Below are 60948 nucleotides of genomic sequence, written 5' to 3' on the forward strand. Positions count from 1 at the left end.
ATAAGGTTTCCAACGCCTCCTGTAGTGGCCAATTATCACGAGTAACGTGAAAGTTATGCCCTTTTTAATATTCTAAATAAATCCATAGGCAGCTGCCTTTGCCGTTTTTCAGAAAAACGACGGAGAGATAATCCAATTTCGAGAATGCCCAACTGTTACCCATGGAATAAGGTTTCCAACGCCTCCTGTAGTGGCCAATTATCAAGAGTAACGTGAAAGTTATGCCCTTTTTAATATTCTAAATAAATCCATAGGCAGCTGCCTTTGCCGTTTTTCAGAAAAACGACAGAGAGATAATCCAATTTCGAGAATGCCCAACTGTTACCCATGGAATAAGGTTTCCAACGCCTCCTGTAGTGGCCAATTATCAAGAGTAACGTGAAAGTTATGCCCTTTTTAATATTCTAAATAAATCCATAGGCGCTGCCTTTGCCGTTTTTCAGAAAAACGACAGAGAGATAATCCAATTTCGAGAATGCCCAACTGTTACCCATGGAATAAGGTTTCCAATGCCTCCTGTAGTGGCCAATTATCACGAGTAACGTGAAAGTTATGGCCTTTTTAATATTCTAAATAAATCCATAGGCAGCTGCCTTTGCCGTTTTTCAGAAAAACGACGGAGAGATAATCCAATTTCGAGAATGCCCAACTGTTACCCATGGAATAAGGTTTCCAACGCCTCCTGTAGTGGCCAATTATCACGAGTAACGTGAAAGTTATGCCCTTTTTAATATTCTAAATAAATCCATAGGCAGCTGCCTTTGCTGTTTTTCAGAAAAACGACGGAGAGATAATCCAATTTCGAGAATGCCCAACTGTTACCCATGGAATAAGGTTTCCAACGCCTCCTCTAGTGGCCAATTATCACGAGTAACGTGAAAGTTATGCCCTTTTTAATATTCTAAATAAATCCATAGGCAGCTTGCCTTTGCCGTTTTTCAGAAAAACGACGGAGAGATAATCCAATTTCGAGAATGCCCAACTGTTACCCATGGAATAAAGTCTCCAACGCCTCCTGTAGTGGCCAATTATCACGAGTAACGTGAAAGTTATGCCCTTTATAATATTCTAAATAAATCCATAATTTTTCAGAAAAACGACGGAGAGATAATCCAATTTCGAGAATGCCCAACTGTTACCCATGGAATAAGGTTTCCAACGCCTCCTGTAGCGGCCAATTATCACGAGTAACGTGAAACTTATGGCCTTTTTAATATTCTAAATAAATCCATAGGCAGCTGCCTTTGCCGTTTTTCAGAAAAACGACGGAGAGATAATCCAATTTCGAGAATGCCCAACTGTTACCCATGGAATAAAGTCTCCAACGCCTCCTGTAGTGGCCAATTATCACGAGTAACGTGAAAGTTATGCCCTTTATAATATTCTAAATAAATCCATAATTTTTCAGAAAAACGACGGAGAGATAATCCAATTTCGAGAATGCCCAACTGTTACCCATGGAATAAGGTTTCCAACGCCTCCTGTAGCGGCCAATTATCACGAGTAACGTGAAACTTATGGCCTTTTTAATATTCTAAATAAATCCATAGGCAGCTGCCTTTGCCGTTTTTCAGAAAAACGACGGAGAGATAATCCAATTTCGAGAATGCCCACTGTTACCCATGGAATAAGGTTTCCAACGCCTCCTGTAGTGGCCAATTATCACGAGTAACGTGAAAGTTATGCCCTTTTTAATATTCTAAATAAATCCATAGGCAGCTGCCTTTGCCGTTTTTCAGAAAAACGACGGAAAGATAATCCAATTTCGAGAATGCCCAACTGTTACCCATGGAATAAGGTTTCCAACGCCTCCTGTAGTGGCCAATTATCACGAGTAACGTGAAAGTTATGCCCTTTTTAATATTCTAAATAAATCCATAGGCAGCTGCCTTTGCCGTTTTTCAGAAAAACGACGGAGAGATAATCCAATTTCGAGAATGCCCAACTGTTACCCATGGAATAAGGTTTCCAACGCCTCCTGTAGTGGCCAATTATCAAGAGTAACGTGAAAGTTATGCCCTTTTTAATATTCTAAATAAATCCATAGGCAGCTGCCTTTGCCGTTTTTCAGAAAAACGACGGAGAGATAATCCAATTTCGAGAATGCCCAACTGTTACCCATGGAATAAGGTTTCCAACGCCTCCTGTAGTGGCCAATTATCACGAGTAACGTGAAAGTTATGCCCTTTTTAATATTCTAAATAAATCCATAGGCAGCTGCCTTTGCCGTTTTTCAGAAAAACGACGGAGAGGTAATCCAATTTCGAGAATGCCCAACTGTTACCCATGGAATAAGGTTTCCAACGCGTCCTGTAGTGGCCAATTATCACGAGTAACGTGAAAGTTATGGCCTTTTTAATATTCTAAATAAATCCATAGGCAGCTGCCGTTGCCGTTTTTCAGAAAAACGACGGAGAGGTAATCCAATTTCGAGAATGCCCAACTGTTACCCATGGAATAAGGTTTCCAACGCCTCCTGTAGCGGCCAATTATCACGAGTAACGTGAAACTTATGGCCTTTTTAATATTCTAAATAAATCCATAGGCAGCTGCCTTTGCCGTTTTTCAGAAAAACGACGGAGAGATAATCCAATTTCGAGAATGCCCACTGTTACCCATGGAATAAGGTTTCCAACGCCTCCTGTAGTGGCCAATTATCACGAGTAACGTGAAAGTTATGCCCTTTTTAATATTCTAAATAAATCCATAGGCAGCTGCCTTTGCCGTTTTTCAGAAAAACGACGGAGAGATAATCCAATTTCGAGAATGCCCAACTGTTACCCATGGAATAAGGTTTCCAACGCCTCCTGTAGTGGCCAATTATCACGAGTAACGTGAAAGTTATGCCCTTTTTAATATTCTAAATAAATCCATAGGCAGCTGCCTTTGCCGTTTTTCAGAAAAACGACGGAGAGATAATCCAATTTCGAGAATGCCCACTGTTACCCATGGAATAAGGTTTCCAACGCCTCCTGTAGTGGCCAATTATCACGAGTAACGTGAAAGTTATGCCCTTTTTAATATTCTAAATAAATCCATAGGCAGCTGCCTTTGCCGTTTTTCAGAAAAACGACGGAGAGGTAATCCAATTTCGAGAATGCCCAACTGTTACCCATGGAATAAGGTTTCCAACGCCTCCTGTAGTGGCCAATTATCACGAGTAACGTGAAAGTTATGGCCTTTTTAATATTCTAAATAAATCCATAGGCAGCTGCCGTTGCCGTTTTTCAGAAAAACGACGGAGAGGTAATCCAATTTCGAGAATGCCCAACTGTTACCCATGGAATAAGGTTTCCAACGCCTCCTGTAGTGGCCAATTATCACGAGTAACGTGAAAGTTATGCCCTTTTTAATATTCTAAATAAATCCATAGGCAGCTGCCGTTGCCGTTTTTCAGAAAAACGACGGAGAGATAATCCAATTTCGAGAATGCCCAACTGTTACCCATGGAATAAGGTTTCCAACGCCTCCTGTAGTGGCCAATTATCACGAGTAACGTGAAAGTTATGCCCTTTTTAATATTCTAAATAAATCCATAGGCAGCTGCCTTTGCTGTTTTTCAGAAAAACGACGGAGAGATAATCCAATTTCGAGAATGCCCAACTGTTACCCATGGAATAAGGTTTCCAACGCCTCCTGTAGTGGCCAATTATCACGAGTAACGTGAAAGTTATGCCCTTTTTAATATTCTAAATAAATCCATAGGCAGCTGCCTTTGCCGTTTTTCAGAAAAACGACGGAGAGATAATCCAATTTCGAGAATGCCCACTGTTACCCATGGAATAAGGTTTCCAACGCCTCCTGTAGTGGCCAATTATCACGAGTAACGTGAAAGTTATGCCCTTTTTAATATTCTAAATAAATCCATAGGCAGCTGCCTTTGCCGTTTTTCAGAAAAACGACGGAGAGATAATCCAATTTCGAGAATGCCCACTGTTACCCATGGAATAAGGTTTCCAACGCCTCCTGTAGTGGCCAATTATCACGAGTAACGTGAAACTTATGGCCTTTTTAATATTCTAAATAAATCCATAGGCAGCTGCCTTTGCCGTTTTTCAGAAAAACGACGGAGAGATAATCCAATTTCGAGAATGCCCACTGTTACCCATGGAATAAGGTTTCCAACGCCTCCTGTAGTGGCCAATTATCACGAGTAACGTGAAACTTATGGCCTTTTTAATATTCTAAATAAATCCATAGGCAGCTGCCTTTGCCGTTTTTCAGAAAAACGACGGAGAGATAATCCAATTTCGAGAATGCCCACTGTTACCCATGGAATAAGGTTTCCAACGCCTCCTGTAGTGGCCAATTATCACGAGTAACGTGAAAGTTATGCCCTTTTTAATATTCTAAATAAATCCATAGGCAGCTGCCTTTGCCGTTTTTCAGAAAAACGACGGAAAGATAATCCAATTTCGAGAATGCCCAACTGTTACCCATGGAATAAGGTTTCCAACGCCTCCTGTTGTGGCCAATTATCACGAGTAACGTGAAAGTTATGCCCTTTTTAATATTCTAAATAAATCCATAGGCAGCTGCCTTTGCCATTTTTCAGAAAAACGACGGAGAGGTAATCCAATTTCGAGAATGCCCAACTGTTACCCATGGAATAAGGTTTCCAACGCGTCCTGTAGTGGCCAATTATCACGAGTAACGTGAAAGTTATGGCCTTTTTAATATTCTAAATAAATCCATAGGCAGCTGCCGTTGCCGTTTTTCAGAAAAACGACGGAGAGGTAATCCAATTTCGAGAATGCCCAACTGTTACCCATGGAATAAGGTTTCCAACGCCTCCTGTAGCGGCCAATTATCACGAGTAACGTGAAACTTATGGCCTTTTTAATATTCTAAATAAATCCATAGGCAGCTGCCTTTGCCGTTTTTCAGAAAAACGACGGAGAGATAATCCAATTTCGAGAATGCCCACTGTTACCCATGGAATAAGGTTTCCAACGCCTCCTGTAGTGGCCAATTATCACGAGTAACGTGAAAGTTATGCCCTTTTTAATATTCTAAATAAATCCATAGGCAGCTGCCTTTGCCGTTTTTCAGAAAAACGACGGAGAGATAATCCAATTTCGAGAATGCCCAACTGTTACCCATGGAATAAGGTTTCCAACGCCTCCTGTAGTGGCCAATTATCACGAGTAACGTGAAAGTTATGCCCTTTTTAATATTCTAAATAAATCCATAGGCAGCTGCCTTTGCCGTTTTTCAGAAAAACGACGGAGAGATAATCCAATTTCGAGAATGCCCACTGTTACCCATGGAATAAGGTTTCCAACGCCTCCTGTAGTGGCCAATTATCACGAGTAACGTGAAAGTTATGCCCTTTTTAATATTCTAAATAAATCCATAGGCAGCTGCCTTTGCCGTTTTTCAGAAAAACGACGGAGAGGTAATCCAATTTCGAGAATGCCCAACTGTTACCCATGGAATAAGGTTTCCAACGCCTCCTGTAGTGGCCAATTATCACGAGTAACGTGAAAGTTATGGCCTTTTTAATATTCTAAATAAATCCATAGGCAGCTGCCGTTGCCGTTTTTCAGAAAAACGACGGAGAGGTAATCCAATTTCGAGAATGCCCAACTGTTACCCATGGAATAAGGTTTCCAACGCCTCCTGTAGTGGCCAATTATCACGAGTAACGTGAAAGTTATGCCCTTTTTAATATTCTAAATAAATCCATAGGCAGCTGCCGTTGCCGTTTTTCAGAAAAACGACGGAGAGATAATCCAATTTCGAGAATGCCCAACTGTTACCCATGGAATAAGGTTTCCAACGCCTCCTGTAGTGGCCAATTATCACGAGTAACGTGAAAGTTATGCCCTTTTTAATATTCTAAATAAATCCATAGGCAGCTGCCTTTGCTGTTTTTCAGAAAAACGACGGAGAGATAATCCAATTTCGAGAATGCCCAACTGTTACCCATGGAATAAGGTTTCCAACGCCTCCTGTAGTGGCCAATTATCACGAGTAACGTGAAAGTTATGCCCTTTTTAATATTCTAAATAAATCCATAGGCAGCTGCCTTTGCCGTTTTTCAGAAAAACGACGGAGAGATAATCCAATTTCGAGAATGCCCACTGTTACCCATGGAATAAGGTTTCCAACGCCTCCTGTAGTGGCCAATTATCACGAGTAACGTGAAAGTTATGCCCTTTTTAATATTCTAAATAAATCCATAGGCAGCTGCCTTTGCCGTTTTTCAGAAAAACGACGGAGAGATAATCCAATTTCGAGAATGCCCACTGTTACCCATGGAATAAGGTTTCCAACGCCTCCTGTAGTGGCCAATTATCACGAGTAACGTGAAACTTATGGCCTTTTTAATATTCTAAATAAATCCATAGGCAGCTGCCTTTGCCGTTTTTCAGAAAAACGACGGAGAGATAATCCAATTTCGAGAATGCCCACTGTTACCCATGGAATAAGGTTTCCAACGCCTCCTGTAGTGGCCAATTATCACGAGTAACGTGAAACTTATGGCCTTTTTAATATTCTAAATAAATCCATAGGCAGCTGCCTTTGCCGTTTTTCAGAAAAACGACGGAGAGATAATCCAATTTCGAGAATGCCCACTGTTACCCATGGAATAAGGTTTCCAACGCCTCCTGTAGTGGCCAATTATCACGAGTAACGTGAAAGTTATGCCCTTTTTAATATTCTAAATAAATCCATAGGCAGCTGCCTTTGCCGTTTTTCAGAAAAACGACGGAAAGATAATCCAATTTCGAGAATGCCCAACTGTTACCCATGGAATAAGGTTTCCAACGCCTCCTGTTGTGGCCAATTATCACGAGTAACGTGAAAGTTATGCCCTTTTTAATATTCTAAATAAATCCATAGGCAGCTGCCTTTGCCGTTTTTCAGAAAAACGACGGAGAGATAATCCAATTTCGAGAATGCCCAACTGTTACCCATGGAATAAGGTTTCCAACGCCTCCTGTAGTGGCCAATTATCACGAGTAACGTGAAAGTTATGCCCTTTTTAATATTCTAAATAAATCCATAGGCAGCTGCCTTTGCCGTTTTTCAGAAAAACGACGGAGAGGTAATCCAATTTCGAGAATGCCCAACTGTTACCCATGGAATAAGGTTTCCAACGCCTCCTGTAGTGGCCAATTATCACGAGTAACGTGAAAGTTATGCCCTTTTTAATATTCTAAATAAATCCATAGGCAGCTGCCGTTGCCGTTTTTCAGAAAAACGACGGAGAGATAATCCAATTTCGAGAATGCCCAACTGTTACCCATGGAATAAGGTTTCCAACGCCTCCTGTAGTGGCCAATTATCACGAGTAACGTGAAAGTTATGCCCTTTTTAATATTCTAAATAAATCCATAGGCAGCTGCCTTTGCCGTTTTTCAGAAAAACGACGGAGAGATAATCCAATTTCGAGAATGCCCAACTGTTACCCATGGAATAAGGTTTCCAACGCCTCCTGTAGTGGCCAATTATCACGAGTAACGTGAAAGTTATGCCCTTTTTAATATTCTAAATAAATCCATAGGCAGCTGCCTTTGCCGTTTTTCAGAAAAACGACGGAGAGATAATCCAATTTCGAGAATGCCCAACTGTTACCCATGGAATAAGGTTTCCAACGCCTCCTGTAGTGGCCAATTATCACGAGTAACGTGAAAGTTATGCCCTTTTTAATATTCTAAATAAATCCATAGGCAGCTGCCTTTGCCGTTTTTCAGAAAAACGACGGAGAGATAATCCAATTTCGAGAATGCCCAACTGTTACCCATGGAATAAGGTTTCCAACGCCTCCTGTAGTGGCCAATTATCAAGAGTAACGTGAAAGTTATGCCCTTTTTAATATTCTAAATAAATCCATAGGCAGCTGCCTTTGCCGTTTTTCAGAAAAACGACAGAGAGATAATCCAATTTCGAGAATGCCCAACTGTTACCCATGGAATAAGGTTTCCAACGCCTCCTGTAGTGGCCAATTATCAAGAGTAACGTGAAAGTTATGCCCTTTTTAATATTCTAAATAAATCCATAGGCGCTGCCTTTGCCGTTTTTCAGAAAAACGACAGAGAGATAATCCAATTTCGAGAATGCCCAACTGTTACCCATGGAATAAGGTTTCCAATGCCTCCTGTAGTGGCCAATTATCACGAGTAACGTGAAAGTTATGGCCTTTTTAATATTCTAAATAAATCCATAGGCAGCTGCCTTTGCCGTTTTTCAGAAAAACGACGGAGAGATAATCCAATTTCGAGAATGCCCAACTGTTACCCATGGAATAAGGTTTCCAACGCCTCCTGTAGTGGCCAATTATCACGAGTAACGTGAAAGTTATGCCCTTTTTAATATTCTAAATAAATCCATAGGCAGCTGCCTTTGCTGTTTTTCAGAAAAACGACGGAGAGATAATCCAATTTCGAGAATGCCCAACTGTTACCCATGGAATAAGGTTTCCAACGCCTCCTCTAGTGGCCAATTATCACGAGTAACGTGAAAGTTATGCCCTTTTTAATATTCTAAATAAATCCATAGGCAGCTTGCCTTTGCCGTTTTTCAGAAAAACGACGGAGAGATAATCCAATTTCGAGAATGCCCAACTGTTACCCATGGAATAAAGTCTCCAACGCCTCCTGTAGTGGCCAATTATCACGAGTAACGTGAAAGTTATGCCCTTTATAATATTCTAAATAAATCCATAATTTTTCAGAAAAACGACGGAGAGATAATCCAATTTCGAGAATGCCCAACTGTTACCCATGGAATAAGGTTTCCAACGCCTCCTGTAGCGGCCAATTATCACGAGTAACGTGAAACTTATGGCCTTTTTAATATTCTAAATAAATCCATAGGCAGCTGCCTTTGCCGTTTTTCAGAAAAACGACGGAGAGATAATCCAATTTCGAGAATGCCCAACTGTTACCCATGGAATAAAGTCTCCAACGCCTCCTGTAGTGGCCAATTATCACGAGTAACGTGAAAGTTATGCCCTTTATAATATTCTAAATAAATCCATAATTTTTCAGAAAAACGACGGAGAGATAATCCAATTTCGAGAATGCCCAACTGTTACCCATGGAATAAGGTTTCCAACGCCTCCTGTAGCGGCCAATTATCACGAGTAACGTGAAACTTATGGCCTTTTTAATATTCTAAATAAATCCATAGGCAGCTGCCTTTGCCGTTTTTCAGAAAAACGACGGAGAGATAATCCAATTTCGAGAATGCCCACTGTTACCCATGGAATAAGGTTTCCAACGCCTCCTGTAGTGGCCAATTATCACGAGTAACGTGAAAGTTATGCCCTTTTTAATATTCTAAATAAATCCATAGGCAGCTGCCTTTGCCGTTTTTCAGAAAAACGACGGAAAGATAATCCAATTTCGAGAATGCCCAACTGTTACCCATGGAATAAGGTTTCCAACGCCTCCTGTAGTGGCCAATTATCACGAGTAACGTGAAAGTTATGCCCTTTTTAATATTCTAAATAAATCCATAGGCAGCTGCCTTTGCCGTTTTTCAGAAAAACGACGGAGAGATAATCCAATTTCGAGAATGCCCAACTGTTACCCATGGAATAAGGTTTCCAACGCCTCCTGTAGTGGCCAATTATCAAGAGTAACGTGAAAGTTATGCCCTTTTTAATATTCTAAATAAATCCATAGGCAGCTGCCTTTGCCGTTTTTCAGAAAAACGACGGAGAGATAATCCAATTTCGAGAATGCCCAACTGTTACCCATGGAATAAGGTTTCCAACGCCTCCTGTAGTGGCCAATTATCACGAGTAACGTGAAAGTTATGCCCTTTTTAATATTCTAAATAAATCCATAGGCAGCTGCCTTTGCCATTTTTCAGAAAAACGACGGAGAGGTAATCCAATTTCGAGAATGCCCAACTGTTACCCATGGAATAAGGTTTCCAACGCGTCCTGTAGTGGCCAATTATCACGAGTAACGTGAAAGTTATGGCCTTTTTAATATTCTAAATAAATCCATAGGCAGCTGCCGTTGCCGTTTTTCAGAAAAACGACGGAGAGGTAATCCAATTTCGAGAATGCCCAACTGTTACCCATGGAATAAGGTTTCCAACGCCTCCTGTAGCGGCCAATTATCACGAGTAACGTGAAACTTATGGCCTTTTTAATATTCTAAATAAATCCATAGGCAGCTGCCTTTGCCGTTTTTCAGAAAAACGACGGAGAGATAATCCAATTTCGAGAATGCCCACTGTTACCCATGGAATAAGGTTTCCAACGCCTCCTGTAGTGGCCAATTATCACGAGTAACGTGAAAGTTATGCCCTTTTTAATATTCTAAATAAATCCATAGGCAGCTGCCTTTGCCGTTTTTCAGAAAAACGACGGAGAGATAATCCAATTTCGAGAATGCCCAACTGTTACCCATGGAATAAGGTTTCCAACGCCTCCTGTAGTGGCCAATTATCACGAGTAACGTGAAAGTTATGCCCTTTTTAATATTCTAAATAAATCCATAGGCAGCTGCCTTTGCCGTTTTTCAGAAAAACGACGGAGAGATAATCCAATTTCGAGAATGCCCACTGTTACCCATGGAATAAGGTTTCCAACGCCTCCTGTAGTGGCCAATTATCACGAGTAACGTGAAAGTTATGCCCTTTTTAATATTCTAAATAAATCCATAGGCAGCTGCCTTTGCCGTTTTTCAGAAAAACGACGGAGAGGTAATCCAATTTCGAGAATGCCCAACTGTTACCCATGGAATAAGGTTTCCAACGCCTCCTGTAGTGGCCAATTATCACGAGTAACGTGAAAGTTATGGCCTTTTTAATATTCTAAATAAATCCATAGGCAGCTGCCGTTGCCGTTTTTCAGAAAAACGACGGAGAGGTAATCCAATTTCGAGAATGCCCAACTGTTACCCATGGAATAAGGTTTCCAACGCCTCCTGTAGTGGCCAATTATCACGAGTAACGTGAAAGTTATGCCCTTTTTAATATTCTAAATAAATCCATAGGCAGCTGCCGTTGCCGTTTTTCAGAAAAACGACGGAGAGATAATCCAATTTCGAGAATGCCCAACTGTTACCCATGGAATAAGGTTTCCAACGCCTCCTGTAGTGGCCAATTATCACGAGTAACGTGAAAGTTATGCCCTTTTTAATATTCTAAATAAATCCATAGGCAGCTGCCTTTGCTGTTTTTCAGAAAAACGACGGAGAGATAATCCAATTTCGAGAATGCCCAACTGTTACCCATGGAATAAGGTTTCCAACGCCTCCTGTAGTGGCCAATTATCACGAGTAACGTGAAAGTTATGCCCTTTTTAATATTCTAAATAAATCCATAGGCAGCTGCCTTTGCCGTTTTTCAGAAAAACGACGGAGAGATAATCCAATTTCGAGAATGCCCACTGTTACCCATGGAATAAGGTTTCCAACGCCTCCTGTAGTGGCCAATTATCACGAGTAACGTGAAAGTTATGCCCTTTTTAATATTCTAAATAAATCCATAGGCAGCTGCCTTTGCCGTTTTTCAGAAAAACGACGGAGAGATAATCCAATTTCGAGAATGCCCACTGTTACCCATGGAATAAGGTTTCCAACGCCTCCTGTAGTGGCCAATTATCACGAGTAACGTGAAACTTATGGCCTTTTTAATATTCTAAATAAATCCATAGGCAGCTGCCTTTGCCGTTTTTCAGAAAAACGACGGAGAGATAATCCAATTTCGAGAATGCCCAACTGTTACCCATGGAATAAGGTTTCCAACGCCTCCTGTAGTGGCCAATTATCACGAGTAACGTGAAACTTATGGCCTTTTTAATATTCTAAATAAATCCATAGGCAGCTGCCTTTGCCGTTTTTCAGAAAAACGACGGAGAGATAATCCAATTTCGAGAATGCCCACTGTTACCCATGGAATAAGGTTTCCAACGCCTCCTGTAGTGGCCAATTATCACGAGTAACGTGAAAGTTATGCCCTTTTTAATATTCTAAATAAATCCATAGGCAGCTGCCTTTGCCGTTTTTCAGAAAAACGACGGAAAGATAATCCAATTTCGAGAATGCCCAACTGTTACCCATGGAATAAGGTTTCCAACGCCTCCTGTTGTGGCCAATTATCACGAGTAACGTGAAAGTTATGCCCTTTTTAATATTCTAAATAAATCCATAGGCAGCTGCCTTTGCCGTTTTTCAGAAAAACGACGGAGAGATAATCCAATTTCGAGAATGCCCAACTGTTACCCATGGAATAAGGTTTCCAACGCCTCCTGTAGTGGCCAATTATCACGAGTAACGTGAAAGTTATGCCCTTTTTAATATTCTAAATAAATCCATAGGCAGCTGCCTTTGCCGTTTTTCAGAAAAACGACGGAGAGGTAATCCAATTTCGAGAATGCCCAACTGTTACCCATGGAATAAGGTTTCCAACGCCTCCTGTAGTGGCCAATTATCACGAGTAACGTGAAAGTTATGCCCTTTTTAATATTCTAAATAAATCCATAGGCAGCTGCCGTTGCCGTTTTTCAGAAAAACGACGGAGAGATAATCCAATTTCGAGAATGCCCAACTGTTACCCATGGAATAAGGTTTCCAACGCCTCCTGTAGTGGCCAATTATCACGAGTAACGTGAAAGTTATGCCCTTTTTAATATTCTAAATAAATCCATAGGCAGCTGCCTTTGCCGTTTTTCAGAAAAACGACGGAGAGATAATCCAATTTCGAGAATGCCCAACTGTTACCCATGGAATAAGGTTTCCAACGCCTCCTGTAGTGGCCAATTATCACGAGTAACGTGAAAGTTATGCCCTTTTTAATATTCTAAATAAATCCATAGGCAGCTGCCTTTGCCGTTTTTCAGAAAAACGACGGAGAGATAATCCAATTTCGAGAATGCCCAACTGTTACCCATGGAATAAGGTTTCCAACGCCTCCTGTAGTGGCCAATTATCACGAGTAACGTGAAAGTTATGCCCTTTTTAATATTCTAAATAAATCCATAGGCAGCTGCCTTTGCCGTTTTTCAGAAAAACGACGGAGAGATAATCCAATTTCGAGAATGCCCAACTGTTACCCATGGAATAAGGTTTCCAACGCCTCCTGTAGTGGCCAATTATCAAGAGTAACGTGAAAGTTATGCCCTTTTTAATATTCTAAATAAATCCATAGGCAGCTGCCTTTGCCGTTTTTCAGAAAAACGACAGAGAGATAATCCAATTTCGAGAATGCCCAACTGTTACCCATGGAATAAGGTTTCCAACGCCTCCTGTAGTGGCCAATTATCAAGAGTAACGTGAAAGTTATGCCCTTTTTAATATTCTAAATAAATCCATAGGCGCTGCCTTTGCCGTTTTTCAGAAAAACGACAGAGAGATAATCCAATTTCGAGAATGCCCAACTGTTACCCATGGAATAAGGTTTCCAATGCCTCCTGTAGTGGCCAATTATCACGAGTAACGTGAAAGTTATGGCCTTTTTAATATTCTAAATAAATCCATAGGCAGCTGCCTTTGCCGTTTTTCAGAAAAACGACGGAGAGATAATCCAATTTCGAGAATGCCCAACTGTTACCCATGGAATAAGGTTTCCAACGCCTCCTGTAGTGGCCAATTATCACGAGTAACGTGAAAGTTATGCCCTTTTTAATATTCTAAATAAATCCATAGGCAGCTGCCTTTGCTGTTTTTCAGAAAAACGACGGAGAGATAATCCAATTTCGAGAATGCCCAACTGTTACCCATGGAATAAGGTTTCCAACGCCTCCTCTAGTGGCCAATTATCACGAGTAACGTGAAAGTTATGCCCTTTTTAATATTCTAAATAAATCCATAGGCAGCTTGCCTTTGCCGTTTTTCAGAAAAACGACGGAGAGATAATCCAATTTCGAGAATGCCCAACTGTTACCCATGGAATAAAGTCTCCAACGCCTCCTGTAGTGGCCAATTATCACGAGTAACGTGAAAGTTATGCCCTTTATAATATTCTAAATAAATCCATAATTTTTCAGAAAAACGACGGAGAGATAATCCAATTTCGAGAATGCCCAACTGTTACCCATGGAATAAGGTTTCCAACGCCTCCTGTAGCGGCCAATTATCACGAGTAACGTGAAACTTATGGCCTTTTTAATATTCTAAATAAATCCATAGGCAGCTGCCTTTGCCGTTTTTCAGAAAAACGACGGAGAGATAATCCAATTTCGAGAATGCCCACTGTTACCCATGGAATAAGGTTTCCAACGCCTCCTGTAGTGGCCAATTATCACGAGTAACGTGAAAGTTATGCCCTTTTTAATATTCTAAATAAATCCATAGGCAGCTGCCTTTGCCGTTTTTCAGAAAAACGACGGAAAGATAATCCAATTTCGAGAATGCCCAACTGTTACCCATGGAATAAGGTTTCCAACGCCTCCTGTAGTGGCCAATTATCACGAGTAACGTGAAAGTTATGCCCTTTTTAATATTCTAAATAAATCCATAGGCAGCTGCCTTTGCCGTTTTTCAGAAAAACGACGGAGAGATAATCCAATTTCGAGAATGCCCAACTGTTACCCATGGAATAAGGTTTCCAACGCCTCCTGTAGTGGCCAATTATCACGAGTAACGTGAAAGTTATGCCCTTTTTAATATTCTAAATAAATCCATAGGCAGCTGCCTTTGCCGTTTTTCAGAAAAACGACGGAGAGGTAATCCAATTTCGAGAATGCCCAACTGTTACCCATGGAATAAGGTTTCCAACGCCTCCTGTAGTGGCCAATTATCACGAGTAACGTGAAAGTTATGGCCTTTTTAATATTCTAAATAAATCCATAGGCAGCTGCCGTTGCCGTTTTTCAGAAAAACGACGGAGAGATAATCCAATTTCGAGAATGCCCAACTGTTACCCATGGAATAAGGTTTCCAACGCCTCCTGTAGTGGCCAATTATCACGAGTAACGTGAAAGTTATGCCCTTTTTAATATTCTAAATAAATCCATAGGCAGCTGCCGTTGCCGTTTTTCAGAAAAACGACGGAGAGATAATCCAATTTCGAGAATGCCCAACTGTTACCCATGGAATAAGGTTTCCAACGCCTCCTGTAGTGGCCAATTATCACGAGTAACGTGAAAGTTATGCCCTTTTTAATATTCTAAATAAATCCATAGGCAGCTGCCGTTGCCGTTTTTCAGAAAAACGACGGAGAGATAATCCAATTTCGAGAATGCCCAACTGTTACCCATGGAATAAGGTTTCCAACGCCTCCTGTAGTGGCCAATTATCACGAGTAACGTGAAAGTTATGCCCTTTTTAATATTCTAAATAAATCCATAGGCAGCTGCCTTTGCCGTTTTTCAGAAAAACGACGGAGAGATAATCCAATTTCGAGAATGCCCAACTGTTACCCATGGAATAAGGTTTCCAACGCCTCCTGTAGTGGCCAATTATCACGAGTAACGTGAAAGTTATGCCCTTTTTAATATTCTAAATAAATCCATAGGCAGCTGCCTTTGCCGTTTTTCAGAAAAACGACGGAGAGGTAATCCAATTTCGAGAATGCCCAACTGTTACCCATGGAATAAGGTTTCCAACGCCTCCTGTAGTGGCCAATTATCACGAGTAACGTGAAAGTTATGGCCTTTTTAATATTCTAAATAAATCCATAGGCAGCTGCCGTTGCCGTTTTTCAGAAAAACGACGGAGAGATAATCCAATTTCGAGAATGCCCAACTGTTACCCATGGAATAAGGTTTCCAACGCCTCCTGTAGTGGCCAATTATCACGAGTAACGTGAAAGTTATGCCCTTTTTAATATTCTAAATAAATCCATAGGCAGCTGCCGTTGCCGTTTTTCAGAAAAACGACGGAGAGATAATCCAATTTCGAGAATGCCCAACTGTTACCCATGGAATAAGGTTTCCAACGCCTCCTGTAGTGGCCAATTATCACGAGTAACGTGAAAGTTATGCCCTTTTTAATATTCTAAATAAATCCATAGGCAGCTGCCTTTGCCGTTTTTCAGAAAAACGACGGAGAGATAATCCAATTTCGAGAATGCCCAACTGTTACCCATGGAATAAGGTTTCCAACGCCTCCTGTAGTGGCCAATTATCACGAGTAACGTGAAAGTTATGCCCTTTTTAATATTCTAAATAAATCCATAGGCAGCTGCCTTTGCCGTTTTTCAGAAAAACGACGGAGAGATAATCCAATTTCGAGAATGCCCAACTGTTACCCATGGAATAAGGTTTCCAACGCCTCCTGTAGTGGCCAATTATCACGAGTAACGTGAAAGTTATGCCCTTTTTAATATTCTAAATAAATCCATAGGCAGCTGCCTTTGCCGTTTTTCAGAAAAACGACGGAGAGATAATCCAATTTCGAGAATGCCCAACTGTTACCCATGGAATAAGGTTTCCAACGCCTCCTGTAGTGGCCAATTATCACGAGTAACGTGAAAGTTATGCCCTTTTTAATATTCTAAATAAATCCATAGGCAGCTGCCGTTGCCGTTTTTCAGAAAAACGACGGAGAGATAATCCAATTTCGAGAATGCCCAACTGTTACCCATGGAATAAGGTTTCCAACGCCTCCTGTAGTGGCCAATTATCACGAGTAACGTGAAAGTTATGCCCTTTTTAATATTCTAAATAAATCCATAGGCAGCTGCCGTTGCCGTTTTTCAGAAAAACGACGGAGAGATAATCCAATTTCGAGAATGCCCAACTGTTACCCATGGAATAAGGTTTCCAACGCCTCCTGTAGTGGCCAATTATCACGAGTAACGTGAAAGTTATGCCCTTTTTAATATTCTAAATAAATCCATAGGCAGCTGCCTTTGCCGTTTTTCAGAAAAACGACGGAGAGATAATCCAATTTCGAGAATGCCCAACTGTTACCCATGGAATAAGGTTTCCAACGCCTCCTGTAGTGGCCAATTATCACGAGTAACGTGAAAGTTATGCCCTTTTTAATATTCTAAATAAATCCATAGGCAGCTGCCTTTGCCGTTTTTCAGAAAAACGACGGAGAGGTAATCCAATTTCGAGAATGCCCAACTGTTACCCATGGAATAAGGTTTCCAACGCCTCCTGTAGTGGCCAATTATCACGAGTAACGTGAAAGTTATGGCCTTTTTAATATTCTAAATAAATCCATAGGCAGCTGCCGTTGCCGTTTTTCAGAAAAACGACGGAGAGATAATCCAATTTCGAGAATGCCCAACTGTTACCCATGGAATAAGGTTTCCAACGCCTCCTGTAGTGGCCAATTATCACGAGTAACGTGAAAGTTATGCCCTTTTTAATATTCTAAATAAATCCATAGGCAGCTGCCGTTGCCGTTTTTCAGAAAAACGACGGAGAGATAATCCAATTTCGAGAATGCCCAACTGTTACCCATGGAATAAGGTTTCCAACGCCTCCTGTAGTGGCCAATTATCACGAGTAACGTGAAAGTTATGCCCTTTTTAATATTCTAAATAAATCCATAGGCAGCTGCCGTTGCCGTTTTTCAGAAAAACGACGGAGAGATAATCCAATTTCGAGAATGCCCAACTGTTACCCATGGAATAAGGTTTCCAACGCCTCCTGTAGTGGCCAATTATCACGAGTAACGTGAAAGTTATGCCCTTTTTAATATTCTAAATAAATCCATAGGCAGCTGCCTTTGCCGTTTTTCAGAAAAACGACGGAGAGATAATCCAATTTCGAGAATGCCCAACTGTTACCCATGGAATAAGGTTTCCAACGCCTCCTGTAGTGGCCAATTATCACGAGTAACGTGAAAGTTATGCCCTTTTTAATATTCTAAATAAATCCATAGGCAGCTGCCTTTGCCGTTTTTCAGAAAAACGACGGAGAGATAATCCAATTTCGAGAATGCCCAACTGTTACCCATGGAATAAGGTTTCCAACGCCTCCTGTAGTGGCCAATTATCAAGAGTAACGTGAAAGTTATGCCCTTTTTAATATTCTAAATAAATCCATAGGCAGCTGCCTTTGCCGTTTTTCAGAAAAACGACGGAGAGATAATCCAATTTCGAGAATGCCCAACTGTTACCCATGGAATAAGGTTTCCAACGCCTCCTGTAGTGGCCAATTATCAAGAGTAACGTGAAAGTTATGCCCTTTTTAATATTCTAAATAAATCCATAGGCGCTGCCTTTGCCGTTTTTCAGAAAAACGACAGAGAGATAATCCAATTTCGAGAATGCCCAACTGTTACCCATGGAATAAGGTTTCCAATGCCTCCTGTAGTGGCCAATTATCACGAGTAACGTGAAAGTTATGGCCTTTTTAATATTCTAAATAAATCCATAGGCAGCTGCCTTTGCCGTTTTTCAGAAAAACGACGGAGAGATAATCCAATTTCGAGAATGCCCAACTGTTACCCATGGAATAAGGTTTCCAACGCCTCCTGTAGTGGCCAATTATCACGAGTAACGTGAAAGTTATGCCCTTTTTAATATTCTAAATAAATCCATAGGCAGCTGCCTTTGCTGTTTTTCAGAAAAACGACGGAGAGATAATCCAATTTCGAGAATGCCCAACTGTTACCCATGGAATAAGGTTTCCAACGCCTCCTGTAGTGGCCAATTATCACGAGTAACGTGAAAGTTATGCCCTTTTTAATATTCTAAATAAATCCATAGGCAGCTTGCCTTTGCCGTTTTTCAGAAAAACGACGGAGAGATAATCCAATTTCGAGAATGCCCAACTGTTACCCATGGAATAAAGTCTCCAACGCCTCCTGTAGTGGCCAATTATCACGAGTAACGTGAAAGTTATGCCCTTTATAATATTCTAAATAAATCCATAATTTTTCAGAAAAACGACGGAGAGTTAATCCAATTTCGAGAATGCCCAACTGTTACCCATGGAATAAGGTTTCCAACGCCTCCTGTAGTGGCCAATTATCACGAGTAACGTGAAAGTTATGCCCTTTTTAATATTCTAAATAAATCCATAGGCAGCTGCCTTTGCCGTTTTTCAGAAAAACGACGGAGAGATAATCCAATTTCGAGAATGCCCACTGTTACCCATGGAATAAGGTTTCCAACGCCTCCTGTAGTGGCCAATTATCACGAGTAACGTGAAAGTTATGCCCTTTTTAATATTCTAAATAAATCCATAGGCAGCTGCCTTTGCCGTTTTTCAGAAAAACGACGGAAAGATAATCCAATTTCGAGAATGCCCAACTGTTACCCATGGAATAAGGTTTCCAACGCCTCCTGTAGTGGCCAATTATCACGAGTAACGTGAAAGTTATGCCCTTTTTAATATTCTAAATAAATCCATAGGCAGCTGCCTTTGCCGTTTTTCAGAAAAACGACGGAGAGATAATCCAATTTCGAGAATGCCCAGCTGTTACCCATGGAATAAGGTGTCCAACGCCTCCTGTAGTGGCCAATTATCACGAGTAACGTGAAAGTTATGCCCTTTTTAATATTCTAAATAAATCCATAGGCAGCTGCCTTTGCCGTTTTTCAGAAAAACGACGGAGAGGTAATCCAATTTCGAGAATGCCCAACTGTTACCCATGGAATAAGGTTTCCAACGCCTCCTGTAGTGGCCAATTATCACGAGTAACGTGAAAGTTATGGCCTTTTTAATATTCTAAATAAATCCATAGGCAGCTGCCGTTGCCGTTTTTCAGAAAAACGACGGAGAGATAATCCAATTTCGAGAATGCCCAACTGTTACCCATGGAATAAGGTTTCCAACGCCTCCTGTAGTGGCCAATTATCACGAGTAACGTGAAAGTTATGCCCTTTTTAATATTCTAAATAAATCCATAGGCAGCTGCCGTTGCCGTTTTTCAGAAAAACGACGGAGAGATAATCCAATTTCGAGAATGCCCAACTGTTACCCATGGAATAAGGTTTCCAACGCCTCCTGTAGTGGCCAATTATCACGAGTAACGTGAAAGTTATGCCCTTTTTAATATTCTAAATAAATCCATAGGCAGCTGCCTTTGCCGTTTTTCAGAAAAACGACGGAGAGATAATCCAATTTCGAGAATGCCCAACTGTTACCCATGGAATAAGGTTTCCAACGCCTCCTGTAGTGGCCAATTATCACGAGTAACGTGAAAGTTATGCCCTTTTTAATATTCTAAATAAATCCATAGGCAGCTGCCTTTGCCGTTTTTCAGAAAAACGACGGAGAGATAATCCAATTTCGAGAATGCCCAACTGTTACCCATGGAATAAGGTTTCCAACGCCTCCTGTAGTGGCCAATTATCAAGAGTAACGTGAAAGTTATGCCCTTTTTAATATTCTAAATAAATCCATAGGCAGCAGCCTTTGCCGTTTTCAGAAAAACGACGGAGAGATAATCCAATTTCGAGAATGCCCAACTGTTACCCATGGAATAAGGTTTCCAACGCCTCCTGTAGTGGCCAATTATCAAGAGTAACGTGAAAGTTATGCCCTTTTTAATATTCTAAATAAATCCATAATTTTTCAGAAAAACGACGGAGAGATAATCCAATTTCGAGAATGCCCAACTGTTACCCATGGAATAAGGTTTCCAACGCCTCCTGTAGTGGCCAATTATCACGAGTAACGTGAAAGTTATGCCCTTTTTAATATTCTAAATAAATCCATAGGCAGCTGCCTTTGCCGTTTTTCAGAAAAACAACGGAGAGATAATCCAATTTCGAGAATGCCCAACTGTTACCCATGGAATAAGGTTTCCAACGCCTCCTGTAGTGGCCAATTATCACGAGTAACGTGAAAGTTATGCCCTTTTTAATATTCTAAATAAATCCATAGGCAGCTGCCGTTGCCGTTTTTCAGAAAAACGACGGAGAGATAATCCAATTTCGAGAATGCCCAACTGTTACCCATGGAATAAGGTTTCCAACGCCTCCTGTAGTGGCCAATTATCACGAGTAACGTGAAAGTTATGCCCTTTTTAATATTCTAAATAAATCCATAGGCAGCTGCCTTTGCCGTTTTTCAGAAAAACGACGGAGAGATAATCCAATTTCGAGAATGCCCAACTGTTACCCATGGAATAAGGTTTCCAACGCCTCCTGTAGTGGCCAATTATCACGAGTAACGTGAAAGTTATGCCCTTTTTAATATTCTAAATAAATCCATAGGCAGCTGCCTTTGCCGTTTTTCAGAAAAACGACGGAGAGATAATCCAATTTCGAGAATGCCCAACTGTTACCCATGGAATAAGGTTTCCAACGCCTCCTGTAGTGGCCAATTATCAAGAGTAACGTGAAAGTTATGCCCTTTTTAATATTCTAAATAAATCCATAGGCAGCTGCCTTTGCCGTTTTTCAGAAAAACGACGGAGAGATAATCCAATTTCGAGAATGCCCAACTGTTACCCATGGAATAAGGTTTCCAACGCCTCCTGTAGTGGCCAATTATCACGAGTAACGTGAAAGTTATGCCCTTTTTAATATTCTAAATAAATCCATAGGCAGCTGCCTTTGCCGTTTTTCAGAAAAACGACGGAGAGATAATCCAATTTCGAGAATGCCCAACTGTTACCCATGGAATAAAGTCTCCAACGCCTCCTGTAGTGGCCAATTATCACGAGTAACGTGAAAGTTATGCCCTTTATAATATTCTAAATAAATCCATAATTTTTCAGAAAAACGACGGAGAGATAATCCAATTTCGAGAATGCCCAACTGTTACCCATGGAATAAGGTTTCCAACGCCTCCTGTAGTGGCCAATTATCACGAGTAACGTGAAAGTTATGCCCTTTTTAATATTCTAAATAAATCCATAGGCAGCTGCCTTTGCCGTTTTTCAGAAAAACAACGGAGAGATAATCCAATTTCGAGAATGCCCACTGTTACCCATGGAATAAGGTTTCCAACGCCTCCTGTAGTGGCCAATTATCACGAGTAACGTGAAAGTTATGCCCTTTTTAATATTCTAAATAAATCCATAGGCAGCTGCCTTTGCCGTTTTTCAGAAAAACAACGGAGAGATAATCCAATTTCGAGAATGCCCACTGTTACCCATGGAATAAGGTTTCCAACGCCTCCTGTAGTGGCCAATTATCACGAGTAACGTGAAAGTTATGCCCTTTTTAATATTCTAAATAAATCCATAGGCAGCTGCCTTTGCCGTTTTTCAGAAAAACAACGGAGAGATAATCCAATTTCGAGAATGCCCACTGTTACCCATGGAATAAGGTTTCCAACGCCTCCTGTAGTGGCCAATTATCACGAGTAACGTGAAAGTTATGCCCTTTTTAATATTCTAAATAAATCCATAGGCAGCTGCCTTTGCCGTTTTTCAGAAAAACCACGGAGAGGTAATTCAATTTCGAGAATGCCCAACTGTTACCCATGGAATAAGGTTTCCAAAGCCTCCTGTAGTGGTCAATTATCATGAGTAACGAGAAAGTTGTGGCCTTTTTTATATTCTAAATAAATCCATAGGCAGTTGCCTTTGCCGTTTTTCAGAAAAACGAAGGAGAGATAATCCAATTTTGAAAATGCCCAACTGTTACCCATGGAATAAGGTTTCCAACGCCTCCTGTAGTGGCCAATTATCACGAGTAACGTGAAAGTTATGGCCTTTTTAATATTCTAAATAAATCCATAGGCAGCTGCCTTTGCCGTTTTTCAGAAAAACGACGGAGAGGTAATTCAATTTCGAGAATGCCCAACTGTTACCCATGGAATAAGGTTTCCAACGCCTCCTGAGTAACGTGAAAGTTATGGCCTTTTTAATATTCTAAATAAATCCAAAGGCAGCTACCTTTGCCGTTTTTCAGAAAAACGACAGAGAGATAATCCAATTTCGAGAATGCCCAACTGTTACCCATGGAATAAGGTTTCCAAAGCCTCCTGTAGTGGTCAATTATCATGAGTAACGAGAAAGTTGTGGCCTTTTTTATATTCTAAATAAATCCATAGGCAGCTGCCTTTGCCGTTTTTCAGAAAAACGAAGGAGAGATAATCCAATTTCGAAAATGCCCAACTGTTACCCATGGAATAAGGTTTCCAACGCCTCCTGTAGTGGCCAATTATCACGAGTAACGTGAAAGTTATGCCCTTTTTAATATTCTAAATAAATCCATAGGCAGCTGCCTTTGCCGTTTTTCAGAAAAACGACGGAGAGATAATCCAATTTCGAGAATGCCCAACTGTTACCCATGGAATAAAGTCTCCAACGCCTCCTGTAGTGGCCAATTATCACGAGTAACGTGAAAGTTATGCCCTTTATAATATTCTAAATAAATCCATAATTTTTCAGAAAAACGACGGAGAGATAATCCAATTTCGAGAATGCCCAACTGTTACCCATGGAATAAGGTTTCCAACGCCTCCTGTAGTGGCCAATTATCACGAGTAACGTGAAAGTTATGCCCTTTTTAATATTCTAAATAAATCCATAGGCAGCTGCCTTTGCCGTTTTTCAGAAAAACAACGAGAGATAATCCAATTTCGAGAATGCCCAACTGTTACCCATGGAATAAGGTTTCCAACGCCTCCTGTAGTGGCCAATTATCACGAGTAACGTGAAACTTATGGCCTTTTTAATATTCTAAATAAATCCATAGGCAGCTAGTCTTTGCCGTTTTTCGGAAAAACGACGGAGAGATAATCCAATTTTGAGAATGCCCAACTGTTACCCATGGAATAAGGTTTCCAAAGCCTCCTGTAGTGGTCAATTATCATGAGTAACGAGAAAGTTGTGGCCTTTTTTATATTCTAAATAAATCCATAGGCAGCTGCCTTTGCCGTTTTTCAGAAAAACGAAGGAGAGATAATCCAATTTCGAAAATGCCCAACTGTTACCCATGGAATAAGGTTTCCAACGCCTCCTGTAGTGGCCAATTATCACGAGTAACGTGAAAGTTATGGCCTTTTTAATATTCTAAATAAATCCATAGGCAGCTGCCTTTGCCGTTTTTCAGAAAAACGACGGAGAGGTAATTCAATTTCGAGAATGCCCAACTGTTACCCATGGAATAAGGTTTCCAACGCCTCCTGAGTAACGTGAAAGTTATGGCCTTTTTAATATTCTAAATAAATCCAAAGGCAGCTGCCTTTGCCGTTTTTCAGAAAAACGACAGAGAGATAATCCAATTTCGAGAATGCCCAACTGTTACCCATGGAATAAGGTTTCCAAAGCCTCCTGTAGTGGTCAATTATCATGAGTAACGAGAAAGTTGTGGCCTTTTTTATATTCTAAATAAATCCATAGGCAGCTGCCTTTGCCGTTTTTCAGAAAAACGAAGGAGAGATAATCCAATTTCGAAAATGCCCAACTGTTACCCATGGAATAAGGTTTCCAACGCCTCCTGTAGTGGCCAATTATCACGAGTAACGTGAAAGTTATGGCCTTTTTAATATTCTAAATAAATCCATAGGCATCTGCCTTTGCCGATTTTCAGAAAAACGAAGGAGAGATAATCCAATTTCGAAAATGCCCAACTGTTACCCATGGAGTAAGGTTACCAACGCCTCCTGTAGTGGCCAATTATCACGAGTAACGTGAAATTTATGCCCTTTTTAATATTCTAAATAAATCCATAGGCAGCTAGCTGCCTTTGCCGTTTTTCAGAAAAACGACGGAGAGATAATCCAATTTCGACAATGCCCAACTGTTACCCATGGAATAAGGTTTCCAATGCCTCCTGTAGTGGCCAATTATCACGAGTAACGTGAATGTTATGCCCTTTTTAATATTCTAAATAAATCCATAGGCAGCTGCCTTTGCCGTTTTTCAGAAAAACGACGGAGAGGTAATTCAATTTCGAGAATGCCCAACTGTTACCCATGGAATAAGGTTTCCAACGCCTCCTGAGTAACGTGAAAGTTATGGCCTTTTTAATATTCTAAATAAATCCAAAGGCAGCTGCCTTTGCCGTTTTTCAGAAAAACGACAGAGAGATAATCCAATTTCGAGAATGCCCAACTGTTACCCATGGAATAAGGTTTCCAAAGCCTCCTGTAGTGGTCAATTATCATGAGTAACGAGAAAGTTGTGGCCTTTTTTATATTCTAAATAAATCCAAAGGCAGTAGCCTTTGGCCGTTTCTCAGAAAAACGACAGAGGGATAATTCAATTTCGAGAATGCCCAACTGTTACCCATGGAATAAGGTTTCCAAAGCCTCCTGGAGTGGTCAATTATCACGAGTAACGAGAATGTTATGGCCTTTTTAATATTCTAAATAAATCCAAAGGAAGTAGCCTTTGGCCGTTTCTCAGAAAAACGACAGAGGGATAATCCAATTTCAAGAATGCCCAACTGTTACCCATGGAATAAGGTTTCCAAAGCCTCCTGGAGTGGTCAATTATCACAAGTAACGAGAAAGTTATGGTCTTTTTAATATTCTAAATAAATCCAAAGGCAGCCTTTGGCCGTTTCTCAGAAAAACGACAGAGGGATAATTCAATTTCGAGAATGCCCAACTGTTACCCATGGAATAAGGTTTCCAAAGCCTCCTGGAGTGGTCAATTATCACGAGTAACGACAAAGTTATGGTCTTTTTAATATTCTAAATAAATCCAAAGGCAAGTAGCCTTTGGCCGTTTCTCAAAAAAATGACAGAGAGATAATCCAATTTCGAGAATGCCCAACTGTTACCCATGGAATAAGGTTTCCAAAGCCTCCTGTAGTGGTCAATTATCACGAGTAACGAGAAAGTTATGGCCTTTTTAATATTCTAAATAAATCTAAAGGTGCCTTTGGCCGTTTTACTATTAATATTAAATATAATACAATGATTTAAAATATTATAAATAAGTAAAACTAAATGTAAAAAGTTAATAGTAACATAATATTAATATCATTAAGATATTTTTATTTTGAAATTAAAATTAGAGAGAACATCTCTTTTGGTACATCAATTATCCCAAGTTATAATGAAAATGAGATGATAAATAGATTGAATTGCCCTCATGGCCTTAAGGGTACTTTGGTAATGAAAATATTGATAGGCAAAAAGTGGTTGAGTTGATATTAACTTATAGTTGATGGACCTCAAAAGATATTATAAAATGTTACGGATCAAATTTGTTTATTTAGGATAGTTGGTGTATTAAACAAGATGTTCCATTTTTTTTCAAATACAAATTAATTAGCTTTAGTGGTAAATAGTTTTTGCGCTCAATCACAATTAGTGGAATTCAGCAATTGTGAAACATGCTTGTGGGAAGGGGATGAGATTCTCAAAGTGGAAGTATTCTTGGAAAAAGCAAAATCACTTTTCTAATCCGATCCAAAAGATGGAATCATGTTCCTCATGTACGTGCAGCTGAATGGAAAACTTGAATTAGTTAAGCATTTATATTCCTGCAAATAAAAGATAAGGATAAGGTAAGAACTGGTAACATCATTATTTTTCGATCTAAATGCTCTAGTAAATACAAGTGATGCGTTTCTTTTTTTCTTTTTGGCTATTATTTTACAAAAATGATAATAAATAGTTAAAATTGTGATAAAGTAAAGTAAGAGAGAGAATAATATAGAAGAGAATCATATATGTTATTATCTTACTTACTTTGCAAAACAACGTCTGATTTAGAGCGTCTTACTTGTAGTGGGACGGAAGGGAGTAACAATTACTCTATTTGTCTGTGATTAAAGGCTCATTTTTTCATTTTAATTCGCTCAATACGAATCTCAATTCACTTTTATTATAAATAATATATTTGTCTCACATTCTATTATAAAAATGAGACATATTTTATCTATCATTTTTGATTCACTTTATATTTCTTAAAATTCAAAATAAACTAAAATGGAACTCCTATTCCTAGAATAAAGGAGTAGTAGTAATATTTAAAAGAGATATTCCTTAAAGCGAGATTGAAGCAATTGTCTAGCCTTTTAGGAATTTATTTAACGTCTCAAACTTTCATCCTATTTATAAAATAATTTTAATTTTGATAAATTCATAAAATGTATTAGATTTTTAGCATTTTCTATAAAATTTTCCATAATATGCTAACATTGTATTGATACTGTGTTCATAAATTTAAAATTCATAATATAATATAGTAAAAAGTTTGGGTTTAGGGTTTAGGGTCTCTGGAATTTGCATGCTTTAGCAAAGTCACCTAGCCAAGTGCCAAATGCCAAAAAAGTCACCCGGCCGGGTGGAAATTCAAGGAAGATCAAATTTCAGTTTTTCTTCTTCTTTCTACTCACTCTGTCCCATAAAAATATGTTCAATTGAAATGGTATTAGAATTAATACATAATTGATAAAGTATGAGATGAGAATAATGGTAGTTACAGTAATGTTAGTGGATAGTGATATGCACATTATTATTTGTGTGAGTTGTAATGGTGGGTCATAATGGTATAAATTATAAATAAATTGATGTATATGTGTAAGAGTTGGGAACAACTTCTACAAATGAATATGCTCATATTTTTATAGAATTGACGAAAATGAAAAGTGCACATCTTTTTATGGGACGAATGACAATGTGAAGAGATAATTAGAAAATATTATTAAAGTTTGTGTATGTACAGCAAATAACTCTTTTATGAATTTATGGAAATTGGAGATATTTTCTCGAATATATATATTGAAAGTTAGGAAAATAAAATGCTACTTTTAAGTCTTAACTATGTTTGAAATATTCTATACATATATGATTTGAAATGCATAAGCAATTTGTTTCGGAATTTGTTTATCATGAAGCTGAGAACCCTGCCTGTATAGGCGAGAGATAGGGGACAACTTTTCATAAATAGAAATACCTATATTTTTAAGGGACGGACAAAAATAGAAAATATACATATTCTTATGAATGGAGGGAGTATATTCTAACTACAATTTCGTCAGAGTCCGTGACCTACGGAGAAATGTTAATCCAATGATGATTCCAAAACATAAAAACATCTATTCCCCCATCCCTAAAAGTTTGTCACTTATTTTTTTTTTTTGTCCGTCCCTAAAAATTTGTCACCTTTCATCGGAGTTCCATTTTTGGTAGTAGACCTTACATTCTACTAACTCATTCATACTCATATTTTATTATAAAACTAATATATAAATGTAGGATCCACATGCCACTAACTTTTTCAACCCACTTTCTATTACATTTCTTAAAATCCGTGTCAGGTCAAATGGTGTCAAACATGAGGATAAATGACTGAATATTTTATTCACATCCTACTAATCCAAAGGTTTTTTAGTTCGAGCATTTCTCCATAATCTCAAATAAATTTGGGAAACACAATGGATTGAGTGAAAGAGAAAGAGAATGAGAAAGTAAAAGGGTAGAATGATATTCATGTATGCGAGGAAGACGATGGTATGGTATTTTATTTTTAAAAGTTACATATATAATCAAAACGGCGAGGAAGATGATGGCATGGTATTTTATTTTTAAAAGTTTGAACATATATAATCAAAACGGATTGTCACATAAGTTTTAATTTGCCATCTAAGTTTTACTTTTTCATTTTGAAAAAAAAAAGTCTAAAATTCATGTATTTGTATTAAAAATTGAAGTTTGAAGAAATAATTAGAAAATATTAAAAGTCGTGTATTTACATGCAAATGACCCTTTTATGAATTTATGGAAATTGGAGATATTTACTGGAATATATATTGAAAGTTATTTACATAAAATATTACTCTTAAGTCTCAATTATGTTTGAAATATTCTATACGCATATAGATTGAAATGCGTAAGCAATGTTTCGGAATTTGTATATGAAGCTGAGAACTCTGCCTTGGTAATAATCGGCTCGGCTGGATGGAAGTAATTACAATTATAATAAGAATTAAATTAGTTAGTCATAATTGTTGAAGAATTTATAGGAATTTCAAGTTGTGTGAGAATACACCATAAAGTGAAGAAGAAATATACTACTCGAAAAAATACAAGTTGATCAACGATCGGTATTTCAATGAGCATATATTTGCAACTTTTGTAGAGGAATATTTGCTAAAGAAGATGAGAAATGGAGAGATTCCACTTTTTTCCAGGAATTTTATATGTGTGGTCAATTTTTTTTATTATTAAAACATGATGATAGTATGTGTACTTTGGGAGGTTTATATTTGGATTGGATTATCAAAATTGTAATGGCACTTTATGATAAGTTACTAACGTAGTGAATTCATCCGAATAAATGTTCACCGATATATTTTTGTAAATCGATAGTTTTGAGACGCTGATTTATTTCATCAGAAGTTGCATGAATAAAAGTGTTCACACATTCCAGAAATTGCTGTAACCGCTGTCTATACGAGAACCTTTTATTGCTTACCTTGGAGCATCTACAATGGAGGCTAGCGGATAGGCTAGCCGATCGCGGGTGCTAGCCAACCGCTGGCCGATCCGCTAGCCTCCATTGCGGCAATTTAGGCTAGCCGATCGGCGAGCTCTAGCCGATTTACGGGTGCTAGCCGACCGCTGGCCGATCCCGCTAGCCGCCATAGTAGGCTCAATTTCGGCTAGCCGATTGCATTTTTTTTAATACTCCCTCCGTTCCTTCATAGTTGAGTCATTTTTCCATTTTGGGAAGTTCCTTCATAGTTGAGTCATTTCCATATATAGTATTCCCTCTGTCCCATTAGAAATGCAACATTTTCTTTTTTGGGTTGTCCCACTAAAAATGAAACGTTTCCTAAAATGGAAACATCACTCTCTCTACTTTTCTCTGTCTCTTACGTTACTCTCTCTTCATTAACTCACAAAACAACACTTGCATAAAATTCTGTGCCGGAAACCAAATGTTTCATATATATTGGGACGGAGGGAGTAACTTATTTCTCTTTCTTACTTTACCCTCTCTTACTTTATTCTCTCTACTTTATTCACTTTTTATTTTATTTTCTCTACCTTTTTCTCTTTCTTACTTTTTTATCTATTTATTTAACACACTCAATATTCATTTCTTAAACTCCGTGCCGAAAAGTTCCGCCTCAACTATAAGGGAACGGAGGGAGTGTATTTTTTTATGCATTTTTTTTATTTATTGCATTTTTTAATGTATTTTTTATGCATTTTTTATTGCATTTTTAATGTATTTTTCTATGAATTTTTTTTAATTATGTAACTTTTTATAGGATGGACCTTTTTTAATTTATATAAAATTATTGCATTTTTATTGCATTTTTTAATGTATTTTTTTAATAAATTAGTGAGGAGTAGAGTGCGGCGGGGCTCGTGTGTGGAAGCCCGGTTTTTTTTTTATTATGTACTTTTTATCTATGTACTTTTTTTTATTTAAATGAAATGAATGAATTTTCCCGTATATGTCTCATAAATTTAATTCCATAATTTATCGTAAATTTAATTCTGTAAATGTAGTTGTTTTTTAATTATTTTTATTGCGGCTAGCTTGTGGCTAGCCTTAGGTTAGCCTATTTGCTTAAAATAATGATGTGGCAGGTGAAATTTTAGTTCTAATGACGTGATAGGAAGAGAGAGTGGCTAGCATATGGCTAACCTGTGACTGGCCTAAAGCCATTGTGTACTGAAGTGAAGTAAGTATATAGTCCATTAACTGTTATAATTGTTTCCATAATAACTGCCTCTCAACTGTTAACAAGCATCTATATATGCAAGAGCTAGCATTTCGAAACTTATCTCCGCATGTCACAAACCAAAATGGTACTCCAGTAGTAAAAAACAGTCCAAGTTCTATATGCAATAATTTAATAGTGGAGTAGTCCCTAGGAAGAAAGCAATCAAGCAGGAATAAAATATAACTAATTGAGAAGCTTCGAGTAGTATAGTCGTCGTCTAATTAACACTGGAGTCATTTTCCACTCCTCCATTGTTATGAGAATGAGCTTTCACAAACAATTTCAAATGGTATAAAGCTAGCTAGATAGAGCATAAACCGCCCAAATTCTACCCCTCCCACCTTTTCGCTATGATTCTTTCACCCCTTTTTTTTCTACTTGAATAATTCCTTCCCTTCCAAAATCTCTCTCTATATATATACCTACCTCCCATTACTCATTTCCCATCAACACAACCTCTTCCTCTCTCATCTCTAAACTTACTGTTTTCCCACTCCCCAATGGCGCCACCAAACGACCCCGCCAACGCAATCTACACCTCTCCTAAACCAGTGAAAAATGACACCGTCTTCGACCTCTCCGGGGGAAAGCTCTCCGTGCAGAACGTACCGCTTCTGTCCGAGATTCCGGCCACCGTCACCTTCCGGAGCTTCTCCTCCGTGGTGAAATCTTCCTCCGCGCCGGCAGAGGTCTTTGACCGAGCACTCTCCCTCTCCCACAAGGGCGGCTTCCTCGGCTTCAGCCAGCGCACGCCGTCCGACCGCCTCACCACCTCCATCGGAAAATTCACCGGCCGCGACTTCGTCAGCATCTTCCGGTTCAAGACGTGGTGGTCCACTCAGTGGGTGGGAACCTCGGGCTCCGACATCCAGATGGAAACTCAGTGGATCATGCTCGACGTCCCCGAGATCAAATCCTACGTCGTCGTCATCCCAATCGTCGACGGCAGCTTCCGCTCCGCCTTGCAGCCTGGGGCAGACGGCCACGCTCTCCTCTGCGCCGAGAGCGGCTCCTCCGCCGTGAAGGCAGCTACCCTGGGGGCTATTGCCTACGTCCACGTCTCCGACAACCCCTACACGCTGATGCGGGACGCCTACACGGCCGTGCGGTGCCACCTCGGCACGTTCCGCCTCATCGAGGAGAAGGCACCCCCACCTCTCGTCAACAAGTTCGGCTGGTGCACTTGGGACGCCTTCTACCTCACCGTGGAGCCCGCCGGGATCTGGCACGGCGTCAAGGAGTTCGCTGAGGGGGGGCTCTCCCCGCGCTTCCTGATCATCGATGACGGATGGCAGAGCATCAACGTCGATGGTCAAGACCCGCACGAGGACGCCAAGAACCTTGTTCTCGGCGGCACTCAGATGACGGCCCGCCTCCACCGCTTCGAGGAGTGCGAAAAGTTCAGAAAGTATCAAGGCGGATCAATGGTGGGGCCCAAAGCCCCCCCATTCAACCCAAAGAAGCCCAAAATGTTGATCAGCAAGGCGATCGAGCTTGAGATGGTTGAAAAGGCTAGAGACAAAGCGGTGCTGGCCGGCGTAACCGATCTCACTGAGTTTGAAATTGAAATTCAGAAGTTTCAGAAGGAGCTAGACGAGATGTACGGTGGAGGGACCGACGAGAAGGGGACGTCGGGCAAGAGCTGCTCCGGCTGCTCTTGCAAGACGGAGGAGACCGGTATGAAGGCATTTACCAAGGATTTGAGGACTAATTTTAAAGGATTGGATGATATATATGTCTGGCATGCATTGGCTGGTGCGTGGGGTGGGGTTAGGCCTGGGGCGACTCATCTCAAGGCTAAGATCGTGCCTTGCAAGCTCTCGCCGGGGCTGGATGGGACCATGACGGATCTTGCTGTTGTCAAAATCATCGAGGGCTCTATCGGCCTCGTCGATCCCGATCAAGCTGATGACTTCTACGACTCTATGCACTCTTATCTTGCTAAAGTTGGGATCACAGGAGTCAAAGTGGATGTTATTCATGTAAGTAGTTCCTATATTTTCTTTGAAAAAAAGTACTACTACTATTTGTATTTGACACATGTTTTTTTTTTTTCAAAATTTTATGTAGACACTTGAATATGTAAGTGAAGACTATGGGGGCAGAGTTGATCTTGCAAAGGCTTATTACAAGGGTTTGTCCAAATCCCTTAACAAGAATTTCAACGGAACTGGTCTTATTTCCAGCATGCAGCAATGTAATGACTTCTTCTTCCTTGGAACTGAGCAGATTTCAATGGGAAGAGTCGGTAAGATCTTTTTCCATTAGTCCATTTATTCTTTTTCATTAGATACAAACATGACATCCGGCTTGATTTTGTAAACAGGGGATGACTTTTGGTTCCAAGATCCAAATGGCGATCCAATGGGAGTTTATTGGCTACAAGGGGTCCACATGATCCATTGTGCCTACAACAGTATGTGGATGGGACAATTCATCCAACCAGATTGGGACATGTTTCAGTCTGACCATTGTTGTGCTAAATTTCACGCTGGATCAAGAGCTATTTGTGGAGGCCCAGTTTATGTCAGTGACTCTTTGGGAGGCCATAATTTTAATCTTCTGAGAAAGCTAGTTTTCCCAGATGGAACAATCCCTAAATGTGTGCATTTTGCTCTCCCAACCAGAGACTGCCTCTTTAAGAACCCCCTCTTTGATAGCAAGTCCATCCTCAAGATTTGGAATTTCAACAAGGTACAACAAGGCAAAAAGAGGATTCCATATTGTTTAATTATAGTAGTACTAATAATTTGGTTTATTTAATGATTGTGCAGTATGGAGGTGTCATCGGGGCCTTCAACTGCCAGGGCGCTGGGTGGGACCCCAAGGAGCAGAGGATCAAGGGCTATTCTGAGTGCTACAAGCCACTCACCGGCTCAGTCCACGTGTCGAATCTTGAGTGGGATCAAAAGGCCGAAGCAGCTAGCCTCGGGGAAGCCGAGGAGTACGCTGTCTACCTAACTGAGGCAGAGAAGATTGTTGTGACTACAAAGGAATCGGATCCTATTTCGGTGACTCTGCAGCCGTCCACGTTTGAAATCTTTAGCTTTGTCCCGATCAAAAAGATTGGCCAAGATTCTAAGTTCGCGCCTATTGGCTTGACCAATTTGTTTAACAGTGGAGGGACGATCCAAGGACTGGTATATGATGAGTTCGTAGCCAAGATCGAGGTTAAGGGTGAAGGTACATTCTTGGCGTATTCTAGCATTGTCCCTAAGAAATCGTATGTCAATGGCGTTGAGACTGTTTTCCTATGGTCCGGAGATGGGAAGGTGCAAGTTAGCATTCCTTGGTACGAAGAGTGTGGAGGAATTTCTAACATAACTTTTGTGTATTAATCAAGGGTCGTTTCTCGGTAGCTCAATAGCAGAGTGGTCAGTTACATGAGTGATTGGTCGTAACTTCAAATCCAATAATCTATTGAGGCTTCCGAGTTTGATAAGTTTGATCATGAAGCATATGGTAAGAAAGTAAGTGACTGCCTGATGGTGCACCAGGCTAAGAAATTATGATATGTTTTTTTCTTTTTCTTTTTTGTATTGATTTGGATTTTGTTTTGTATAAATAATGTCCCGTTTAAGAGGTCAAGAGTTACCTATGGAAGGGATGTCCTGTTCAACATTCTGCCGTGCAAGAATTTCTCTTTCAGCTTCAATCTTAATTTTTCTAATTCGAGAATTGCTATCAATTTATGGACTGTTGAATTATTGAGATAAGAATTTAAAAGATGAGGACTGTTGAATTATTGAGATAAATCGAACTAATTTCGAGTCTCGTCTTGTATACTTTACCTAATCAGTCTAATTGATGATGGAATGAACACTTCATCTCTTTAAAATACTACTCTGCTAACTTACACAGATATTTTCTGCTTCAAAACGTTAAAGTTATGCCCATGCAATCATGAACTACTCATCGAGCTAGGGTCAGTGGGGATTCGGGAGAGAGGAAAGGAAACTGATATTTGGCAGCTATGAAGTTTATTGGTTGAGCATTCATGTAACCTCTCATATATTAGCTAGTTGATGCAGTTTGTAGAGTTGTAACACGCATAAACACACACACAAGTTTGATAGGAGAGCTCTTGCTAGAGTGAAAGTTGAGAGCTCTTCAAACTGTAGTGAGGTTTAATCTTCACCGTGGACGTAGGGCAAACTTTGCCGAACCACGTAATTGTTGGTGTGCTTTATTTCTTGCTTCTTGTGTGTGTTGAATCGGCGATCGAATAGCAACAAATTTCATTCACAATCAATCGGCTTCCTTTAATATGACTAACCGAAAAATAGAATATATCCAAACTAACACTTTGAATTGACAGCATTGGACTAAATTTTGATTTCATAATGTCGGACAAAATTTTCCAAGAAAGTGTTCCATTTATCTCTGTAATTATTACTCTCCATGCTAATTTCCTCTAGAGATCTGCTTCTACAAAACTAAGAAGAAAAAGTGTCTAAAATTTAAAATTATTTTACAAAGGAAAAAATTTATTATAAGAGATTTTCTTTAAGCTTTTTGGCCCGAAAAGCCCGATGGATTAATGCGAAATTGATATCCCTACATACTATTGTGTTTACATATTCTCGTGACCATAACTATTTATAAAGCTTATTAAAAAATGGAAAATTATTTTTTAACATTATGGTATTACCGGGGCTTAAAGTAGTAATTTCACATTATATTTATATTTTATACAAATACTTTGTTGCCCCTATATTTATACATAGAAGTATTAATTAATTAAGTCTGGAGCTTTTGTCCTAGTAGCAATGAGTTTAGATATCCTTAAAAGAGGTATTGAGTTTGACCTCTCTTAGTAGCAAAAGTATTTCCACTACGTTCAGAAGAGGGGAGTCTTGACCCGCTCAGTCAACTGTTAGTGGAACTGAGTTTCCTCCAAAAAAACTCCTCATATGCGTAGGGGCAAGCGGTAACGAACCGGAGAGGGATTTCTGGAGTATGGGGCCGCCATGCGGTGGAACCAATCACTATAAAAATTTCACCCAATTCAGTTTTGTCTGCACGGGCAGCGCAGTTGGTTCCGGAAGAACAGAGTTGCAAGATTAAGCAAGGATCGATCACACTACTGTCGTGCAGTTGCAACATCTCTCAGACACAAGTGTGCTACCTTGGGAGGTGAGCTTCTGGTAGGACAGTGGGTTACGGCCTTCCCCTTAGCGAGCCACTGCATATCCTAATTGAACACTTTCACAATACTGTCGGGTCAGGATGTGGGGGTTGGAGTTTCAACCTTTTTGTAATAATAGAATAATTAATTAAGATGTTGATAAGATTGACTTGATTACGTAATATACATATTGTGCATAGAATTTTTTTAGTTCACTCTAGCTAATTAATACTCCCTTCGTTATGTAGTAGTTCAGACATTTCTTCCTAGCACAGAGAATAAAAAAATATGTAACGTATTAAATAAAAAGGGTAATAAATTAAATAAAGTAAGAGAGGGGAAAAGTAAGAGTGGGAAAATGTGACACTTATTATTACTCCCTCCGTTCCTAGGAAGATGACCCCTTCCTTGGGCGGCACGAGATTTTAACGGTTTTTATTTTGTGTGTTTGGTGGAGTGAGTAAAGTATGAGAGATAGAATAAAGTAGAGATAAAGGGGTTTTCATTTTAAATAACGGGTCAAATGAAGCATAAAAGAAAATGAATAATATTAATATGGAACGTCCAAAATAAAAATAAATAAATATAGAATGGAGGAAGTAATAACTAACCTAGACAGTTAATAAATGTCCCAAGACATCCTTCTACTTACTTTTTCTTTAATTCATTTTAATTACTTAGAGCATCTCCAAGGGGGAAAGGTATATTGAGAAGGTATATTTCTCATTTACCTCCTCAAAAAGGTTATTATACCTTCTTAAAAAGTAATGGACTCCAAGGAAAGAAGGTAAATTCAAAAAGCAAATAAAATAACTAACTTTATACCTTTTCTATCAAGAAGAGGTAAAGATACCTCCTCAAAATAAAAGAAGGTATAATACCTCCTCAAATACCCTTTCCCTTGGAGCATGAAATTTTATGAAGAAGAGGTAAAAATGGTAGTTATTTCTCTTTACCTCTCCATTTACCCTCTCCCTTGGAGTTGCTCTTAGGGATCATTTAGTTTTGTCTAGTATTAAAATTCAAAGAGCATTTAGTTTGCTAGGCTTTAATTTCTAGGTCATTCAAAATTCATTTAAAAAGATTTATGGGCCTTCGATTGGGCTTATATATTAGGGTATTAGAAACACTATTGCAAAGACGAATAAAATAATCCAATAAGAGGCCCTTGATGAAAAATTCTACTCCTAGTAGTAGTAATATTACATGACGATACATGCATCTACAGCATTTCATCATCAATGGATAATGATAAAATAAAGATTAACATATATCCAAGCTTATTATACGCTGAAATAATAATGTTGGACGTTTTTTTAAAAATAAGTTTATCTCCTTTCCCTTATTGTTTTCAAGATAATCAACATTAATATCTAAAAGGAATAGGATACAAATCCAAACAAAATCAACGATATGTATGCGCGGACCTGAAATCTATCATTATAAATTCAGCATCTTATAAGTGAAATCAACATTAATATCTAAAAGGAACATGGATAAAGCTCTTCGACCTAGATCGACCGGATTCGGAGAGATCGAAGAGATAGAAGATGAAGTTGGAAGACAATACAACCGTTTCAACAACTTCGAACTAGTCTCCTCCAGCCCATGCGATCACCATTACTTAATGGAAACGCAGTACCTGTGCACAAAGCTCATACACATGCACAGATTTAGAAAAACGATGGAGGAGGAATGCCGCCTCTTGGAGAAGCACATCCCGAGCTCGATTTTTGTACGGACCTACAAACACAGGATCGATCTTATGAGGGCAGCTTTCTTCGGTCCACCAGGCAGTGACTATGAGCATTGTCTATTCTTCTTTGACATATGCTTTCCCTTAAACTACCCTAGTGTTCCTCCAAACATCCATTACCTGTCCTATGGGCTCGACTGGAACCCGAACCTACGACCCAATGGGAGGGTTTGCCTCGACCTTGCAGAGACATGGTACGACCACCTCAAGCAGTTTTGGCCTGGCAGCAATAGGAAACAAAAGCGGGACTTCAGTGTTTTGCAGTTGCTCCATGCCATTCAGAATTTGATCTCGTGCCGTTCAGGGCCATTGGAGAAGCATAACGCCAAGGCTTTTGCAAGAGCTTGTGAGAAGATTACTAGGATTCTGAGGAAACCTCCTGTAGGTTTTGAGTATTTCGTAGCGGGACACTTCAGGCAAAGGGCTCATCCAGTCCTGCTCAAATTCAAGGAACATGATTATGAAGATGAATTTATGATTGACTTGTTTGTCAGAATGTTTAAGGTGTTTCAGAGGAATGGAGCTTATTGCAAGCACCATCTAGATTTCTTAAAATCAAGAAATCGGTCACTTGCTGATGGGGATCAATATTGACATACCTAGTAGGAGTATTAGGTTGAGCTACTGAGTAAGTACATAAAGTTTTTGATTTTGTTCAGGAGTTTTTTATTGTAATGGAAATTTAAAAATAACTTTATATTACAATCAACCACTTTTTTGTATATATTTATAATATCTTGTGCTTTTAGTACTCTATGGTGGTGTTGGGTTGTCACGACTAATTATTATATGACAATCTATCTCGGATTAAGTTGTGAGATTATTTTAGTTTGAGGAGGTTGGCTATGGCTAATTATCACATGATCATAAGATTCAATCTCATGAACTTAACATAATACATATTTAATCATGAGATACAATCTTTCAAACCGAACATCTCCTATATTGCATGATTCTGCCTGACTTCTAATATTACTTCATGTGGTCAGTTGTGAGACACTCCCTATGTTCCATGCCATTTTGGTGTGTTCCATTGTAGTGGAGTTATTTCCCTTTTTAGTTAAGTCAATACATTTACTCTCTCCGTTCCTTGATAATTGAAGCGTTTCTTTTCGGCTTGGAGTTTACTCTCTCTCTTTAACACAATTTTTCTTAAATCGCGTGCCGAAAAGAAATGCCTCCACTACCGCAGAATGGAGGGAGCACTTTTGTTCTTTAATGTGAAGTTATGGCTAAATATAACCTTAAATTTTTACTGTTACTTTTGGATGATTATAAAAACAGCCGGGGCATCGGCTATTGCTGCAAGAATGCAGTCAAGGAAAACCAGTAACGACATGACACCACTCATAATAAGAATGGTATCTTACTTCTTAGATTCAAAATCATTGAATAAGAACTAACAATCAAAAAGGTTAGCAGAGTTGTAAGTCAGTATCACTCTTTTTGACTGATCAAACATATTGGTGAGAGATTAGCTCACTGCACCAATAACAGCCATATACATCAACAACTATATATCATCCACTTTCAATCATATTGGTGAGAGATGCAATGCGGACTTCACTATTGGACTTCAATGCAACAACATATTTCTTCAAGCGCGCACACTCTACCAACCAAACAAAACCCAAAGTACGAAGGAATCATCGAAAATGGGATGGTTACGTATATAGCAAAAGATGCCAGCATCATGAATTAAAGTTGTGATTTTTTCCATCCATCCCTCACTTGGGTTATTTTTGGGTGACTAACGGAAGATGAGTTGAAGTAATAGACACAACATGAATATACACGCTGCAGCCTGAATTGGCTTCTACAAGTTGGCATGTGCAGATTGACAAAATGGTGAATCTAGCTCCTCCTCAGTATTATGAATTCTATGCAACAGAAACATATACAGAGTACTATTTCAGCGAAAAATGTGCCACAAAATACAAGTCACTTTTCATACGTTATACCCTCAACCTCTACACCTGTCATCCACATAACATACTTAATAATTAACTTAACTGAAATACAAGGCAGTCAACTAAAACTAACCATACATGATTCCAACAGCTTTGCTTCCTTTTTGTGAACTCATGTGAGAGCAGCTACCTTTTGCGCTTCAGATACCTCCTGGGACAAAAGTGGCTGTAAATTTGACTCGTGCAGGTGCTGTTGCTGTTCTTCTAGTTCATCAAGTTCTTCTTCATAAATTGCATACTCCTCAGGCTTCTCCCACTAATATCATATAATGCGTACCCACCACAATCCAAAGATAAGTCGAGATCCAAGGGAAGGGAAAAAATGCAAAAAATGGAAGAACTTCTTACCCTGCTTTCACATGTGACACAATTATAATAATACACATCGCCATCTGGAGAAACATGCTCACTCCAGTCACATTCTATAGAGTTCTCTACCTCAGCACTGGAATCAAATGCACTGGATACAGGTGCAGAATCATTGCTTGCAATTATTTCTATCTTGCATCCTGAATGTAAAGACTGAAGATTTGGATTTGGCGTCATTGCAGAGTGAAATAACATATACCTTTTGTCAACAAATTTGTTGCCAAATCACATTTCCCTTTCTTGTGGCAATTAAAAGATAGAAGAGGAGGATCTATTGATCAAGCATCAAGTGGAGGGATGAAGCTATGATAAAAAAGGACTCCCAACAAATGAGATGAATTTCAAGCACTTAGGATTAGAAGAAATCAAGCATCAGGAAAGTAACATTGGCATGGCCAATGCTGTTATGCTGCATGAATAGAAAGCTTACATTGCTGTTGGAAAAGGAGGTGCCTTTAAAATATCGAGCAAACGACAGAAAAAAAATTGTTCCAACATTTATGGATTACTTGATTTTAGTGTAGTTTGGCACGTCCAAACAAAACTGTTTCCAGAATTAAAGTTTCAGCTAAAGTTTAGCTACAAATCAAAAGATCTGAACAAGATATGAAAAGCTTATGAAAAGCTTAGAGTAAAACAATAATTATATGACTTCCAGTGGGTATGGATGACCAGAAAGAATATGCTACCTTCATTTGTTGCATTTCAATAGGCAGCATACGCACACTAGCTGGATCATTGGAATATAAAGCAGGCCTGAAGAAAACCAAAGCATTAAGCTAAGAGTAACAAAGATCAAAAAACGAGATTAGTGCAGACAATATATCCACGTATGTGCATGCATATACATAAGCATATTTTTCGTTGTGTGTACGTGGAAGACCTGACAAACAACAACCAGGCTCGATCATTCACAAAGCTATCAGCATCAAGAAGAACCCAAAAGGCAAACCAAATAAAAAACTCCAAGAATTCTAATGTTAATCTCCATTGAGTTTTCTTCAATAGTTAGAGAATTTCTGATTGTCAGAGAACTGAAGGCCAAGGGGATTGTTCAAGAAAATTGCTTGTTGCTAACTTCCACTTTCACTCGCATTTCTACTTATGTTTCTCACATGAGCTGTTTAAGTATTGTCCCCGTAGTTATCAACTTATTCTTTGCCAACTCATGTTTTGAAGATGCATTATCAGTAAACAATGACTTTATGCATGCACGCATAATGCTTGTTTATAGCTATATATACACTTAAGTGAAATTGACCCGATATATTGAGAACCATTTCTCCAGAACGATGGTCATCCATCTATATCACATAACAGAAAAATAGAAGGGACACTGCACATCTCTCTTGTCTATGGGATTAGAGCATAAATCTACTATCAGAAAACTATGAAGAGAGAGGATTATGAGAATGAGTAATAACCTTGAATCCCCTATCCGTGGCTTCTTCGGATCTGCAAACCGCACTATCAATGGTTGTTCACATCCCTGGGGAAAAGTATATTAGGATTCACTTTCAAAATAGAACAGAATTAGAAACACTGACATGGAAGCATAAAGCCTTACTCTCATCACATATATTCCATTTAATGCATGAATTGCAGCAAGTGCCATATCTCTAGAAATATATTCGACAAAGCCACATCCTTGAATGCCAGAGATAGAGTTCAATATGAGGAGAAAAAGGTCAAAGATACAATAATCAGCAAGCGATGATTTGCTTAGTATTTAAGAGATGCAAAGCTAAACAGATGGCAGTGCGAGTGGAACCAACTACCAAAAGAAGTTAGCAGAAAGTTCCTTAATAACCAATTTAAGTTGTTGGTTTTAGGGTGCACAAAACTATACCAAAAAAGATCTACTTTAAGAAGATTGCTAACAGCCACTATTCACTAGAAATAGTTTCCCGGCCTCATGCGACCCAAATGAATTAGACAAGGGAGCTCAAAGAATCAGAAGATGCATACCACGATTTTTCTTGAATTCGTCCCGAACAATAAAAATCTCCTGAATGACACCATAGGGAGAAAATATCTGGAAATAGAAACATTTAGTTAGCGCATGAAAAGCTAGAATACCCCCTCCCCCAAACAAAAGATAAAAGAAAAAGATTGGCATAAAGTATGTCTCTTTTAATTTTATTGAAAATAAAATGCAGAAGCAACTTGTGTGATTATGTTCAGGAATTTGAGGCTCAAAGCCACACATTCTCAAAGGCTTGACACAAGTTCAACTAATTGATGAGCCAACACACAGTTAATGCAATTATGCAAAAGCAAAGATGCATACAATTATGAGCCAACTCATCAATGGAGTCAGTTCCCCACCCGGGAGCAAGCTTCAGTGCAAGAAAATTAATAACAAAGCTATGCAAGAAAAAACAAGTCTAGCGCAAAGACATCAGTGAACCCAGGCATAATTCCTATGAAACCTCTTTTACAATGGGATGGGATTATGGTTCTGAAAAAGAGTAGAACACAGTTTAAAGGCACACACTTCTTCAATATCCCTTCTCGCAGCCAGTCTATTCAAGCAGCCAACATACAACTTGTGGAACTGTGCACCAAAGCTCCCTACACAAGGATAGACATACTGAATCAACAAAGAGGAAAAAAACATTGATATAAGTCAGAAAGCATGCATTCAGAGATATCAAAGCAGGCATTAGCAAAAATAATTTATTCTCATGCATGAGTATTATAAACCATCCTGCATGGAGGGGATATTGATAGTCATAGTAAAAATATACCCCTACCTTTTACGAAGCCCAACTATCAGGAAAAAGTTTTCTTTAATTCACTCCAATGGGAAACTAAATAGAGAATTCAATAGATGTTGGATTGTGCTAAGAGATATTTTTGCCTATCACCTATAGCATTGCTCCGCTGTTAACAGAAAATAGCTAACTTTGGCCAAGAAAACAGTACATTAATAATCATGCAATTACTAATCCTCAAAAGATAACAAAGAAACAGTTTGACCACAACTAAAGTAGAAAACTAATGAATCTTCCCAAATAACAATTCTTCACAAGAACAAAACCATTTGGAGAGTGAAACACAATAATGACTGTAAAATTCAGGAAATGGAATCTTGAAAGCAACTTAGCATACCATGTCCTAATTATGCATTTATTTATTCAAATGGATGACAACTGATAATATTAACTAACACACTACAATTTAGAAACAGAAAATACTAGGAAAGGGTGTATACTACCAAGGCGTTCGCGTTCCCTTTCTGCATATTTAACTTTTAGAGGAATCGCTGCCTGAAAAAAAGTAGCATGTATGAATATATATTCAGATAGTTAAACTTTGAAAGCATTCGAAATTGCCAGAGCAAGCGATAACTAACCCCAGGGAAAGTATAGTGACAGTTAAATGCTCCCATTGCATGCTCAGCTTGGTCAATCCTTGCATACTTCACAAAGCAACACTCTAGAAATAGATGAGCCAAAAATTCATGTAAATATATTCCTATGCTATATGTCCAAGTCCAACTATAAGTAATCCTAAAAGGTAAAGCATCTACAGGAGTATCTGATAGATAGCAGCACAAGACAGCATCGGATGAGATGATTAAGCTGAATAAAACACTGTGGTATTGCACGAAAAGGTAACAGCCCTCCAACTTCAAGAATGACTTTTGGTACAACTCGAAGAGTATTATAAAACATAGATCATCTCATAGTTCAATGAACAAAATAAGAAAGCCATAATAGTTAGATTTTTGAGGAATTTTTTATTTTATAAATGTAAATTCTTATACTCCCACTTAAGTTAACTATGTTACCCTTGTTCTAAAAGTAGACTTAGTCTAGTGGATCTACTGAGATTGGAAACCTTCAACTGATAGCTTTTTGAAACAGAAACAAATTATACCCTGAGAAAATAGTAATTCTATCTAGTCTATAGACCCTGTACAGTTAGTTGCTCAGGCATGACACATTTATAATAAACCAAAACACAAAAGCAAGGGTACATTGTCATGGAGAAGAAACCGACCATATTTTACAACTAAGACTATGAAACTGATGCCACATTATCAGTGAAAGGCAGATTATGAAAATAGAAGCAAGACAAAGTACTTAGTCAAATAGTGGTTTCCAATCACATTTCGATTATAACAATACCCCTGACTGTATTGAACCAACCACACAGTATGATCCGACATAAAAAATATGAACGCAAAGGTAGAAACCACTGATTCATTGATCCATACCCTGCTGTAAACCGGTCCGCTTATCCTTGAGAAGAACAACCTCAGTAATATCTCCAAATTCCCCAAAAACAGCGCTAACCTTAATAGAAGCGAAATATCACAATGTTCAAAATCAAAAACAGGCAAGATATCTTAACATAAAATCAAATTTGGAGGCAAAATTGTAATTCAAAGTTTAAGTAGCACATCCGTGATCATCAAAGTTATTTACTCGATATTTTACTTACATCAAGTTCAGTAGCTGTTTTAGGTATCCCCACAACGTATAGCTTCACAAATCCGTTGTAATCAACACTGTCTGTACAAAAAGTCGCACTCAAAACGCCGAAGATACATAATTAAAGTAGAAAAAAAAACTTTTTAGATAAATTAGAAGCTGCAAAAATACTGGAGTGAGGAATTGGTCTCTTTTGCCCAGAGAGAGGCAACGAATATTTGGAGTCGCCGCTGAGGTGGAAGCCAGTGGACTCGTTCAGCTGACCGTTTAAATTTTGGTGGTGGCGGTGGTCCGATTGGTTCTGGTGCTGGTGGCTGCCGTGGAATTGGTCCTGCCGTTCTTCGTAATGGTAATAGCCTCCATCGGCCGGAAACGGCGGCGCTGGAGTGCAGTGGTCGGCGCGCCTCTCTCCACCGTTTTTCGCCATAGTTTTTCTGATAGATGCTGTAATTTTACTATTCCAGCCCTAAACGACATTTGGCATTGACTTCACTTTGTGATAATTTAATATTTCGTCAATAAAAGATTTATTTCACTTGTAAAGAATTTATTTTACTCATATTTTGTTATACTACCTCTGTCCCCCAAAATTTGCTACACTTTGACCTGACACAAGTTTTAAGAAATACAATGGAAAGTGGGTTGAAAAAGTTGGTGGGATGTGAGTCATACTTTTAAAGTATTAGTTTTATAATAATATGTGAGTAGGAATGAGTTAGTGGAATATAAGGTCCACTACCAAAAATGATAAAAGTGAAGTGTATCAAATTTTCAGGGACGGAGGTTGTGATATATAAGTGGACTCATATTACACTAACTTATTTAACTCACTTTTCTTTACATTTCTTAAAATTCGTGTTATAACTAAATAAAACTCCTATTCCGAGACAGAGGGAGTATTTAGGAATTCGACTACCCATGGATATTTTGACCTAAAAATTCGTCTAAAGTATACACCCAATACTCGACTCAATATTTTTTTCGAGTACTTGACTACCTGCCACGGTTATCCAAACCTGAGAAGTCGAATACCCAACTTTTTACGTATATTAATAACTACTCTCTCCGTCCCAAAGAAGATGACACACTTGGGAGATGGCACGAGATTTTAGGAGATGTTGTTTTGTGTGTTAAGTGGTGAGAGAAAATATAATTTTATAATTGATGTGAGAAGAAACTTTTTCGAAATGTGACATCTTTTGTGAGACAAACTAAAAAGGAAAGTGTAATATCTACTATGAGTATTAAAAAATGTAAGAATAAAAATACGATAAATTTTTAAAAGCTAAAATTATCTGAATATATTAAAATCCTTTTGATTTGTATGCTAATTATATCTTTTGAACTTAAAAATCTCGATTGTACTATCGAAGGAGGTCGATGGCTAGTCAAGAGGTGACAAGAGAGAGTATGTGAAGGCACACAACAGATGCAGAAACTTAGAGTAAGAAATGAAGAAAATGATAGTGTATTGAAACAGTGTTAAAGAGTTGAGGAGTTTTGAGTTTATACAATATATACAAATGTTAACGAGGAAAGCAACCGAATAATACTTTGACATTCAAGCCAGATGCTCCGCCAGATGCTCCCTACCCACTCGTGAGAAATTAAGTAAAAAGGCGGTTCAACTGTTTAACCAACGCTCTATTTTTTGCTGCCAAGATTTTAATTTTATTTCACGCGCACAACATTAATTACCAAACCTTTAATTTAATCCTTCATTAATAATATAAGTAAAAAAATCTACTGTCTTACTCATTTATTTTTACCACATAGTAGTACTCCATAACGAGTAGTCGAGTACAAAAAATTTTACGGCCGTACGGTTGTCACTTATTAAATGTGTTTCAATTCAGTTTTATTTTGGGATTATATTTCTCTTTCAAGATATATGATCTCATCCTTTTACTTCATCAATTCACATCATTTGTGTATTTATAAAACCCTCCAATATGAGTAATACTTACAAGTTACAATGCAGGTGACCTAAATCGATGATATTGAAACACTTCAAACACCAGATGCATAAACAGGTGAAACAAGAAGACATACATTGATTTTCCCCATATACATTTTCATAGATCCATTAGCTATACATTCCAAGGAGCTCAAAAGCAAAAGGATAATTATCATCGATTCATCATCATCCTAAGATATAAAATGACTTTAAGATCAAACACCAGAAAGGGACACCTCAACCAGCCACGATAACTACAATATTTAGGAAGAACGTCTAATATTGTACGAAAATGGCACTACTTTCAGCTATCAGTTCTGAGTTATGACAATGAATTAACAAGACGGTGTTAAGAACATTAAATTAAAGGATCCAATGTAGCGGTGTCCAAGTTAGGTGTAGAAATTGAATGGGCAATTCCTCTAATATTTAAAACGCCTACAACTTCTTTTGCATGCACATGGCCAAGTAACATGATGGCAAAAGTGCACCAACTTAGAGGATTCCCAGCGATCAGAAAATGCGCTAGTGAGATTCTAACTCCGGCTGTATGAACATGTGATGTACGTTATAAGGTTCTTCAATCACTCGTAGCTCAGAGTATTGTCAAGACTTTATAAGTCGAGCTACCCAAAATGTGCATACCCTTCAACAGCAATTTGCAGATCAAGGTGATATACATATCAACTCTAGCATTTAAGCAGTAGCTGGAAAGCAGTTTTTTCATTTAACATTTGACACTGACAATTAAACACTAAATTTATCAAAGTGGTCCCTTTGAAGATGGAAGGCAAAAACAGTATTAATACTTTAACACGGCTGCTCTGTCACAATAGATAAGATGATCAACATCTAGACCAAGAGTTCCAATGCAAGGCAATTCACAGTCATGCATGCTATGGGTGGGAGATTCTTATTCTATTTTCAGTATTGAACATATGTTTATCCACTACCATTGCACATCACATGTAATTATTGAGTAACAAAATATTATGTGCACTCACATGGTATTAATAATGAAGTGAATCATAAAATATAGGTGTAACACTATAATACCCTCCCAAATTAAAGCATAATAAATATAAATTGGCACTGACAAAAAGTTGGCTGAGAAAATGCATTCGGCCATAAACTAGTTATTTATTTTATGATCTAGGAATTTTAGTTCATGGAATCCTGACGGCGGGATGACAATACCCTCCCACCAGCCATACGTACCAGCCGGCTGCAGTGAGAGTGGAGGTGGAGGTGGGGGCTTTTTGTGAAGCACGGAGCAAGATATTAAAACTCGTGGCATTTAAACACGGTAAAAAAAGTACCACTTACTTGGTAGTCTTCTAATATTCTAATCCCATGACATACCAAAATCGGTGTGCTAAAACATTCATTTCAGCAACAAACCGACACTTCAATACTACAACTACTGATCATTAGCCAAAAGATGCTAGCACCTTTACAAAAGAACAAACATATACAAAACATATCACCTACAGCTGCAACTTTCTTCACCAGTCAACCAATTTTTGGCAGACCTGTATGGAACGAGCTTCCTCGTTCTTGAATTTCACAAAATAGAAGAAACTTTACCTTCAAAATCATTCTTTACAGTCTTGATGCTATCTATCGTTTCCCTCAGCCTAACCTGCAGGAAAGCAATCTCTTCTTCCTCTCTTTCTTTTGCAGACTCGGCTTGTGAGCGCTTTCTCTGCAACTTCATTATATGCTCGTTGATCTCCTCAATGTCTCTTTCAAGCCTATCCTTTGTGTCACTGTGACCTGTGATCTGGCCATTTATAGTTTCTGTGTCGTTTGCAAGCTTCTCTTGCTTGCACTTGATAGCAAGCAGCTCATTTATACAATCCTGAATGGGCCCGACTTCAAACCCCTGTTTTTCCAAATCTGAGAGTGTGTCCAATATATCATCCATGATGCTTACAGGATCAGTTAGCTGCAATTTGGAGGCTCTTTCGACTATGCTGGAAAACGTGACCATATAGCCTATAGCCAAGCCTTCTCGTGAACTTTCTCTGAAATTTTCCAAGGGCTGGAAATGTGGCTTCTGTGGCAGCCTCTGGAAAACTTGAAAGGATTCAATTGTCTTCCAAAGAATTGTGTTTTTCTCAAAAGGCAACTTTTCTGGCTCGCTTAGCACTAGGGCAACCTTATCTACTGAAGCAGCATCGGGTGTTGTTCTGTTTTCTGGGTGCTTCTCATTATGCTCACGAACCATCTCCCCCACAGAATGTTGAGGTTGACTTGATATCATTGAGATTTTATCAACCCTGGGAGTTGTTGCCTGTGCTTCATTTTCTGGCCGCTTCTCTATATCCTCACCTAGCACAACAGCTACATTGTTTTCCATACTTTGGGGAGGTTGATAAGGTATCACGGGACCTTTATCAACTGTAACAGAAGCTTTTGCTTCATCTTCTGACAGATTCTCACTGTTCAGATCGAACAAAACAACAGAAGTCTCTTCCGCAGAAGGCATGCTTTGTCTTCCACTTTCTGATTGCTTTTGAGTGCCTTCATCAAGAACATTACCAGTGATGTTGCTCTCAGAAGGCAAGCCTGTATCTACCAAACTAGAAGATTGTATTTCACTTTGTGGCTGCATCTCACTAGCCTCAACGTGCCCGACCCGGCCGCCTTGGGTGTTACCATTCTCAGTGTACGGTACCATCACTGTATCCACAAGAAGCAATCCTGATTAGAGTAGCATCAGTCAGAATGAAAAAGCAAGAAATCGCACTAGTAGACATGTAAGTTTACCTGAGCCATCAATTACAGATGACATGTGCATCTCGTCAATCCATTTCGAAAGTGGTTCATTATCAAACTGATTGCTGGGTTGAGGTTCAATAACTTTCTCTACATCCAACGTGAGGTGAGGTTCAATAAATTTCTCTAGATTCACTGTGGGGTTAACCACCACCACTTTACCTCCAGAAATACCAACAGAATCTATACAGTTATCCTCACAATTTATCAATAGGCTGCTAAAAGTACATGAAATGAAAGGAAAGGAATGGAAAGGAAAAGAAACAATAGATATAGGCATCATCCTATCCTCTGAATCTTGAGATATAAACAAAATATCTTTATGCAACAGTTATCTAACAAAGCCAGAGGTCAAGTTTTAACCCCATGAAAGTATCTCACCTCGAACTTTGACTGCAACTCTACCACCAGCAGTAATCTGCATCTGTCCTCTCTTGAATGAACGATTCTCTTCCAGCCTGACTGGCTCTTTTACACCAGCCACCTCATGCTCGCTATCCAGTATTCGTTTTGGCATTCTCACTTTTCTTTTCCCAGGACCAGACTGACCATTAGCTGTTGTTTCCTGGTTTGGCATCGTCATCTCCTGATTCAATATTGATGCCTCCATCCCTATCACCACAACATCATGAAGTTCCTGTGAACCATCATCTAGTCTGTTCAAATTGATACCACCTAAACTCTGACCTCCATGTTCAGCACTTCCTACAACAAGAAATCATTCTTTAATTCATGCATAGAAGCAAAGAAAACGAAACATTTCTTTTTCTCCAGGGGAGAATATGAAGCGTTCCATACCTGCGACCACAGTCCCTGTGCTTTCAAGCACAAATTTTCTTATTTGCCTCACTCTCTTTCTCTTCTCATTGATTTCTCCAATTCCTAATTGCTTTCCATCCTACAAATGGAAGAGATATAGTGGTAAGCAGAATGAATGGCATCATACTGTATATTCTATCTTTTCTCTTCTAATTCATGAATCCCCCACTCAGCAGCATGCCCATGGGAGGGGTACGGGGTATAGGATCTCCCGATCTCCCCATAGTATACATTAAACATCCATTTCATAAAGACCTTAGACCAACCGAGTGCAAGGAAGTCCTAAATGTATCATACATCCATCCCTATTGCTAAATTCCATATACGGTTGGTTGAAGTGAAAAAATTATCACACGAGTGTGTACCTTTGGAATATTAAGACAATGAACGAGTTCTTAGATTTTCATAAGCAATTTGTCAATACTTTAAGTTGCAGCTAAGTTAGTTGTATAATCAAAGGTTACCAAATCACACACATTATAGAAGAAAAGCTATCATCAGTACCAAACAAATGAACAAACATACTTCTTAACAATAAACAAAAATCAACCAACACATCAAATAATATGTAAAGTTATTGAATTATTCATATTCGTCCCCTACCGTGATTTTTCCAGTCGTGAAATCAAAGACTGGATGTCTCTGATCATCCAAACTAATAAAAGTCTCATTGCTGGAAGGTCGACTCCTATTACTTTCTGGTTTTCCTGAGCTCCGCATTTCAGCACATGGCAAACCTATGACTATAGGAAGTTCAGTTTCACGTCTTGCATGCTCGTTTTGAGCACCTTCTTTAGTGTTTCCAGCTGTGTCTAGTTCCTTCTCTGCAAGGTCTCCCAGCTTTGCTAATTGAACAAAAGGACTGGTGGCAACTTCTGAGAAAAATGGGCGTAAAAGAATTTATACCTCCACAACCAAGTTGTAGGATTTCAACTGGCAATATTTGTGCAGCGCTCTTCCCCAAGATGGTGGATGTGGATTTAATGTTTTCACTGGCATTATGCGGTGTACATCCATTCCTTTGCTTTCTTTGCTGCATGATTTAAGGGTAACATATCGAAACTTAAAAACCAATAACTTGCAGCACATCAAATCACAGAAGCGAGACGAACACAATCATATTTTCACAATACATTCCTGATCCAGCAGTTCTTATGGTTTGAACTAGGTCAGAGTAGAAGTTTCATAAAGTACTACTAACACATCTGTACTAAGTATCTGATAAGTCTAACAGAAGAGAAAATGCAACAAGAATTCAAATTGTGTATTGGAACTCAATAATATGTGGGCCTACAAAGGTCAAAGAACAGTTGTCAACCAAATTTATGATGCTTAGAAGTATGTCCAGCCCATATAAGATAAAATACATTCAAGGTGTGCACAAAATCTGTTAGTTCTAGTCTTGTTTTTCATATAGTCAGAAAGAACATTGCTGTAAATTGCCATAAACATTTGGTAAACTGTCTCTTGCCACAACAGCCAGTCACATTGACCTAATAAGAAAACATTAATGTCTATGCTAATGGGTATTAACCTCAATAAAGAACGTGTTTTCACCAATTCATCATTCACAAATTATGAACTCGGTGACCATGGATAGCAAGTAGTAGTATATCAATTACCAAAGAGAAACAATATGCAATATACAAGGGCACGTATGACTTACAACATTTTCTTCCCATAGATGATCAGAGAAAGATTGATCCAATGTAGTTTGCGCTAGAGATATTTCCATATTATTTAAAGATTCCGGGATTTCAGGACCGCATAAAATTTCTATTTTTGATCCATCACACCCATCCTTTTTATTTGCTACCACTACATTCCCTTCCCTGAGCTTTTTAAGAGGATGAGAAACAGAACCCCCAGAATCAGATACATATGCTCTCCTTTTTGTCAAAGGTACAGTTACACGGGACAATTTCTGATTCTCAAGAATAAACTGCTCATATTTATCATTTCTTGATATTGATGATGAGTGTGTTTTGCCACAGGAATCCTCTTCATTCACTGAGTTGCTCAGAGGAGCAGCTGCCACAGAGGCACTAGAGTTATCAGGTGTTATACATTGACATACATCATCGTCTAAGGATGGGACTGAGGGTTCCTGATACAGTTTCCAAGAAAACAGACTTAAACTTCTTACAAATAATAGTACTCCATATTACAAAAGTAGGTACCAAGTTTCTGATATCAAAACAATGCACATAATAATGAAAGAACAAAGCCCATCTACAAGATGCTCGCAATACTGTCCACATAATAAACACTTTATAAAAATCAATTAACAAGATTCTAAGAAACTCAGTATTAATACTCAATTACCTTTTAACTAGACAAACACAGTATGACAGTATCCCATTTGTATATGACTGTGGTACTAAAAATCATACAAGAATGTTTTACACATAGAAATACAAGAGGCAAAATAGTTTTAACTTTGCAGATAGAGAGCATCAACACCTAAAGGTTGATAGTATTAGTAACCAGAAGTGCTACTATGCCATGTGTCACATGCACAACAAAGACAGAAAAGTGGCAGTCTTGTCTCCTTTCTCAGACAAGAGTATTAGTTGCTAATGACATCAAACAGATAAAGTAACTTTAAAACTATAAAAAATGAAAGAGCATTTTCAAGGGAGTAGACAAAACCTGGGAAGAAGTGAACCATTTGTCATCCTTCCATTCCATATGAAGTCTTAATTCTGACTGATTGAATTCCTTATCGCAATTCATTTGCTTAAAGAACACAAGGTATCTACTGTTCTCAAGCTCTTTTGTAATTGTCCCACTCCACCAGCCAAAGTCAAAGAATGCATCCACTTTTTCCAATAAAACTAATTTTTTATCTTTGAGAAGTGGAGGGCAAGGCCTGATGTGCAAAGAATCAACTCTGGCTTTAGCTGAACTGTGGTTATCTGAGTTTACACTATTGCACTCCACCAAAAATGTCAGATTCCCCAGGTCTTCAAGAATTGTGGCTGGATACCAAACATCCTGTAATTCTTCTCTGGCAAATGACACTTCCACCTTTCTTCCGACATCAAACATCAATCCTGCTATATTCTTCGCACAATTACAAGACCGGAAAAGGAAGCAGAACATCAGTAAACAATAGCAGCAAACATGGCCTTAAAATCAATTATCACCTAACTTGACTGAAATCAATGAACATCAAAGATGAATTGTTGCTGATTTAGCACAGTTTGCAACGTGAAACATATAATCACCGAAAGTAACCAAGATAGAACAGAGCAAATTACTTGAAAACTGCAGATGTACATGCAGCCACAAAATCGGAAACCAAATTGACATGCAATTGAGCAGAAAACGGAAATTGAAGTGAAAATTGACATGCAATTTTTGAACAAACATGTTTCTGAGGACGGAGCCAGCTCCCGTTCACCCAATCGGAGTGCAGCCTCAACTCTCCAAGCCCAAACTCGAGCTCATCGGGGGGGTTGGGAAATGTGACGACGTATCTCTCGTCTCGGGCGACCACGCCGGTGACAACGCCCGTCCACCAGCCGTCCTTGTAGAAGGCGTCGACGACGTCGTCTAGATCGAAACCCTTGAGGGGTGGTTGTTGGAGCGGCGGGGCGGGCCTTACGGAGGAGGCGTCGACGTACTCCCTCAGCCGATCCAAGCCGTCCTCGTGCGCCAGCAGGTCGTGATACTCCACGTACAGCTTCCTCGACTTCTTCTTATTCGGAGAATTGGGCGGCGAGAGGACGGTGGCGGAGAAGTATACTCCCCTGAAATCCTCCTCGTCGGTCTTCACCTCGACCACGGAGCCTATAGGGAAGCAGTGGTGTCGGCGGCGGCGGTGGCCGTGGGGAGTAATTTGTTGGAATTGGAATAGAGGGTGCGGTGCATCATCGGCCATTGTTAAGATGTGCGAATTTGTGGCCACAGTTTCCCATTTTCGGAACGTTTTGGATACACTAAAATGTTTCTACGCTTTTAATTTTCTTTATTTTATATATATACGCCTCCTATCAAACTAAATTAAAAAATATATATATATATAGAGTGCTCAAATCGCTTCGATAAAAACGACAATGGCATCCATGGCGACGACGGCGACGGCGAGGTCAACCTTCACAGCCGGAGCTATAATCTCGTCTTTCAGATCTTCGAAGGTCGAATCCATCGGATTTCAGTTAATCAAACCGCTCAATATCAGGCGGTTGAAACAAAATCATCGGAGAGTTTATGTTGTGAAAGCATCGGCCTCTGGACTATACTCCGCCGAGAATCTCGAGCTAACTGTGGAAAACGTAGACAAGGTTCTCGACAACGTCCGGCCGTACTTGATCACCGACGGCGGGAACGTCGATGTCGTGTCGGTTGATAACGGCGTCGTCTCTCTCAAGCTCCAGGGTAACCCTAATTTCCCTTTGAATAACTGTTATTGGTCTCACTCAGTATGCATATAAAACTGATGAATATTGGGAAGTACTTACAATATTACGTAGTAAATTGATTGATTCATTTGGTTAAATTGGGATTATTAAGGATTCAATTCGATTTATTTTAGTACTTGTTTTTTTCTGATTGGACAAACCTCCACGCCACTAAATATCATTCAAGGAATTGCCTTCCTTGATAAAGAGAAATGTGTAGAAATGATCTTGTTATAGATGCTACAGTAGTGAATTTAAGTACCATATAACTTGTGCATATTACACGCATTTGTGTGTGATTTTGTGCAACGAAGTACTGCATGCCTAGTTGAAACTGCTAGGTGTGGTTTCTCCAGCAAATATGAACTGTCTCTGTATATGCATTTGTGCTCTCGTCTAATATAGGAGCTTGTGAAAGCTGCCCTAGTTCAACCACAACAATGAAAATGGGAATTGAAAGAGTTCTTAAGGAGAAATTTGGGGATGATATCAAAGATATACGTCAAGTATACGACGAGCAGATCACTGAAACTACAGTTGAGGTGAGGTCATGCTATGCATCTATAATCTTGCACTGAAGTGTATGCATGAGCTGTAATGTCATATGCATGATCACATCTGCAGGCAGTGAACAATCATCTAGAGATATTAAGACCAGCCATCAAAAACTACGGTGGGAGTGTGCAAGTGTTGTCTGTCAAAGGCGGGAACTGCACTGTGAGGTATGTCGGGCCTGACTCTATTGGTTCAGGGGTAAAAGCAGCCATCAAGGAGAGGTTCCCTGACATTGCCAATGTCGAACTCACCAACTAGTGTGAATTTAGAGAATGGATGTTTTGTACATTTTGCTCGATTCAAATTGTGGTTCAATGTACAAAAGGAACAATAAGTCTGATTTACTTTTATCAGTTTGTCTCACTAGCCAACTTACAACCAATAAACAACAAGCGAAATAGCAAAAACAACCCAAGTCTTATCAATACCAATTTATCATTCGGGAAATGGGTGTATAACGGATGAGTACTATTTACATTGTTACTATAAACTTGGTCAAATACTGGCGAAGATCACCACAATCATTGAAGTAACATTTTCTAACCAAAGATCACCTCATCTCGCCTCCGTCTACGCGGTAAGGTAATACTGGCTCAGAGCTTTGGCTTCTTGGTTCAAGAATTCTCACATCTTCTCACTCTGGGGGAGTCAGGGTAGAATGTCAAATTACAACCTATCAGAAGCTCATACATATATCTCCTCAGAGGAAGTCTACTGGTGTTGTCTGCAAATAAGCCATTAATGGAAAGTGCTTCAGGGACTATATATATACATTCACATGTATATATTTATAAATCGGAAGCATTATACTTTCGTGGTCTTTTGGACTGGGCTGGGGAAGATGGAGCATCCGATGATCGTCCCGGACCCTTCACAAAACCACCAAAATAATTGCAATGACGTGCTTTAGTCGATGAGTACATATTAATCAATAAAAATATGATTACAGTTTGGTAACATGCATCAATAAAATAACATGGTAAAATTGGAGCATACCTTGCGCTTCTGCTCCCTTTTAACGAATCTTTCCCCTAAAAACCATGTGGAATAATTAAATGTTAAAAAATAAGATGATAGCATGCAAGTGATCAGATACGGGTAGGCAATAACTAACTAGAGCAAAGTTCAAAATCATGCTTAAAAGGTCGTTAGAAATAGTATTACCACCAATCTGCAATGATTCAGGTGTGAATGTTCGATCAAGATCTGCAGCTCGCTGTGATTGCTGGTGCAAGAAATGCCATTTTATACATCAAGGGAGCAGGATATAGGGGACAAAATAGAAGCTTTGTTTAGTATACCACATTGCATACCTTTGGAGGTGTACCAGGAGTTTCAGTATATGAACTGTCACGAAATGATGAACCTTCAGCTTCCTTGTATTGCAGCTAAAATTGATGGTCAAAATCAGAAGATATGGACAAATCAAAAATATTTGAGGCCTAACATAATAATACTCATTTCAATGTAATCAAGAAAAATGTTGTGCTTAGACAATTCGTGATGGCAATAGGGAATATTTAAAGAAAAAGAAATTTGATCTTTTTAACGATCATTGAATATTTCATGCGGTTGATGGTTATTTAGATTGAGAAGCCCATATTAGGATACACAAAAAGAAAGCAAATAGCTAAAAGAATGAGCAACCATAAGTGACAACTATCACTCAAGAAATGATTTATTAAGTTCTCAGAAATACTAACAATTAGCTTTTTCTGCTACCCAAAACATGTAACCCCGACAGATTACAAAACAATGAATGAAACAGATATATCATAAGTCATGGTTACAATGACCAAGACAATTGACACAGGTCTAGCCCAGCTGACTTAAATTTCAAATGTAAAAGGTGATCTAACAGAGCACAGTAGAAACCTGTTTCTGAAGATTCAATAGAGTCAATATCTCCTTTCTTAGTTCAAGATGCTCAGCACACACAGCCTTCGTGGGGACTTTTGGTTTCAAGTTCACCTGTCAAAAACATGAGCAGCTATGTCAACCATTCATAAGAATTATTACCGTTTTATATTAATGTTTAGAGTGCTCATACAATCCCATTACAAATTTCAGAAATTAATTAGCCACCCAATTTTCAAGTCAATATAATTGTACTGTATTTAATAGAAAATTGCAGTATAAGCCTGGTGTGGATTGACCATCACAGGGCTATATGAGAGGGCCGATAAAAAGTGGCGACATTTGCTGAATTAGCGATCATGAATTATGATGGAGTTGGAGTCGAAGAGATGGAGTTGAAGATAGATCTGTCAGAGTTTGTGTAGGAATAGAATCTTGATAGTTATTTTCGTATTTATTTAGTTATTTATTTATTCTTGATAGTTATTAATCATTATCGAAGTAGGATTAGGAGTTTCAATTTGAATAACCCTGAGCAGTTCTTTATTCATTTCAAATATTCAAAAGTGACTGAGTCATTCTGTCGGGCAGTTCGTGTACATAGTTTATGCTAGGTTATTTGTGAATATATTCTGTCTTCTGTGTGCAGATTATGTCTTTAGCATTCGGTCAAGCAGTAGGGTATGTGATCTTCTAACCTAACAATTGGTGCAGTGAGCATGGATTCGGGTTAACTTAAGGAAAGGGGCTTCCCAAAGATGTGACCAAAGTGGTGCAACCAAAAATGTGGGGCCAGAGGGCAGAAAATGGATGGTGGGCCTTGTATTTGGGTTTGCCAAGGCGTGTGCCATCCGTGGATGTCTGGTTAAAAGGGGGGGTGGATTGCTACGAATTTCACATCAGTTCCTCATAAAAGTGTGGAATAGCATATAAGTGGGAATCAACCATTTACTTTTGGGTTAAGTTAGAACTCACTATATTATATTTATATGTTAATCAATGCTAATCTCTTGCATGCATTTTTTCTTTGATAACTTTTCCTTCTAGTTCCTATTTCGGTGAGGAGAAATGGAGAATGAAGATCTTTATTCAATGAGAAGATGAGAAAGAGAAGAAAAATCCAAACTACCAAAATTTCTTTCTTTTCTGGAGGGAGGGGTAAGGAGCAGGAAACAAACCCCAAGATCTTGTAAGGTCTGCTCTACCCTCTTGATGGTCCGGAGTCCTGCTGACGAACTTACAGCTTGCACCATTTGATCAAGTGCATATGTCCGCAAATATACACGTAGCTGCATATTTTCACAAATGGATTAGTGACAGCAAAGTTATCATCGAAGCATAACATTTGCAAATTAGATACAGAGGTAAACCTGGGAAATAAGAAAGCAAGAGATAGCCTTGAACTTATAACACCACATCAAAATATGTCCCAAACAGGAATTAAGATGCAATTTAGTATATGAGGAACTTTGTATCAGGACTTACCATGCGGAGAGAAGCCACAGCTGTAGCAGTTTCTGACACTGGATTTGCTGACAGAAACTGAGGGTTTGTGCAAGGAGCTGTGGTATCAGCAGTCATGTCATCTTTGTCAGCATTAACTGGTCCACTCTCTGACAAGGCAGGCACCGGTGGCTCCTGAGAAGCCTAAAACCAAACAACAAGACCAAAAGATGATACCCATTCAGTGACTGTGGGGGGGGGACTTAGCAAATAAACATAGGCCATATGCACAAGATAATCTTCTACATGCGCTCCCATAAAGTTAGATATAATAGAATAAATGAAGAGCGTGCATTTCCAGGAAGTATGTGAAATTTTGCAGACCTTTATAGCTTTCCGAGCCTCAGTTATTCTTTTGGCATGAGCAATAACCTGAAAAGTATAAGTTGGGGGGATATGATAACATGAAAACAAAAAAAAAAGATGAAAATTATCTCAAACATTATCTGTTAGCATGGACAGAAGGTCAAGTTGAACTGCTCAGACCTCAACATCCTTTCGCTCTTGCTGCTTTGTATGAGATAGCAGTAAACTCAATGCACGCTTGCGCTCAGTATCTTGAGAAACATTGTAAGGTTCCTTCATAATTGGAGACCGTTCAGATGGTGAGGAGAATGAGTCATATTTCTAATCAAATTTAAGAATGGGACACTCCCCTACTGTAAAGACCAATCTCCAGGCAAGCAACAAAATAACACGATTGAAGAATGCAATATTACTATATTAGATTATTTTATCAAACCTTAAGAAGGGGATGTCCAGAGACTTCACCAGGAGATGAGGCTCTAGCAGTCAAGATTGCACGAGATACTACCCATAAACAGAAAACAAGAATCAATGAATAACATAAATCTTAAATTAACAAAAACAAATATAACATTCTTAACCATGACATGTCAAATTCACACAACAGTCCGAGCAACAACGAAGTCGTGAATGAGATAAACATATTCATACCACTATAATAACGATCTTTAAGTTCCTCCACAGTTTTTGAGGATGGGAACCTATCTGCTATCACGACGAAGCGGAGATCAAACCGCTCACATAGGTCAAACAGTTGATCTGTCTCTTCCTTTGTCCATGTCTAAAGGAAGGAAAATAAAATATGAGCCTGAGCACTCGCCGCATGGGAAATCAACTGAGATAAGCTAGAAAAGTGTGTACAACTGCGAGGTGGTTCGGAGTTATTAATAGGATTTCAATACTAAAATAATACCACTCTATCTGGCATATTCTGTGGAGATTTAATTTTTTTGTGGAACACATCATTGATTTGCTTCTACAAGCAATGCATGGACTAAACTCCAAGTACAACTAAAAATCATCACCGTGTGATTTTAATGCGACAAAGAGCAAAAAGTTAAGCAACAGCCCACGGCATCTACAGTTCCGCATGATTCTTGACCAAAAACCATCTCCTTCAATTATCGAAGCAGCAACTGAAAGCTATTTGAAATAATAAACTTTTATCCTATGGTGGCGCTAAACTACCTAAACATACTTATTATAGTTTGTTCCCAAACTAAGGGGACCAATATAAAGTCTGCAAAAAGAATCAAGTTCTTTACTCGATAAGTATTATAAAAGGAAGACTAACTACTGAAAACTGAACTCCTGAGTCCTGATTACTCACATTATCAGTCAAATGTTTCTCATACTCTTCGTCAGTGTACTTGATCACATCAACAGACTGCATTAGATAAAAAAAATGTTACCTATGCATCTACAAAAATCTACGAGAAATAAGACTAATCATAAGAATCACAAGTATTCTCAGATATACACGAAAGAATTATATAGCTTACTTTGTTATATTTGGCAAATGAATAATCACCGGTTGGCGGAACATTATTTACCACTCGAACCTACAAATACAAAAACCGAAGTACTTGAAAATCTTACATTAGCACAAACAGATTCGTTACTGACTGAATACCCAAAAAACATACCCAATGGTAAAGCTGCAGATTATCTTTCCGAGCAGAATTTGAAAATGGGAGCCACTGCCAAGTAATCTGCATATACAATGCTATACTTTAAGTAGCTATCACTCACAAAAAAACTAACTATACAACCGAACCTTCTCATTTTCGGTCTGCACTTTTCGCCTCAAGTGATTAGCATCAATGGCGGGCATCAGAGGTGCCAACCCCCCTGTCAGAGCGTAAACCTACATCATATCAATCAACTTACTCAAACGCAATCAAGTAATTTCATGACAATTGGAGGAATTACAAAAATTAGGGTTCTTAAAACCTCGCGCGAAATGCCATCCGGTTTCCTCTGAGATTCTTTAGGAGGCTTCGACTTCTTCTCCTGCATAGACAATGTATTCTTCGGCAATCCTAATATATCCTTCGCGTCCATCGGTAAAACAACGGTCTTCCCCCCCTCTCCAAAAAAAATAAAAGAGCTTCTTACAGCAAAAACGGATTCCACGCCCAATAAGATTTTTTTAAAATGGTCTAAATCAGTGCCGTAATACTATCTGAACGTTTCATTGGCCAGTAAAGGGTGATTTTGAGGTCGAATTGTCTGAAATTTCGATAAAATTAGGGCTTCCTGGAAGAGGAAATGAGGCTTTTACGAGGCGAATGATGACAGTGGATCTAATTCGACCCGTTTATCATATCCGCACCCGGTGTTTGATCCTATCCGATCGAACTTTTATTAATTTCTTTTTAGGAATATGTCATTTCATTTTTTTTAGTAGACCTTATATTCTCCTAACTCAATCGTACTTACATTTTATTATAAAATTAATATATAAAAGTAGGATCCACAATCTACTAACTTTTTCAACTCATTTTCTATTATATTTCTTAAAACTCATGCCATATTAAAATTGGACAAATTTTGGTGGATTGAGACAGTAGTAATATGAATTTATTATTTGTTTTTTTATGTCGAATGGGCTGCAAAATGAGTTTGGTAAGTCATTTTTTTCATTAATTACCTCTTATTTTTACGTCCTTGATTTTTTTC

At 38.9% G+C, this 60948-nt stretch overlaps 6 protein-coding genes across 18 annotated transcripts; 3 read left to right on the plus strand and 3 right to left on the minus strand.

Moving 5' to 3' along the window:
- The first annotated feature begins 30854 nt into the window (after nucleotides 1-30854).
- Nucleotides 30855-34038, plus strand: LOC125222259 (stachyose synthase-like). Its single transcript, XM_048124774.2, has 4 exons — nucleotides 30855-32399; nucleotides 32488-32665; nucleotides 32744-33111; nucleotides 33192-34038. The coding sequence occupies exons 1-4, from the start codon at nucleotides 30918-30920 to the stop codon at nucleotides 33753-33755; spliced, it is 2592 nt and encodes an 863-aa protein (XP_047980731.1). The 5' UTR covers nucleotides 30855-30917; the 3' UTR covers nucleotides 33756-34038.
- A 2999-nt stretch (nucleotides 34039-37037) lies between these two features.
- LOC125221523 (putative ubiquitin-conjugating enzyme E2 38) lies at nucleotides 37038-37895 on the plus strand. The gene has a single exon (XM_048123640.1). It carries the CDS (start codon nucleotides 37038-37040, stop codon nucleotides 37893-37895), a length of 858 nt encoding a protein of 285 aa, XP_047979597.1.
- A 1243-nt stretch (nucleotides 37896-39138) lies between these two features.
- LOC125222832 (flowering time control protein-related / FCA gamma-like protein) lies at nucleotides 39139-44564 on the minus strand. Of its 2 annotated transcripts, XM_048125665.1 has the most exons (13): nucleotides 44254-44564; nucleotides 44093-44163; nucleotides 43866-43944; nucleotides 42999-43081; nucleotides 42861-42912; nucleotides 42138-42214; nucleotides 41609-41675; nucleotides 41208-41287; nucleotides 41065-41129; nucleotides 40330-40396; nucleotides 39620-39793; nucleotides 39350-39527; nucleotides 39139-39277 (listed from the first exon to the last, which is right to left on the minus strand). In XM_048125665.1, the coding sequence occupies exons 1-12, from the start codon at nucleotides 44507-44509 to the stop codon at nucleotides 39384-39386; spliced, it is 1215 nt and encodes a 404-aa protein (XP_047981622.1). In that variant the 5' UTR covers nucleotides 44510-44564; the 3' UTR covers nucleotides 39139-39277; nucleotides 39350-39383. The 2 variants fall into 2 exon arrangements, with proteins under 2 accessions (XP_047981622.1, XP_047981620.1); XM_048125663.1 differs by having other exon boundaries at nucleotides 39139-39527.
- A 2754-nt stretch (nucleotides 44565-47318) lies between these two features.
- On the minus strand, nucleotides 47319-53647 carry LOC125222108 (DUF724 domain-containing protein 7-like). Of its 8 annotated transcripts, XM_089062540.1 has the most exons (10): nucleotides 52998-53647; nucleotides 52292-52705; nucleotides 51306-51746; nucleotides 50546-50672; nucleotides 50243-50463; nucleotides 49619-49718; nucleotides 49508-49525; nucleotides 49202-49432; nucleotides 48812-48910; nucleotides 47319-48745 (listed from the first exon to the last, which is right to left on the minus strand). In XM_089062540.1, exons 1-10 carry the CDS (start codon nucleotides 53523-53525, stop codon nucleotides 47604-47606), a joined length of 3321 nt encoding a protein of 1106 aa, XP_088918666.1. In that variant the 5' UTR covers nucleotides 53526-53647; the 3' UTR covers nucleotides 47319-47603. The 8 variants fall into 8 exon arrangements, with proteins under 8 accessions (XP_088918666.1, XP_088918664.1, XP_047980511.1 ...); XM_089062538.1 differs by having other exon boundaries at nucleotides 49202-49525; XM_048124554.1 differs by having other exon boundaries at nucleotides 49202-49525; nucleotides 53013-53628.
- Nucleotides 53648-53653: 6 nt separating this feature from the next.
- On the plus strand, nucleotides 53654-54953 carry NFU1 (NFU domain protein 1). Its single transcript, XM_048124563.2, has 3 exons — nucleotides 53654-54022; nucleotides 54451-54587; nucleotides 54670-54953. Exons 1-3 carry the CDS (start codon nucleotides 53701-53703, stop codon nucleotides 54856-54858), a joined length of 648 nt encoding a protein of 215 aa, XP_047980520.1. The 5' UTR covers nucleotides 53654-53700; the 3' UTR covers nucleotides 54859-54953.
- A 45-nt stretch (nucleotides 54954-54998) lies between these two features.
- On the minus strand, nucleotides 54999-60544 carry LOC125222109 (myb-like transcription factor family protein). 5 transcript variants are annotated; one of them, XM_048124560.2, is made up of 17 exons: nucleotides 60220-60542; nucleotides 60044-60133; nucleotides 59913-59978; nucleotides 59769-59828; nucleotides 59597-59653; nucleotides 58918-59047; nucleotides 58703-58770; nucleotides 58447-58539; nucleotides 58285-58332; nucleotides 57943-58104; nucleotides 57636-57746; nucleotides 56476-56571; nucleotides 55914-55988; nucleotides 55765-55825; nucleotides 55597-55631; nucleotides 55411-55469; nucleotides 54999-55324 (listed from the first exon to the last, which is right to left on the minus strand). In XM_048124560.2, exons 1-17 carry the CDS (start codon nucleotides 60328-60330, stop codon nucleotides 55312-55314), a joined length of 1335 nt encoding a protein of 444 aa, XP_047980517.1. In that variant the 5' UTR covers nucleotides 60331-60542; the 3' UTR covers nucleotides 54999-55311. The 5 variants fall into 5 exon arrangements, 4 of the variants coding, with proteins under 4 accessions (XP_047980517.1, XP_088918669.1, XP_047980516.1 ...); XM_089062543.1 differs by having other exon boundaries at nucleotides 54999-55469; nucleotides 60044-60117; nucleotides 60220-60543; XM_048124559.2 differs by having other exon boundaries at nucleotides 54999-55469.
- Nucleotides 60545-60948: the final 404 nt, after the last annotated feature.

Source organism: Salvia hispanica, chromosome 1 (assembly GCF_029641045.1).
Source record: "Salvia hispanica isolate PSC_SH4W2 chromosome 1, Shi_PSC_v1, whole genome shotgun sequence".
In the NCBI taxonomy this organism is placed as follows: Eukaryota; Viridiplantae; Streptophyta; class Magnoliopsida; order Lamiales; family Lamiaceae; genus Salvia; species Salvia hispanica.

Excerpts from the sequence above, each read along its gene's own strand:
- LOC125222259 (XM_048124774.2), top strand. The coding sequence starts at position 30,918 with ATGGCGCCACCAAACGACCCCGCCAACGCAATCTACACCTCTCCTAAA. Across the intron at positions 32,400-32,487 it reads TCAAAGTGGATGTTATTCAT|ACACTTGAATATGTAAGTGA; the intron begins GTAAGTAGTTCC and ends AATTTTATGTAG. Across the intron at positions 32,666-32,743 it reads GATTTCAATGGGAAGAGTCG|GGGATGACTTTTGGTTCCAA; the intron begins GTAAGATCTTTT and ends TTTTGTAAACAG.
- LOC125221523 (XM_048123640.1), top strand. The coding sequence starts at position 37,038 with ATGGATAAAGCTCTTCGACCTAGATCGACCGGATTCGGAGAGATCGAA.
- LOC125222832 (XM_048125665.1), bottom strand. The coding sequence starts at position 44,509 with ATGGCGAAAAACGGTGGAGAGAGGCGCGCCGACCACTGCACTCCAGCG. Across the intron at positions 43,082-43,865 it reads GCGGACCGGTTTACAGCAGG|AGTGTTGCTTTGTGAAGTAT; the intron begins GTATGGATCAAT and ends ATCTATTTCTAG. Across the intron at positions 41,676-42,137 it reads CGAGAAGGGATATTGAAGAA|ATATTTTCTCCCTATGGTGT; the intron begins GTGTGTGCCTTT and ends TTCTATTTCCAG.
- LOC125222108 (XM_089062538.1), bottom strand. The coding sequence starts at position 53,525 with ATGGCCGATGATGCACCGCACCCTCTATTCCAATTCCAACAAATTACT. Across the intron at positions 50,464-50,545 it reads CCTACAACTTGGTTGTGGAG|AGAAGGAACTAGACACAGCT; the intron begins GTATAAATTCTT and ends GAGACCTTGCAG. Across the intron at positions 48,746-48,811 it reads ATCTGTAATTGATGGCTCAG|GATTGCTTCTTGTGGATACA; the intron begins GTAAACTTACAT and ends TACTCTAATCAG.
- NFU1 (XM_048124563.2), top strand. The coding sequence starts at position 53,701 with ATGGCATCCATGGCGACGACGGCGACGGCGAGGTCAACCTTCACAGCC. Across the intron at positions 54,023-54,450 it reads CGTCTCTCTCAAGCTCCAGG|GAGCTTGTGAAAGCTGCCCT; the intron begins GTAACCCTAATT and ends CGTCTAATATAG. Across the intron at positions 54,588-54,669 it reads TCACTGAAACTACAGTTGAG|GCAGTGAACAATCATCTAGA; the intron begins GTGAGGTCATGC and ends TCACATCTGCAG.
- LOC125222109 (XM_048124559.2), bottom strand. The coding sequence starts at position 60,330 with ATGGACGCGAAGGATATATTAGGATTGCCGAAGAATACATTGTCTATG. Across the intron at positions 59,048-59,596 it reads AGAAACATTTGACTGATAAT|ACATGGACAAAGGAAGAGAC; the intron begins GTGAGTAATCAG and ends TCCTTCCTTTAG. Across the intron at positions 57,747-57,942 it reads CTGTGGCTTCTCTCCGCATG|CTACGTGTATATTTGCGGAC; the intron begins GTAAGTCCTGAT and ends GAAAATATGCAG.